The following is a 72,089-nucleotide window of genomic DNA, read 5'->3' on the forward strand; positions in this document are numbered from 1 at the left end:
GAGATTCAGGTAATTCCACAGAATTCTGCTATGTGTGTGTGTGTGTGTGTGTGTGTGTGAGTGAGAGAGAGAGAGAGAGAGAGAGAGAGAGAATTCTAATAGTCTGTAAGAAAGTGTCATGTTGATCTATTGAGTCGATGAATTTTTGCAGCATGTCTGTCTCACTCTTGCCAGAAGCCCTTCAGTTTTGGACGATCCTTGAAAATCTCTGCTAGTTGTTTGCGTGCTTTATCCCTCGGCTTATGCATAGGATTGGAAGGTGAGGAAACAAGCCACTAATGGTCAACATCCCGTTGTCAAGGTCATAGAAGAGGTCGACTGTCGCTCACATTCTAGATAGCTGGTGTTGCACCTCATGGCCCAGAAGGCACCGACTTGCGGTGAGGATGATAAGTTGCTCTAACTTAGTTTAGACATCTGTTTGAGAGTGTCAAACAGGTTTTGCACTTGCAAACTAATGGCCCTGGTAGGCATTGCTCGTAGGTATTCTCTTCGTCTCCCTTTCTACCACAAATGTGTAATATGCAATGAAGCCGTTGCATCAAGCAGATCAGGCTCGGGTCACATGTAACCCGAGAGATCAAGGCAGAAGTCATACTCAAAGGTATTCTTTCGATGTCAATCAAAGGAGCTGTTAAATTAAGTACAACCCTCAGGTAACTCCAAAGAGGTTAAAGAATTTACTGGCTCTATTGCAATTTGATCCATTTGTTGGTCTCTCATTTTTTTGTCCAAAAGCTCTTTAAGATTATGGTATGTAATAAATGTTTCTGTGTTACATAAATTCGGTCACGTATGGTTCGATCAAAGGTTGCCAATCATACTTTTCCATACTTCCATACCCGAGTCTTTTTTTTTCCTCCAAAAGTACATTTGCCTCTCTCCAAATGTCACAAAGTGATGACGTGGCATGATGGAAGCCGAAAATGTTTGACTCCCTCCCATAGGGAAATTACTGCCTCGACCAGCTTTCTTCCTTTGATGAACGCCTTTTGCTCACTGGAGATCCACTTCATTGAGAGAAGGCATAGCCTATTGGCTATAGCTTTGGTGAATACCTTGTAGGCCGTATCGAACATAGTCAACGGTCTCCAGTTAGTTATCTCCTTCCTAGGTCCCCTTTTGTGAAGCAATTTGATGACTCCCGTATTGATAGCATGTTAAAGATTCTTCCTAAACGGCCAAGAGGTGGGGGGCTACCTGCTCCTCGAAGCATTAAAAAAAGGGAAAATTCCCAAAATACCCCTCAACTTTCAAAAATTCCCAAAATGCCCTTGTATCTATTTTTGTTGGATTATTCAGGATTTTCTAATCTTTATTCTTTTTTGACAATTGATATCCGTTTTTGAGTGCTTAGCATGTAATTTGTCACAAAATACCTTGCAAAAGAAGGCAATTATGTCTAAAAATAATGAAGTAATTCATCTCCACAGCCTACAAAACCAACTCAATTCTAGTTTTAGCATCTTGTATGGTATACAATTAGTCTTCTTTTTTCTTTTTTTTTTGCAAAACTCACAATTGTGAGTGAATTATATTGATCAACCTAAAAAATTACAAGGTCTTGCCATGCTCGTGGTGAGCCATGACATCATACAGGGACCAAAATCACAACGGCTCTCAAGGCAGCAAAGTCCATTGCCATGTTCTTCTGATATCTTCTAATTACCGATGGCTAGTATTTTCCCCCGTCCTAGGCATGCCAACTGCTGACAAAAAGGCACAAGTAAACCTAGCCCAATCCTCTGAGCGTTGCTTGCGTCCGAGTGTCCATATTAGCACTTTTCTTTCTTGTACAATTTCTGCGAAGCTTGCCACCTCGAAACCTCCTTCTAACACACGGCGGATCCTTGTCTGCTATACATTATGAAAGAAGAAGTACCGGACAATTTGAGTGCCGATGAGGAGGGCAGGACTACCCGAATTCTTCCCTCCAAGGAGTAGATCGGTCTTGAAGAAACCAATTTTCCATGTTCTTTGGACCAACTTGCATACTTTCCCTGCTAGGCCTTTGATAGTTGGGCAATCCATAAAGAGGTGGGCTAGATCTTCACTAGCGAGCCTGCACCCCAAGCATCGATTTGACCCAATCCCTCTCTCTTGAATCTTCACCCCCGTCGGTAGAGCACCCCAGATTACCTTCCATAAAAATGCCTTCATGTGCTGCGGAACCTTAGGCTTACAGATGTTCTCTATTACTTGCTCCCACCTTTCCTCCGGCCATTGTTTTTTCCATATCTTGTTAAGGGGGCTAGAACAATCCTTCTTATGCGTCATTGTATGATAAATGTTTTTAGGATGGGGTTTCCATAGGAGACTACTTCCAGGCCATTTCCAGGCATTCCAATCCAACTCCGAGTCACAAATTGGCATCACTATATTGTCAAGCTCTTTCATCACTTTGTGGACAAGCAAGACCTCCAAGCTATTAAGTTGGTACTGGGCGACCAGAAGATCAATGGTTTTCCAACTCTTGTTGTCACTGTCCCAGAAGTGCCCAAGTCGATTCAGACCCTTGTTATTCAGTTTCCTGGATGCCTCTACCCAATAGGGAATTTGTGGCGGATCTGCAACTTTGGATAGCTAGGGGGACCAATGCAAAATGGAGTTCTTGAAGTATCTGGTTTCTTCCCCCTACTTTAAGACTCCTGCTACCCTATTGCATTTTCTTACCAATTCTCTTGAGCTGCCCCCCAGTCTAAGGGTAGACCATGCCGGGGTTAATAGTTTGTCATGGAACTCCACCCCTCTCCATTTACCTCCTTTCGAGCCAAGTGTAGCAGCTTCCATCATATCTTTGATCATGACAGCCCAAACTTGATCCTGTTTAGCCAAGGAGACAACAAATTTGGCGCAACAAGCTTCTACATGGGCCACCGGGTTGAGAATTTCGAGGCCTCCTCGATTCACTGGCTGAGCAATTGATTCCCACAGGGCCCATTGCCAAGGCTTGTTAGTCTTCTTATAAAAGCTACAAAAATGTTTATTTTTGGAGAAATTTACTCTCACAACTAGGGGTACTTTGGGAATTTTGGAAAATCTGAAGGGTATTTTGGGAATTTCCACAAATTAGAGGGGTATTTTGGTAATTTTCCCTTTAAAAATTTCCGTTGGGATGCCATCCAGGCCCGGGGTTTTGTTGGGTTTGAGATCCTCAATAGCTTTGATCAATCCAGGTAGGGGAGAGGGGGGCCTCGGTTGCAGCGGCCTCTCGAGGTGGGATGGCTTTGGTTCTGCAGGCTAGTGTGAGTTTCCGAGCCTTTGAGGGTTCCACCATCAAGGTTTCTTGGGGGCTGAATAGTGAGGCAACATGGAGTTTTGCAAACTCCAGGTTTTGTTGGTCGTTTTCTATAGGGATGTCTGTATTAAAGAGAGGGATTCTCTCTCTAGAGTTCTTCTTCCGAAGTGATTTGAGCATTTCCTTCGTTGGTCTGTCGACCTTCCTTGCCCACCATTGTTTAAAGAAGGCAATGGAGTGTTCAGGATAATATCTTCTTCTTGCCTAATCCTGCTCCGAGTAGCAGCGATGTCGTCTTGGATTGACAAGGAGGAGGGGGAGGATTCCTGGGTGGACAAGTCCTCACAAAGCTTGTCTCTTCTCTTCTTGCGGATTAGAGAGGCTTCTTTACTGAAGAAGATGAGTTGGCTTTGTGTGTTGAACAGCCTGGCTCCAGGCTTTGGATGGGGAGGAAAAATTACGGAAGGCTTCAGACCAAATTTTAAGAATGGACTGGTAGTAGTTTGAATAATGAGGGGTCAGTGTGGAACCAGTTGTTCATGACTTTGGAGTCTTTGTGATCCAATGTAAGGACCAAGGGGTAGTGGTCGGAGATGCAGGTGTTGTAGCGTGGTTTCGCTTTGACTCTAGTGAAGGTGTTATCGAGTAACATCTGTCCAGTCTAGCCTTCCTGGCTAGCTCACCTTTCCCATAGTTTTAAAAGCCGGGTGTATTCTCCAGGGATGCCAGTGTCCCAAAGTTCCTTTCTCTATATTGAGGGTGTGCCACACCTCAAACTCCAGGCCTTTGACTGAGGTTCCCTTAGAAAGGAACCTATCTTTGAGGGTTTCAACCATGTTGAAGTCATTAGAATGATTGGGCCTTGGAGCGAAGATATATCTTGCCACAACGTGACCCTGGCATTTACAGGACCTCCTTATAAATTCCCACTAGCCAAATATTTAGGGGATATGGGAGAAGTACTAAGTACCAGTTGGGACCATGTTTCTCATAGAGGTTTGTGTCTTTGTAGCTATCTGGGATGCCAAGGACACAGCCCCAGAGCCGTGGGCGTGGTTGTCGTGAAACCATATGTGTTGCTTTGAGATGGCCTCCAGGGCGGTGTTTAGGGACTGACCCGTGGTTTTGACTTCTTGTAGCACAAGAAAGTCAGAAGGATTGTTTCTGAACCAGTTGACTATCTTACGAGCTTTGTGGGGGTCAGAGAGACCCTTGACGTTCCATGAGAGGAGCTTCATTTGGCAACTCTTTTATCTTTTTTGTTGCTTGATGGCCTTGGTGGGGTTTGGGACACACTCGCATGGTATGTCTTGTTGTCTTTAAGAACATTCATGGGGGAGGGGCTGATGGAAGTAATCACTGATTGTAGTTCCTTGTGTGGCGCATTTTCTTTGTTGGGGTCAGAGCTGAGTTGGTTGTCCATGGCTGTGAGTTCTTGCTCCAACCTAGACATAGCCGGGGTCCCTGATCTTGGGTGGGGGGGATGAAGTCCCCGGAATCGTCAATGTCAGAGTCAACATAGTCTTGGATTTTAGCCAGGATAGCTAATCGGTTGGGGTGGTTGATTTTGCCTTTGGGTGAAGGTAGCCTGGGGCTCTTTTCCAATGTGTTTGAAGGGGGGTTTGTCGACTGCGGAGGGGTCCTTGGGGGTGGAGCCCTCTGGTGAGAAGGGGGCTTATTGAAAAGGGCTTAGGAGGGGCTTTGGTGGGGTAGTCTCTCACAAAGTGTCCCTTCTTTCCACACAGTAAACGAGTGTCAAGTAAATATTTGTATTCAACTACCTGGTCGAGCACCTCAGCATCGTCGATCTGAATCTCAATGGTTACGGGGAGGTTCTCAGGGCTAGAGATATCCATCTCTACGAGGACCTGGGGGTGCCAGGCGGGGTTGTAGAATTCTTGCTTGGGCCTGCTGCCTAGCACTTTACCTAGCCTACCAGCTATGAGACCTAGGTGGCGGTAGAGGTGAAGTGGGAGGTTGGGGAACTCGACCCAGACAGGGAAGTTTTTGGAGGCGGAGACCTCCGGGTTGAAGGTTTTTCCCCACCTAAAGAGGCAGAGAGGGGAGTTGTGGATGATCCATTGCCCCGAGCTTATGGCTTGGAAGGGGTAGGGAATGGACACTTAGTGTCCATTCCTGATAATACCTGCGACCCCTTGGCGACCGGCGGAGGCCGAGAGCCATGGGGGAGTAGGTATTATGAGAGAATGGACACTTAGTGTCCATTCCCGACCATCAAGGGTCGCTGGGAGGCGGACCAATTAGCTGATCTGATGCTGACGAAGGTTGTAGAGTTGCACACAGGTTCTCAACTGCTGCTAGGCTTGCGCAGGGTACAGTTCAGAGGACACCTGCAGCGTAGAGAAGATTACACATGCTGACGGGGCTTACTATCATTCGCGACCAGCTGATGATTAATTATGGCTGCTGACGGGGCTCGCAATCATTGGCAATGATTGAGAGGCTGCTGCTGGATTATTACGCCTGCTGACCTGTCGGCTGCAACAATGATTCCGCTCCAGAAAATACAGTTGATGAATCGCTAGGATGCACTGCCTGCCGACCAGCGACCTTGACGGCCATGGGAACTTCTTTGAAAAGAAACAAATAGTGATTCTTGGGGAGGCACTGAATGGATTCAACCTCAATGCCTCGTGGCCCATTGTTGGTGTATCCATGCCCTCAAAATGTGGTCTGGGGGTGCAGCCCAGCATGAAGGCCTACCAGGGCCCGACTTTCCAGATCTCTCTCAACCTTTCGGACTTGAAGGTAAGAGGACACAGAGCTTACCCGAATGTCCTTGGCAAGGATGAGCATGCCTCGCACTATCTCTAGGTTGAACCACTCTTGTGGGTTGATGGAGGCTTTCCTCCGGCAGGTTCTCCAAGAGTTGTCTAATTTCTGCTTGGCAGCGGGGAGACAGGGGAGGCACCATTGACAGTGAATGTTTCGGCCAACAGCTGGTCTTGACGAGCAGAAAGAGCTTGCTACAGTTTTCCGGCGAACTCTGGGGGCAGCACCTTCGAGATGAGGGGGTCGGAGCTTAAAAGAGAAGGGCCGCGCGCGCCGGGGGTGGGGGGGGGGAGCTGATTGGAGGGTACGTTTATAGGAGAAGCAACGTGTGATGGGGCAAGGGATTTGCGGCGTCCCAAGCACTGCATGAGGGGACAGGGGAGGAGGCTCGCAAAATGATTGGGAGAACATCCCGTCCGAAAGAGGCGGTGGCAGCGTAGGTGTGAGGGCTACGCCATCGCTAAACCTCAGGAGCTCTTAGGGTTTTTTTTCTACACTATTCATTTTCTTTTTTCTTTTTCTTTTCCATAAAGGGCGCAGAGATTGAATATTAGATAAGAAACATGGTTACATTTCTCTAGTGGACCAGAGGAAGATGACAAAAGATGAAAGTTACATGGGGGAAAGTACTGCTATCGCTGGATGACTTAATTACAAAAATTCTAGCTGCTCCTTTATATATACCATCACCAACTGCTACCACTAGGCAGAGAGCTAAGCACTTCCTGGATGTGCGCTACAAGCCGCAGCCCATTGAAGTGTTTCCTTCTAAGCTTTTCATCTTCAAACCTACAGTCATCAACCATCCTCTGAAGGTGGGTGTACGATCTGTCAAGCAAGATCTCCTGCTGTTTATTTATGTTAGCACCGTTGTAGAATCCCATGCAGTCATTCAGCACTTTGGGATTAGCTTTGTAAATTCTGCATTGATCTAGCTTGAGCTGGTTGACGTGTAAGGAAAAATGAGTAAACAATATCTTCAGACTTTTAGTCTAGTAAGCATTGTTAAATATGCTCTCGTTCCTTTCACACCGGATTAGCCAGAAAAAATCTCCTCTGATCCTGTTCCAAATAAACAAAAATACTGAAATTGAATCACCAAGCAAAAATTGTATCCAGTTGGGGGTGGGGCCCAGAGCTCTAGTTAGGGGGAATAAAATATTAGCGTTAGAAGGACAATTCATGAAGAGGTGGGAGATATCCTCTTCCATTCGCGAGCATCTTTGGCAGGTTCTTGCGCCCATGCCAGCAGCCTTCATTTGAAGCCTGTCCAGAGTGCCTTGTGGAGGATGAGCCACAGCAGGACGGAGTGCTTTTCTATGATCCCTCTGTTCCATATGTGCTGGAACTTGAACGTCCATTGCTTCTTTGACATGTTCATATTCCATCTCTTATTGAGGGTGGTGTGCAGGGGGGCGTGAATCTTGGGGGGAAGATTCACAGGGTGGTGAAGTGCGCTGCCACTTGCCCAATAAAGGGCTTTGGGGGATGTATCAAGTGTCGCTGAGAGGGACCACTCCTGCCCTTTGGGGAAGAGTGATTTCCTTGTGTCCAGAAGTGTTAGCTCCCAGGGTTGCAGTTGGTAGTGCCTAAGAAGTTCAGAGTGTGTGAACCACCTAGCTTCTGATGCATGCCACAGGTGCTTCCAAGAGGTTATGCCTTTATTGTGGATGCGTCTTGCAGCCTGTTTCTGGTCTAGGGAGAGAGGGGGGATGGGGGGGGGAAGACCACCATAATGATTCCTGAGCTCTTATGACGAGGCTATGTTTGAATTCCCAGTTGACCCTCAATCTGGCCCTATACCTGTTCCAAGCTCTCCAAAGCAATTTGAGGAGGTCTGACCCTTCAGATGTTACCTCAAAAGGGCCAAAGAAAAGAGTAATTCATGGGATGTTTGAGACTCCTTGAGCTTCTTTCAGTTGAATCTTGTCCAGGTGTCGGAATAGCAGAGAGGCACATTCTTCTTCTGGTTGTTCGAGGCCTCTTAGGATGAGCTTGACAGCAAGCTTGTCGGCCCAATTGTTTACATTGGTCGGTCCCATCCCTCCTTGTTCCTTGGGGAGGCAACAATAGTCCCACTTGACTTTTGCTATCCCTTTTTTGAGGGGGTCCCCTGTCCAAAGAAAGTTCCTGCAAACCTTAATGAACTCCTTTAAGTGATCATCGGGGAGTCTCCAGCAGGAAAGGAAGTATAGCACACAACTGGTGATGAAGTGCTTGATGACTACCACCCTTCCTGCTAGATTAGCTTGGAACCCCATCCATCCGTTCAGTTTGGCTGTGAACCTTTCCATGACCCAATTCCATCTCTGCCTCATGGTGACCTTGAAGCCAAATGGGATTCCTAGCAGCCGGAAGATTACTTCTTCTCTCAAATTATTGCACCCTTGCTCAGTGATCCAGCTCAGGAGAGAAGAGTGGGAAGCTCTGATGCCTGGCTTAGCGTGATTGATTTTGGAGCCAGATGCCGTGCAAAAAACTTGTAACCATTCGCAAAATTGGCGCAAAGATTGGTCATCGTTGTGGAGGAGTATCATCTGCGAGCTGTGAGAGGCATTGTTGTCTGCCGTCAGGTAGGGAGATACCCTTGATAATACCATCGGCCATTTTGTCTTTGACTAGCTAGTTCAGGGAGTCGGCTGCAACGGCAAAGAGGAGGGGGGCTAGCGGGCATCCCTGTCTGATCGGTCGGTTAAAGGCAAAAGGATCAGAAAGGAGTTGTTGAGCGCCACTCTGGCTTTGGCATTGCCAAGAAGTGTCTGAACAAACTTGAAACCTTGGGTCCGAATCCCATCATTACTAAACAGTCAAGCAGGAAGGACCATTCCAGCCTATCGTACGCTTTGTCAAAGACAAAAACATAGTCTTGACCTGAATCCTCTGCATGTTCAATTCCTTCCCACATTGCTGTGACTGCTTCTAGTATACGTCTGCCTTTGATGAGTGCTTCAATGGCCCGTTCGATTTCCCAAGTCATGAGGTCAGAGTCCAGCTGAGAGGCCACTAGGGGTGGGATAACTTTAATCCTACAGTTCTGGATTACCACTCAGGCGGCGAGACTAGAGGCGTAGGGGATCTCGGTAGGGCTGAATAGGTCAGAGAAGTGAGATGTGGCGATTTCCAAGTTCTCTGCCTCTGACATAGCTTTTCCATTGGGGACTTGAAGGAAGGGGATGGATTCTCTTTGGTTTTTCTTTTTGAGGAGCTTGAACATTTCCTTAGAAGGTTTGTCAATCTTCCCCGCCCACCACTCTCTGAAGAAATCTATTGTGTGTTTTAGGGTGAGGTCCTCTTCAATACGCAGTTGTTGCCTTAAGGTAGCGATTTTATCATGCGTTTCGGAGTCGGCTTTGTCTGAGGACTCTAGGTTGATGAGGGCGTTGTAGATGTCGTCTTTTCTTTTCCTACGGATCTCTGTAACCTACTTCCTGTACTCAATGAGGGTGCGTTGGGTGTTAGAGATGGCCTTCACCCAAGGATGGGTTGGGGTATTTCCCTTGGAGAACTCCTAGACCCAGATGGATATGACACTTCTTTGGACTTTTGGAAGTTGAAAGAGGGAAGAGTTGGTGTGAAACCAATGGTTGCGGATTTTGTTGCACTTGTCATCCATAGTGATGACTAATGGGTAATGATCCGAAGCACAAGAAGTTTGCATGGGTTTGACTTTGATCCGATTAAAGCTCTTTGCCACATGGACATTTGAAAGGACAGGGGAACTGAGCATGCTCATCACCACCCAGCCATGCCCTATATAGGCCCTTGGCCTTCTAAATATAGGGACCCCCTTGACTGCATGTCCGTCCTGGCCCTTAGCCCGGACTGGTCCTACCCTTGTCCTGACATTACTCCCCCCTTGGAGAAGCGTTTTCATCCGCGAAAACACAAGTGATGATATCTTCATAAGAACACTAATGTTTTCTACCGTAACGTCCCACATGGATCCAACGGTTCATTTGAACGGAACCCGGTTCCGTAGGAGGTTCAATGAAACCAAGAGTAACATCTTGATTTTCTACATTGTTGTCCATTTGTAACCATCTGATGGTACCGGTTCCTATCCAAACATAGTGTGTAGACTCCATTTAGAACGCTCATGAGCATGGTAAACGAGTTTATCACAACACATGTGTACCAAAAAGAGTACCTCTTGTCACTTTCCATGAAAGTAACTTGCTGACATAACTCATCAGCCAATTTTAAGTCCTTGACTTGGTCCCAATTTTCATCATCAGTAAACAACCCCACCCTAACGAGTGTTCAAGGTTGAGAACCTGAGTTATACATGAAGAGACTACCTAGTCGCAACATGCGTTAACTGATACTAAGTGAACTCCAAAAAGAGCAATAAATGCTTATGAATTTGATTGCTTGGTGCTAATGTACGCACTTTGCATATCCTTTAGCCCAAGATTACACTTCATAATCTGTCAATCCCCTTGGATACTGACAATACTGAGGTGTGTTTCCCCCATGGTTTGCAGATAGTCTTCCCAGACGACTGGTAAACGGGAAATCACAGTAGCGTATAACATTGTTGAGGAATCAACAATGTGCGGAATAACCATCGTGGTTAACTTAAAAAATCCACAAACACCCAAACCGAGCCATGACCTCTATTGGTGATTAGTAGACTCAAAAGTAATCTCATAGAGATAGTGCACATAGAGTGCAAAATGCTTTATAAGCAACAACCTGAGGAATATGCATGCCGTTCCAAATTAGCCTTTGCTAAACACTAGGGCCCGTAACACCTAGTGTGCATGCATTTAGCAAAAAACAAATCCGAACCTGTATTTCCATGGTGATCCTTGCCAATATTTATGGAAAATGTGATGCTCCTAGCATACATTAAAAAGGAATGTAAATAGTTCTGAAAAGAAACTAAATACTTTCAGTTGCAATCTTTTGCAAGCCTTGCTGAAACGTCTGAATCACAATAGAAGGTGAAACATTGATCACTTCTAGATACAGACAATGAAACTTTTTCATTAAGAATTTATAGACTTGCTATATGTATAAACAACCATCTGGAATGTTGTTTAGCAATACTTGTACCTGGACAAGTCATTCTAAGTATCCGAAAATTTCTGGCCACGAAAGTGCTCCTGATACGTCGTGCTGAAAGTGGTCTAGAAACCAGATTTGACCAACACCTAGTTGGATTTTGTCGTGACACATAATTGAAATAATGGCACCAGTGTCAGTCCAGAGACTCATATTCTCCACATGTGGAATATGTCTCATGTAAGGATGTGTAAAAAAGAACATCCTTCAAGTACAAGATGTACTTGTGTGTGGAGGTAACTGCAAACACTACGACGGGAGTGAGAGGGACCGTCATTAGCTTTGCTCCACACTGTCTAAACCGAACTCCTTGAGTCCCTAGACCATGTTGTATCCCATGTGACAACATGTGCCAAATTGAACCCTACAAGTAGGTTCGTAACAGCATAAGGCAGAAAGATAGATTGGTCATTGGGCCCAAAATACTTTGTGCCGACATGCCCTTGGCATGGTTCTGTAACATTCAAGCGTACTTAGACATCTTGAAAAACCAAGCAAAGCATACTAAAAATGGAATAACACCAAATCAATAGATGCGTACCTGGAGATTTGAACGTAATGTTCACTTACCCGTATTTAAATGGAGAGGAGCACGTCCCCTACCTGAAAAAACAAACACTAGTGCTTGCAATCCCAACCCTTGGATGAGAATCTATGTAGTCAAACGCCTTGGTAAGACCCGTTGTAGAATTGCGCAAGTAGCATGTAACGGTAACCAACCATGTACAGAATGATGAGAATCAACTTAAAAAGTTGAATTTGTCCGCTACCCCATGGTAGATTACTGGCTTCTTTCCTTGAACGTAGAACTGGGATAGATCAAACTATGATCCTCAATGCCTATGGGGAGATGTAGCAATACCCGTCGGGTCTTACCCCAAAACAGTGATGCCATAGACACTCGTAGTGCTATAGAGAGAGCGAGAAATCCACACAAGTAAAATGCCTAGCTCATGTCCATAGCCATGGTGTCTCAACTGTTTGCTGCCTCTAGACTCCATGGTATAGATCAGCTGATGTAAGTGTAAGAGTATCAAAAACTCAACTTGAGCATCGCACTAGAAATATATAGTGAAAAAATGACACCCTAATCCTCCGAAATAACAAGACTCTTGCTCGTCCATTAACGTCGATATGTTAGATGTGTACTCCACTGGGCAAATCTGTTTGATCCTAAGAAAAATCACCCAAGGAATGCCAATAGTTGGGCCTTACCCAAGATCTGACAATGGCTTGTAGTCAGTCTGTGTGTGGCTCCTAGCTCTTACAGCCATTAGTGTTCAATCGATAAACCAATGAAAACTAACGTGAATGGCATCTTGGCCCATTTCAGTCGATAAACGATGAAAACTAATGTGAATGGCATCTTGGCCCATTTCTCGCTGAGTTCTAGAGCACCTTGGCTCATGCTGACTCTCAAAACATGTATGAAAAGATTCTTAGAAATTTTTCATTATTCTTGAGAGGAATAAGAAAAAGAGAGAGAAGAAGAGCATGCTGGGCTGAGGAACTTTTCTTAAATTTGTAGAGTGTGTGCCCAGAATGTGTGCTCTTAGACATCTTATGCCCGAATTGCAGCTTATCCTATAAGCATTCCACAATTTGTCTGTATGACACTCTCATCGAGAGAGGCAATAGAAAACCCAAGTTAAACCTTGACCATCTACCGTGTAGGGTCGTGACTGTATGAGGATGACTTGAAAGGGGCACCTTACCGGTGAATCTAGTCGAAATTTTAGGTTCTTTTTAGTATTGTTGAGTGTTGATAGCAACCAACAATCCATCCGTACTTTGTCCTTGACAAAGTTGCGAGTGTGTTAGCGGAAGCGTAATGCATGAAGCGGTAGAATTGAATTCACGTCACTAGCATGCCTTGCATAAAGAATGGTAAGCCCTTGCGCAGAGTGATGGCCTCAACCGTGAGAACAAAACTATAAGTACCTTGCACAATTTAGACTGGTAGGGATTCTATGAGCTAATATCCCCTATTTTGCCAGTTCCCTGAAGCCGGGCTTCCTATAAAATTTCCAAGCAAAGTGTAAACAGGAAGAAACAGGAAAAACTTAAACTTGGCTAACCTGGTCGTTGTTGCTGCAACCAGTTGTCATGAAATTTGGAAGGAAAAACTCGTTCCAAAACGGCTTATAGCCTTATCTGCACAGACGCCATCCTATATCCTATACACCTGGCTAGTACATAATGAAATAACCTGCAATATGAATTAACCTGCAAACAGATTGCCTATTTCTTCGCAATTTTGTACGGTCAAACCATATGCCAAACATGCGAAGTCTCCATACGAAATTGAGCAATTATGAAATCCGTGTTTCACATACATACTTCTGTGCTCATAGCATAGAGATATGCTTGCCAATTTACAGAGCAAAAGAAAGTCGACGTTGTTGAGCATTACTGATAATCAACCTTGTTGAATTGGCCCTATGTACTGAAAGGCAGAAAAACTTGCAAAATATGTACTGTGTACCTGCTTGGCTTGATTACGTTGGCTTTGGGATATACGTAAATATTGTCCTTGACGTATATGTAGATATGGAGCCCTCCTTCCGGAATCCTTGATTCCCCCAAGTCAGCGACCGTGGCCGGTCTTGCCCTTACTCGCTAGGTAACTTTGCCCTGTTGGAGCCGTGTTCATTGTGAAAACATAATGGAAGTACCATCATGCAGCTTATGATGGTGGTATATCAAAAGTAATTTCCACCACTCTATGGCTTTGTCGAGCAAAATGCCATACCCAAGGCATATAAATACTTACCTTAAGGGCACAAAGAAAGCATAAACGAAGAAAATAAAAATAAAAATAATTAGTCGGCCATGCCAACATCTGTACCATACCCATTGCAGGCATTGCATGTACTTTCCTGAATGCAATTGAATAACAGTATCAATTGGCAGCAACCTCAAAACGTTAACCATTCATTAACCATTCGTGCATGTGTTTCCTGAAAACTTTAGTCAAATATGAAAATTGTAAACATTATTGAGATCCGTACCTCCCTTGCATGTCTAATTGAATCAGTGGCATTTGGATGAATCTTCCAATCCGTTGACAAGCTGGTCGTTTGTTATTTATATGTAGATTGCTCTTGCCACATGAGTGGCATCCGAATTTCTGATTGCATGTGATTGACATCTTCTGAACACGAGGTTGATTCTATGGTCATGATGTCCTGACATCATGTCGATGGATTCGCAAAGTGGCATGAGCCGTCGGCTTCATGATGTATTTGCTTACTGTCCTCCTGTGAAACGCTGCAGACTCGCCCTTCGTGATATCCGTGTCCTTGCAACATACCTTGTGCAATTTGCTATACCCTGTTGGGTTAACTCGGGCGTGCGTATCTGGCTGCCATGGTTCAACTCCCGGACTGGTCCGAAGCTTTCATAGCCCGTGGGCCAACACCCCTAATTGGGGGTGGTTAAATTTAGGGCAAATTTACTTTTTTTTAAAAATAAAAATAAATTGTAAGCTTCCATGGTGGCTACCGCTATAGCGCAGGGGAAAAATTCGAACGCAGGGGGCAATGGGGTCCTCCGCGGGGCTTGGGAGTGTGTCAAAAAAGGATCGCAATGGCATGGCGCTCCTGTTTGGAGCCAGCGCCAACCGATTCTCTGAAGTCACCGAAGGCGGACCCGATATGCAGGGGACGGTGCCCGGGCGGCCCTCTTCTTCATCGTCCTCCATGCAAGCGGCCTTTCCCGCCATGCAAGCTTGCATGCAACCTCTTGCACCCTCGTGGGTCATGCCCCCCTCCTTGGCGAAAGCCATGCTCCGCCATGCCAAGGTCCACGAACGAGAGAGGGAGAGAAAATCCGAGAGAGAGGGAGAGAGAGAAGAAAACCATGCTTTCTCCCTGTCATGGCTCCACCCTCCTTCCTCCTCTCCACCTTGCTCTGATACCAGTGAAAGGACAGGGGAATTGAACATGCTCATCACCACCCAGCCATGCCCTATATAGGCCCTTGGCCTTCTAAATATAGGGACCCCCTTGACTGCATGTCCGTCCTGGCCCTTGGCCCGGACTGGTCCTACCCTTGTCCTGACAACATTGATGTAGCATCTGTCAAGCCTGGCTTTTCTAGCGTTTTCCCCTTTGGAGTAATTCTGCCAGGTGAACTCCCTAAGCGTTCCTGCATCCCATAGCTTGAGATTGGCTTTGAGGATATTCCAATCTTTCCTTTCGCATGTTGCCATTGCTTGTCCTTTCTGTTGATACCTGTCCTCAGCAGCTTCAACCATATTGAAGTCTCCGAACATTATAACTTGACCAGTCAAGAGGCTGAGACGGTTCCATAAGTTGATTATGTCCTTGACTATCCCTCCAGCGTAGACAGACACTAGGATGCAGTGGAGGGGGGCTTCAATAGCCACGGCCACCCAAAATTCTCCTACAGAGGAGTGTTTATTGTTCACCTTCCAGCTTTGAGGGATTCCGAGCGCGGTTCCTCCCAAACCCCTAGTGTGAGAGAAAACATACCACTTGTGGAGGCTAGAAATGGTTAAGAGCCTCTGCTCTAATTCGGTTCCAATAGTCTTCATCTCATGCAAGCCGATAACATCCATAGGTAGTTGACTATCCAAGCTTTGATTTTCTTAGCTTTGTTAGGGTCAGATAACCCTTTTATGTTTCAAGAGAGGGCTTTCATCTAACGTTCCGATGGTCCTTATGACCAACTGCCTGCTTATCGCATTTAGTGCATTATGTGCATCTTTCTTAACTCTATTCATTGCTGCATTTATCAATGTCTCCAACTCTGACTTGTCCATCTAATTGTTTATGAAAGGGACAATTACCAAAAATTTTCTCTCAAATTCAAAAAATTCCCAATTTACCCGTGTATAATTTTTGGGATGGATTACCTTGATTTTTGTTGAGCCCAGTCAAATAGAGGCACTATGTGTAGAAGTAATGAACAATTTCAACTTGAGACCCCACAATGTTGTCTGAATTTTTGAGTCTATAAAAAATTGTATAAAACAGAACTGGTCTTCGTACAAAGAATGCCAAAAAATTTGTTTTTGGAAATGTTTTTGAGGTTTTTGAAGGGTATTTTGAAAAATTGAAAAGCATTTTCGGATTGCCGGCCAAATATAAGGGGCATCTTGGGCATTTTCACAAATTACAAGGGTATTTTTTTCGTAATTTTTCCTTTTTTAATTCCCTGTTTTGTGCAGAAATATGAAAAACCTGCACCTTTTTTTAATTCCCTTTTTGTGCAGAAGATGTAATGTGTTTGTGAGTGTGCTATAGTATAGCAGGTGTTCCTTAAAATGCAGGTACTAATGTGTTTGCAGGTGAGGCTGTAAAACTAATGTGTTTGGTGTGTGTTGCAGTACAGTAGGTGGATTGTCGATAGAGTGTGGGTAGGTGGGTAGGGGTTCATCCTATCGTACGCACGAGGGGGTGGGGGGGGGGGGGGAGAGAGAGAGAGAGAGAGAGAGAGAGAGAGAGAGAGAGAGAGAGAGAGAGAGAGAGAGAGAGAGAGAGAGGGAGAGGGAGAGAGATGAAATGTTATGTTAACGTCTTCAAAACGCCAAAATGACGGTTGTTGTTCTATGAGACCAAACAGCTACAATAGGTGAATTTGATACAATGTCTGAGTACAACAAGTACAACGAATTGAGAAAGTGAAAGCTGAAATTTGAAAAAATTGGACTGGTCATCTCCAAGAGTGATCCGGATCTGTTGCTTTTGATTTAGTATTGATTCAAGCTTTTATTTTTGCAGGAGATACCTATGAGGACATCTTTTGAGGAGGCTGAAGGCCTCTTCCATTTTTGCCTTGTTGAAGAGCACATTAGCAAAGGTCATGCTCGTTGGACAAGGAACGCAGACATACGTGCAGACACGGAGTACTACCGATATGTAGCTCTCAGCCCTGGAGCTTTCCTTGACTTCTCATGTCATAGTCCCATCGATAACTACAATTATTCACCAATGTCCCGTGAAGATGTAGACTCCTGCAATAGTCTCATGAAGCATTTATGTGAATCAAAGGTGTGTAAGATGGTGAGGAACTCTTTCAATGAGTCAATGATGTCCAATTACTTGAAACATCAAGGGGATGACTTATACACAGCCAACAATGACCTAATCCATGCCGTGTTCTTTCGGGAGGCGAAACCCAGATTTTGACTCTTGTGGATCTTTAGAGACAAAGAGTGGAAGCAATATCTAGATGTCATTTCTACGTATCGGCACTACTATAGGTTGCACATCAACGTTTGCGCATGGAGTGGAAGAAGAGTCCAAGTGAAGGAACAAATGGCAAAGGTTCCCCCCCCCCCCCCCCCCTCTCTCTCTCTCTAAAGTTTCAATGTTGCTTTCTTTCTACAGGCTGAATTGTGGAGAACACTGAAGAGGCAAAGAGGCGTTCCACAGCAAGAAAGGAAAAGAATAAGAAACCCATGGGCATCTCTGAACAAACGGAGGAGATTTTGATGAGATGCATGCTGCATATACATGGCTTGTCTTGTACCATGTTGTCTGTACATTGTTGGTCTTGTTGGTGTCTACATTGAGTAGTGAGTTATGGTTGTGGATGCTTGCAACATACTCCCGGCTTTGGTGTCCATTCTTCTTAACTATTAGTATATGGTAGTGGTCAGATGTGAGGAATTCAGTCATCTTGGGTGCCTTTCCTCGTGCCATTTGCTGATCTAATTTATGTGCTTCTAAAGGGTTCTCCAATTTACTAATTGGGCTTTTCTTCCTCTTAAAACTTTCAATGTTGCTTCCTTTCTGCAGACTGAATTCTGGAGAAATCTAAAGAGGCAAAGAGGTATTCCAAAGCAAGAAAGGGAAAGAAAACGAAAGTGTCATTCTTCCACTCCATCATTTGTAACCTACTCTAATTGGAAATCATTAGCTAGATCTTCATTTTGTCTGCTCACGATCCTTTGCACTGCAAATCCATGTATGCTGAGAATCGGGGTGCCTAATTTGACAGTATGGCGGAGCTTTATGATGTTCTTTTTTTATAACAAGTCGAGTGCTTCTGGCAATGTCCCTACTCTCTAATGCGGCATTGGTGAGCATATCCATCATCAAACTATCCAAACGGCGTACGTGCAAACACTATGAATTGGTTATAGAAGAATGAACATCATAAAGCTCTGCCCTATTGTCAAATTAGGCACCCCAGTTTTGAGCATACATGGATTTGCAGTGCAAAGGATCGTGAGGTAGACAAAATGAAGATCTAGCTAATGATTTCTAGTTAGAGTAGGTTACAAATGGTGGAGTGGAAGAATGACACTTTCCTTTTCTTTCCCTTTCTTGTTGTGGAATGCCTCTTTGCCTCTTCAGATTTCTCCAGAATTCACTCTGCAGAAAGGAAGCAACATTGAAAGTTTTAAGAGGAAGAAAAGCCCAGTTAGCAAATTGGAGAACCCTCTAGAAGCACATAAACTAGATCAGCAAATGGCACAAGGAAAGGCACCCGAGATGACTAAATTCCTTACATATGACCACTACCATACACTAATAGTTAAGAAGAATGGACACCGAAGCCGGGAGTATGTTGCAAGCATGCACAACCACAACTCACTACTCAATGTAGACACCAACAAGACCAACAATGTACAGACAACATGGTACAAGACAAGCAATGTATAGGCAACATGCATCTCATCAAAATCTCCTCTGTTTGTTCAGAGATGCCCCATGGGTTTCTTTTTCTTTTTCTTTCTCACTGTGGAACGCCTCTTTGCCTCTTTAGTGTTCTCCACAATTCAGGCTGTAGAAAGAAAGCAACATTGAAACTTTAGAGAGAGAGAGAGAGAGAGAGAGAGAGAGAGAGAGAGAGAGAGAGAGAGAGCGAGAGGGGGGGGGGGGGGGGGGGGGGAACCTTTGTCATTCGTTCCTTCACATGGACTCTTCTTCCACTCCATGCGCAACCCTTGATGTGCAAGCTATAGTAGTGCCGATACCTAGAAATGACGTCTAGGTATTGCTCCCACTCTTTGTCTCTAAAGAGCACAAGAGTCGAAATTTGGGTTTCGCCTCCCGAAAGAACACGGCATGGATTAGGTCATTGTTGGCCTTGATGTTTCAAGTAATTGGACATCTTTGACTCATTGAAAGAGTTCCTCACCGTCTTACACTCCTTGATTCACATAAATGCTTCATGAGACTATTGCGGGAGTCTACATCTTCACGAGACATTGGCGAATAGCTGTAGTTATCGATGGGACTATGGCGTGAGAAGTCAAGGAAAAGCTCCAAGGCTGAGAGCTGCATATCGGTAGTACTCCGTGTCTGCACCTATGTTTGCGTTCCTTGTCCAGAGAGCATGACCTTTGCTAATGTGCTCTTTAGCAAGGCCAAAATGGAAGAGGCCTTGAGCCTCCTCAAAAGATATCCTCATACGCATCTCTAGTAAAAATAAAAGCTTGAATCATTACTAAATCAAAAGCAACGGATCCAGATCACTCTTGCAGACGACCAATCAGAGTATTGACCATGGAGAATATTGATGAGATTCGACAGCGACCAAAGAGGGATTTCATATGAGCCTGGCCCCACCAGAACTCCCCCCCCCCCCCCCCCCCCCCCCCCCCCAAATTTCATCTCATTTCAGTTTTTCAGTTTTTCATATTTTAGCTTTCAATTTCTCAAATTATTGTACTTTCTGTACTCAAACATTGTATCGTATTCACGTATTGTAGTTGTTTGGTCTCATAGGTCAACAAGTGCCTTTTGAAGACGTTAACATAACATTTCATATCTATCTCTCTCTCTCTCTCTCTCTCTCTCTCTCTCTCTCTCTCTCTCTTAAAAATCATAAAGAAGCTTTGAAGGAAGGGAATTTCATAAAATAATAACATTTCATTCCAGGACCTCACTTAGTTGATGCAATGTTTCAACCACCTCTTCAACTAGTTTGAGGCTTAAACATATTAAAATATTCATAGTCAATAATACGCAATCTTAAAAATCATTCTCTCTCTCTCTCTCTCTCTCTCTCTCTCTCTCTCTCTTACAAATCACGTCCAGACATATTATTCATCCTTCTTCACATGCAAAATATTTAAGCTCGCAATGTGTGTGTGTGTGTGTGTGTGTGTGTGTGTGTGTGTGTGTGTGTTTTTTTCAGACAATACATGCATAGAGGCATGAAAAAACAAATTATATCAATGTTAGAGGCCTTGGAAGGGCCACATAGAGAGCACAAAAAACCACACCACTAAAACACCATACAACATCAAGGGCCAAAGGAAGGGCTAGTCAAAGAGAAAGGAGGGCAAGATTTCACTAGTTATCCGTCTGCGATGGCCAAGACCACAAATCGCCTTGGCCAAAAAGGCTATGCATGACAAGATGACGTTATTTTGTTGGACTTCAAAGTTGTTTCTCTCTTCTATCCTGAAAGTTCATTCATATGCCTAATGAACTAAGTTGTAAAGCTAATCACAACAAGGCCGTCACTAACTTGCCATCGATGGCACTACTTGCGCGTGGAGAGAGAGAGAGAGAGAGAGAGAGAGAGCATGCATAAATAACGGTTTCCATTTAATTTATTTTTTTAACTGTTCCTAATTATAAGTCAAGGGGGCCCTAAACCACTCCCTATAAAATAGTGCCAACAAGGACAACTATTTGTAAATTTTCTGAAGACGAAGGGCATTCTCCTTTTAAAAAGGAAATTTGATGTGAAGCATCAACTCCCCCTCATCACTATATCACACGGGCATGGTCAAATGGGATCAATGGTGGAGGAGGAAAAGGCGATGCGCGTCAATTATGGACCGTCCGATCTGAGGTTGCCCCAAATTTACCAATTTGCCCGAATTTACTAATCAGCCCACATTTACAATATGACATACTCGAATCGCCTATATTTCGACGTACGCATGAGGGTGTAGTGGTGGGGAGGTCAGGGGTTCGAGACATGGGGTGTGGGTCGACCCGAATTTACAAGCCTGCCTGAATTTACCAAACGCCCCGAATTTGCCAAATGCGCATCCGACGGCCCAGATCACCTAAGCCGTCGATCCCATTTGAGCATGCCCATGCAAGATAGTGTGGAGGTCAACCCCGACACCCGCATGTCAGAGGGCTCGAAAAATAGCAGGCGCACTTAAAGCCCCTCGCCTTTACCGCTAGTCAAACTAACCTTGACACGAAAAGAGTAATTCTTAACCAACGCATAAGATGTAGGCTAAAAACAAACTCTGCAGAGTAGAGACCTTCATGAAACTAAACAAAACCTAGTAAAACCCGTGACTTGAATAAAACATCATAAACCAAACAGACGTTAAATTAACAAGTAAACTGTTAAGGTTGCTAAATTTGAGAACTTATTCCCAAATCTGAAATAGCAAGCAGTGAGTACAGAGTAGATTGCAAAAAAAACATGAAAAGATGGAAATAATACTTGCAAAATCAAAGGAATTTTCTGCTTTATATGACAAGAGAAAAGGCCTCGGTCTCTTCCTTTAAAGTGTGCACCTCTTCTAGTTCTGGATAAGGGCAGCACTCCATTAGTGAAAGAGAAAGTTAGAAAATAAGAAAAAATCCACAGGAAAAATAAAAACAAGTATCATGTCTAACATAAAATTCTCGCATGGGTAGATTGATTAATATCATCCAAGCCAAACAATTAAGAACATGCAACTCGCTCCCTTGACCACCAAAACACACCATAGTTGGGCCCCTAGACCCAGATGTCAAGGAATTTGCGACATCAACAAGAAATATCGTCCAAGCCACATCATCAAGAATGCAGAGCTAAACCCCTCAACCCACCACGCATAAAAAGTTTCTCCACCATCAAAAATTAAAAACCTTTCCAACTTCAGTCACAAACCAAGACATACCTAGATGAACCTAGGCAAAGCCCAAATTCACCCATAAAGAAAAGTGCAATTATAAGCTCATGGAAGTAAACCTCAAGACCATATAATCAACAGCGTCATCAATGCCAATAGTGGGTATAGAACCAAATATGCTGCCCCCACCCCCCCAAAACACACACACACACACACACACACACACACACATGCACGCACGTGAGCATATACCTATATGAGAGCCCTGTGAATTGAGTTAGCCTTCATATGTGGGAATCTGTTTTTGATGATGTATAATGAGCTAGCTCAACTATGCACTAGTGCTTCCTCATTTGTGACGACAACTCCTCCGAATCGTCAAAAGAAAGAGATGGCACTCGCATACTCAATCTTGGACGATGCACCAAGGCACAAGCAAAGTTGGCTGTGCCCCTCTCTTCAGGTAACACGTACCAACTGTTTTGTGCAACGTCATACACAAGAGGTGGCTTAAATTGTCCTCGCCGCGGGTCTCGAATTGTCAAGTAAAACAGGCATCCTTCTGCCTGGGTTGCTGAATCCCACTTTGAATACACGAGCCAATGCCATAGGTGCTGGGGAGTTCTTGCCACAACCACCCAAACAGCAAGGTCTCGCTTCACCATTCGAAGCTCCCTTACAACAAAGCCAAGGCAGATTCGTTTATTATGTGAAGTTACTATCTCACTGACTGCTTGCAACAATCTTCCTTTCCACTTGAGAAAGCTACACAAAATGCCAAAGTTCTTTATGTATATGTGTGGCATCTTCACCTTGCTCCATACATCATCAGACGCATGATAAGCAAATAAAATCGGTGAACATTCAAACAAGTGTGGAGACGGAGACACGTAATGGAAGAAATCTCCATCTGCCAGCGGAAATTTGGCTGTAGTAGCCTCTTCAGGGCTGTGCCCGACCTTCCACCGGCCAATTCTGGAGTCAAAAATCTCCAAGTAGCCCGGATCTACACAAAGGGATTTGTGCGTAAGCATGATATAGTAGCGGGTGGGGTCCACATCATCAACTGCCATGTGCATATGGGGGAATTTAGTCCATGGATGTCTGGCTGACATCTGACCAAACAGATGACATGGATTTGCAGGCGAAGGAAGCACCTTTATGGAACCAGTAAGGCAATTGAAGACAATAATCTGGTAAACATCTTCTTCAGTCCCTGACTTACACACAAATGCACACATATAAGGCCACCGGTGCTGACTAAGCGAGGCATACCATGACATCACCCTTGGCTGAACTAGCACAAGTGAGTGCAATGGGGTCCGCCAAGTAAGGAGAACAATTTTCTATGACTTTGGCTGGGCAGAGGTGGCCTGAAGAAGGCCCAATCTTTCCTTCCTTGCCCATCACAATGGCTGCTGAAAACCATGAAATCGACATTTTGCGATGGGATAATTGTTTTGGACATTACGAACCAGTATTCTTCCTTCTTGACATTTGTATCTAGCTGAACCTCCCCTGCTTCCAACATCAGATCCCAAGGCTTGCACACAGAGCAGAGTTGACAAAGTTGGCGAACAGGCAGCCGCCCTAATATCAGGTGGAAAGGCAACCACTTGTTGCTGCAATTTGTGCCGCTTTCAGGATCATGCCATATCCTCCTCTGTTTTCGTCTTAATAATTCCATCCACGCACTACTATTTTGAAGGGGGGCCTGCTCTTGCTATTGCTCATGCATGCATCTCTGCTGCCACATTAGCGCATATTCAGCGTCACGCGTGCTTTCACTTACTGCCATAGCAATTAACGTCCTCTGCAATTCAACAGTCCACAGACTGCCATGAGGTCTGACAATGCGGGCCCACTTACGAATTCTTTCCGCCGCCACTGCCGCCGCCTCCTCCTCCAACCCATGGCGTTTCCTCCGCCATCTGCTCCTCCTCTCTGCTCTTTGCAAACCTGCACAGACCGCCTCCACTCGCCTGCCTCCTCCCGCATCCCTCTCACATGCAAACCCAGTTTTTGATGACTGCAGAAGAAGTGATGGGCGGACGTTTGAGATGTATTTCCCACTAATAAGAGCGCTTTAGGGGGGGGGGCAATGTTCAGCCCTCCATACACCAAAATGTTGAATAAAGTAGGTGACCCTCGTCACTAAATGACACCTCCTGAGGGAGGTGGGATCAATGGCTCACAGTGGGCGTCGCGAGGCGGGTGCAATCCGGGCCGTCTGATCGATATTTAAACTAGGTGTGAACTAAGCGTGAACTCGGAGATATGTGCACCACACCAAATTTGGTGTGAACTCGGTGTGAACTCGATGTGAACTAGGTGTGAACTGGGGAGGGCCTGCACACCACACCAAATTTGGTGTGAACTCAGTGCGAACTCGGTGTGAACTAGGTGTAAACCTGTCCGCGACGCCGTGATCTATAAACTTATCCCACACACACCTTTCAATGAATGCGCGTTAGCCTAGTGGTTAGAGTCAATCCCGTGGGGGAGAGGGTAGTGGGTTCAAATCTCGGATCCGAGAAAGTGAGAATCTTTTGCATTCCGTAGACAATCCAACGGTCACGATCAACCGGTGATCGAGAGCCATTGATCCCACCTCCAAATGGAGGTGTCAATTAGTGACGAGGGGGGGACCCCTAATTTTGGATAGGGGGTGACTAGATTGCTTAGAGCCGGGTCTCACTATGTACTAATAGAATTAGTGGGATTAATTTAATATTGATAAATTGTGGTCACTCATGCTTTCATTTGATTTAGTGGTACTTGGGAGACAGGCTGCTTGCAAATCGAAACACTACTAGTAGTCTTTGTATTAAGAGCCTCACTAGTATGTTCTACACATTTTGAAAAAAAAATCGAGAAGAATCTATAGCGATTCTCTCTCATCTCTCTACGACACTCATATTACAAGACGAGAGAACTCTCAGACTACATGAGAACTGGCAGTTCGTTTACCCGCAGTTCTCTCTCTCTCTCTCTCTCTCTCTCTCTCTCTCTCTCTCTCTCTCTCTCTCTCTCGCACGCGTGCACGTGTGTGTGTCTTGGTCGGTGTGAAGATTTCACGAGGACAATATTGAAGGGCCGCTTTAGGAGATAGAGCGCTCTCTCTCTCTCTCTCTTTCTTCGCAGCAGACGCAACGCTCCCTCGACACTCTTGATGACGAGCTACAGCTTGTTGATGCAAGGGATTTGATCTTAAGCGGCTCTGATCTCTCTCTCTTGCCCGAAATAGAGGTAGCGCTCCCTTAAGTCTCACGATGACACCTTGCCTACACCTGCACCTTGTTTCGCGTAGCCCTTAGCAGCATGTAGGTGGAGCATAGATTTTCCTTCATTGTGGTGTGGAGGGAATTTTGATAGCTAATGGGATTTATTTTACTCGTAACGAGTAGGGGCTACCAGCTGAAATTTAATCGAAAAAGAAAGGGAATCAATTGCAATTCCAGGCGCAACCACAAGGTGTCGCACAAGGAGGGGGGAAAGGGCAACAGGGGTCGCACAGGCAGAGGAGTCCAGCACTACAAGAGGCTCTTCATATTAGCGACGCTCACACAGCGACGCTCCAAAAAAAAATTCCCGGCGTCGCTATGAGCGTCGCTATAAGCGTAGCTATGAGCGTCGCAAATTTCTTTGTAAATTTGCGACGCTCATAGCGACGCTTATAGCGACGCTCATAGCGACGCCGGCTGGGGTAAAAAAATAACCGAGCGCGCCCAAAAACTCAGATCTCAGATCTGAGTTTTTCGGCGCCCTCAAGCAAGGAGCAGGTAACGCTCTCCCTCACTCTCTCTCTCTCTCTCTCTCTCTCTCTCTCTCTCTCTTCTCCACACACACACACACACACACACACACACACACACACACGAGGAGAGGAAGGAGAGCCAGGTATGCTCCTTCCCTCTCCTCATTCTCATGTTCCCTTCCCCTCTTTCTCTCTCCCTCTCTCTCTCTCTCTCTCACACACACATAGTGTTTTTGAGAGAGAGAGAGAGAGAGAGTACAAACAAAAACAAAAACGCACACACACATACATAAACAAAGAATGCACACACACATTGAGAGAGAAAAAGAGAGAGAGAGCATGCATAAACAAAAAACGCACGCATTGAGAGAGGAAAAGAGAGAGAGAACATGCATAAACAAAAAACGCACACATTGAGAGAGGAAAAGAGAGAGAAAACATGCATACGATCCAAAAAAACGCACACACATTGAGAGAGAAAGAGAGAGAAACTAATTTAACGTCGTAGGAAACTAATTAAAATTAAAAGACCTAAAGATCTAGCCGACGAGGAGTTGAACTCAAGACCTATTATTCAAGAGGGAAATGGCATAATCAATCTATCATACTTGGCATGGGTGATAGAAAGGTTATACCATTTATCTCTTTTTATTGGCACACACATCCACACACGCGCACACACACAAGAAGAAGAGAGTTATAACGTCGTAGGAAACTATCTTAAAAGACATTAAAGATTAGGTTATATGTAGACTTACATTAAATTAGATTTAGGTTTATTTTTAACTAGATTTACGTTTATTTAAGCTAGATTTAGATTTACGTTATATTAGATTAGATTTAGGTCTCCATAGACTACGATGCCTGCATGAAGCGGGTGAAGAAAGCCCTCAATGGAATATAGGGTATTGCTGCCTTCACTCATGGTGGGCTCCGTCGATCCAAAAGTACTGGTGAAATGTCTTCAGAAGATAGGGAAGAAGGTGGATCTTCAGGGCGGCAAGAGTCACTACATCCCCGACACAATGACCATCTAGACAACCTCTAGTCATTAGACTTACGTTAAATTAGATTTAGCTTTATTTTTAGTTAGATTTACGTTTATTTAGATTTACGCTTATTTACGTTAGATCGAGTCCACGCAAGAATTACTTACGGTTTAGGGTTTAGAGTTAGACGAACAGTGAAAAGATCTACTGTGAAAAGATGTTAAGATGAAGTGAAGTGCTACAGCTAGAGAAGAGGCAAAGGGGTTTTGTCCACTACATGCAGTATCATGTAGACGTGGGTGTGTAGATTTCTTGTACCCACAAATATAGGTATTGACCAATAAAGACGAGATTATAACCCGGTGGTTCTGATCTCCGTGCACCTCTAGACCGAGGTGTGCGGGGATTGGACATGACTAGAGAATGTGAGGTAAAGAGAGAGAGAGAGAGAGAGAGAGAGAGAGAGAGAGAGAGAGAGAGAGATAAGACGAAGAATGCCAATAGAATATTAAATTTGTTGTCCAGGTTATAAGTTTTTTATCCTCATTATGAGTAGCGACGAGGATGTGGGACCGTCCAACCGAAACACCTATCTCTCAACGAGGGTCTTATGTCCTATCATGGAGGGTCGCAACGCTACTTTGCGTAGAGGAGAGTCTGGTTTTCTTGAGGTGGATTCTACTAAGAAATGGACTGACCTAAGAGACACTTTCGTACTACCCGAGCATTGTGAACAAGTAAGTATGTAAATAGTTAACATCCCCCTTTTACAAGTTATGTGCTTGAAAGCTCTCATGTAAGTTATGTGGCTCTGGCAGGTAATATTTCATCCTACAAAGTCTACATCAAACTGGTGGTACGTCATAGAGGTAGCCCCTCGTAGTGCAAGGACGTATGAAGGCTACCATGTGCCAATCACAACGACATCAATGGAGGAGATCAGAGAAGATGCTCAATCAGAAGCCGTTGCGGTGGTGCCAGACGAGCATCAAGATGCTACTACTCTATATGGGGTGCATGCAGAGGAGCTACAAAATGAAACAGAGGATATGTGTTTAAACGGAGAGCTCTATATAGATATAGGAAGTTATGCTGAGTTATGCGAGGATGAGAGAGAGATCTCTTAAAGCCACAAATATTGTATTTGAACAATTTTGCTCCGTGTTGTAAAAGCTCTGGCTCTCTAAGTACCTTCCATGGTGTATAACGCTCTTTTCTACTCGCGCTCACATCTTTTGATTGAAAATTCTGAGTTTTCGACTTGCCTCTTCTATCACTCGATTCATTGCGTCATTGTATTTATATGCGTCATTACGTCATTGTATTTAATGGTCTTTGCGTCATTGTCTACTCTATTCATTCAATATTAAGTTTAAATATTCGTGTGTTTAATGCAAGTATGGATGATGAGGAGTTTCTTTCTTCTTTGTCACCGCAGCAGAGACAGTGGTACGTGGAGCGTCATCGCTCTGGCGCATCATCGCGCGTTCCTACTCCATCCGCATCTCCCTCTCTTTCGGAGCATTCGGCGCGCTCCGAAGCTTCGGCGTCAACGAGACGAGCTTCACACTCGTCTAGACACCGGCGCTCTAGTGGTGGCGGTGGCGGTGGCGGTGGCGGTTGTTGTGGGGATTCTGCCGCCGATGCCTCCACACCGCCTCGTGTTCGACGAGGCTCTTTACCCTCCCCTTCTTTGCCCGCCCCCACACCAGCCACAGCATCGCCATCTACGCCAGGTTTTGCACGGCTGACTGTTCCTAGAAGCTACACACCTCTACCTACTCCGCCAGGAGCCACCCCACTCGACACTCCTCGCTTCGGGGCCCAGACGCCGGTGGAGACACCTGACGTCCGTACCCCCATCGACACGCCGCTAGAGACCCCTGCCGGGACGCCCAGGTTCACGCGTCACCGGCCAGAGGGCTTGCCTTACTCCGTCGACATCAGCGGCGGCATCATCATGGATGATGACGGCAAGAAGGTGATCTCGCGCATGCGTGGTCTTTGCTCTCAGTTGTTTAGACACTACATACTAAACAAATGGAGTGAAGTACCAAGTGATTTAAAAAACAGAGTCATCAGCATACTTCATGATGAGTTTCCCGTTCCAACACGGGATCAGCGCTTCAATGAAGACCTGATGAAGATTCGAATGCGCGAATACTGCAAACACAAGCGTTTCGAAGTGCAAAAAGCAATCAAGAATGGGTGGAACAGGCCAGATTGGCTGGCCAAAGAAGATTGGAAGAATGCGAAGAAAGCAGCGCGCGAGAATCCCGACAAGTGGAAGCAACAAAAGGATGCAGCCAGAGCGCGAGTAGAGGCAGGGAGCTCGCACCACTTGGGGAGCGGTGGATGGGCATCATTTGAGGCCGATTTTGTAAGTGTTTTCACATTGCTCTTTATGCATGTTCGATAGTTTAGGGTTTATGAGTTTTTTAGTTGTAACATAATGAAATCTTTGTATGTTTTGACAGTGGTCGATGACAGGACGTGATCCCACACCGTACGAGCGCGAGTACGCAGGCAGGAAGGGCTTAAACGCCCTGATGGACATTCTCAGTTCTCGCGGCGGCATGGTTAGTATTAGGGTTTACTCTTTTTTATTTTTTGTATAGTTTTATAAATGTCGTTATATGTTTATATTTACTGAAAGCTGTCTTATTGTCTTTTTTTGCAGAATCCGACAGATACGCCGCTTGGACGCGATGAGACGTCTGACTAGACGACGTCAGTTTAGTGGTAGCTAGATAGCATTAGTTTAGGGTTTCTCATAGCTTATGTATCATGAGACGGATTTTATACGTCTTTTTGAACCATGTATATTATTACATTTGTCACCGCAGTTCCTTTTGCCAATCAATTCTTTATGCCTATGATGTTGTACAATTGTCATTATTACATTTGCCAATCAATTCATTTTGCTTATGATGTGTACAATTGTCAATTCTGCAAACAATGCGTCTTGTGGGTGACTATTTTGGGTCTATTATCTACCTTTGCACTTTTTAAAAAAAGTGAATCAAGTACAATATGGTTGATGGGTGGCAGGGCATTCAATGCCCTGTCACCAAAAAAGAATTCTCTCGGGCGTCGCTATAAGCGTCGCTATTTATGGCTCTGTAGCGTCGCTATAAGCGTCGCTATAGTTTTCTGTGTAAACGTCGCTATAGGCGTCGCTATATGCGTCGCTATATAGCGACGCATATAGCGACGCATATAGCGACGCTCTCGTAGCGACGCTCGTAGCGACGCCGGGGGTTATAAAAACCCAGTGTATTTCCGTCGCTAACAGCGTCACAAGAGCACACAACCTCTTGTAGTGCAGTTCGGTGTTGAACGAGGCAGCAACATCGCTGCAGGGGTCTCGAAAGGCGGGGACAGTGCCTCGTAGCTGGTACACGCAAAAGATGTTTTTTTTTTTAGTTTGAGGGACAAGCTGTGCAGCTCAACATGACAGCTCTTTTGGTTACGAGAGTACATACATTGTTGATGGCGCTCATGGGTGCGAGCTCGAGCCCAGTCGTAGAGTTTTTGAAGTCTAAGTGACTCCGTAAGGTGGGTGAGATTCAGACGAATCTGGTGGGTTATTGAATATAATAAAAGAGACGCCAATAGGCTAGTACGAGTATGTCTACATTGCACAATTGAAAACTAATCAAAATTCAATCTTTGCTCCTTGTTTTGTCTCTTGACGCGCACGTTCTTACCGGGATAGAAAAGTTATGCTCAAATGTTACTTCTCTTTGTGTTATTGTGACCACTCCACACTCTCTAATATCGTTAATATCATTCATTTTTCAAGCTCATAGGGGGACTTGGCTCTTAATCGCCTTTATAATCGACTTCTTCTAGGTCAACATGTCACAAGGTGCACCACACTCAGGATATGTTATTACGTGCAGCCCTTAAATTACCATTGTGGAAAGTAGATAACCGGCTTAAACCACATGTATGGGACACTCAACATTCTTGTATAATCGCCTTTTTCTGAATGAGCCGCCTTTTCAAAACGGCCTTAATTCTGGCTTATGGGGGAGCGCTCTAAGGGGAACACAATACAATCAATAGTCTAGGGGATTCAATGTCGGAAAGCCTCCCTGCGAGTCCCCCCCTCGTTTATAAGTAACACGACTGTGATCGAGGGATCAACGACCGTGATGCATCCACGTAGCGTTGCAAGATGGGAAGCCAAAAGGTGAAGTGTCCTTGTGCGGCGCCGGCCTTGAATCAAGTGCCTCAACCATCTCCCCCAGCGCACGACCACGAAATCAATCCGGGCTTATAAGCTTAAAACCTACCTCCCCCGGTGAGTGCGCGAATGCGGTGCGTGTGTGGAGAGAGAGAGAGAGAGAGAGAGAGAGAGAGAGAGAGAGAACACAAGATGTGGGAATGTAAGTGAGAGCTCCTTATTCTTTGTATGTATAAAGAATAAGGAGATAAATGTGGGCGGCCGGACACTTCTCGAGTGACACGGGAAAAGCACGATGAGGCACACCGCCTTTACCTAACACCCCACCCCCGTCATGACTATTTGACACCCACCTTGTGAGGTGGGATCAATGGCCCCTATTAAATAGGGACAACGGGATTGTTTTTTGACCATCTGATACTCGATTAATTCCCAAGCGAATGCCATGTGATCCCAATTAAAGTGAACTCAAAGATTTCTCAATGTGAATAGTATCATATGATTGCCATGTGATCCGCATGTGAATTCCAATGGGGATGTGATCATCTTGTGAATCCATCGATTCCAAAGTGATCACCTTGTGATCCCATTCACTCACCGCTCATGGGTTGATGTCGTGAAGGATTCTAGCCGTAGAGAGAGGGAGCCGCCACCTTCGTACTCTAACGCCTCGCCGTCGCAGCGGCTCACGTCTCTGTGTGTGTGTGTGTGTGTGTGTGTGTGAGAGAGAGAGAGAGAGAGAGAGAGAGAGAGAGAGATAAGGAGATTGTAGCAAGAGCACTTGAGACTGCACTTTGAGAATGAGAAAAAAATAGGGTTACATGACTTTTATATTGGTCACACCGTTCACACACGGGTGCCCACGCTTGACCAGTAAGCCCTATCACCTAATCCTTATCTGCTGAATTGAAGGTGTGCCTCTCAGTGGCAATCGCACAATTCATGCTAATGTAATTACAAGACCGACAAGCCCGGCCCATGGCTAATACGTGAAATGCTAAATGGTTAACATGCCCCCCCTTTTTATGTAGATTCCGTCCTTGAAATCTATGAGTTGTAAACTGGAGCAATCCACAATGGTGGTAAACATCTTGATGAGAGTAGTGACCCATGAACGTGCTGTCAACCAAAATGTTTATTGGATGATGTCACATACTTGCAGTATTTTGACTCCTTATCTTTAGTTTTTTGACTCCTTATCTTTAGTTAAGCACTACAAAAGCAACAAGAAAAAAAATACAACTAACTACATTCACATGTTAACATGGTCAATTTTAAAAGGCATATGGAGTGAATAAGCACAAGGAGTGATTGGTAACAAAACATAAAACAAACTTGTTTGAGCATTACACATTGAATTGCAATATAAATTAACCTTGTAGCACTTGTAGAGGTCAACAAATCAAGAAGTTTAGCTCACTAGTTTTAATGTAAGTCAGGCACTAAAGGTCTACTTTTAATCCCATAGGTAATTCTTTTAATTCTCTAGAGTCAAGTTAGATCTGTTTAATTGAGAGAGCAGATTATTTTATGTCTCAAGGCTGACTAGAGGTCATATAGAAGACCTTCAAGATTAGATACAATCAAAGAAGTTACACATGAAATCATTGTCTAATATATTCCCTTTATTTGATCCACCAAACATCTTTTTAGAAAAATTTTAAAATTTTTGCCACATAGAGCCACAATTGATTTTTGGCTCCTTTTTTTCCTTGAGTGGTCTTGTTGCTTTGTCCTTGAGGGATCATTTTGACACTATTACCCTCCCCAAGCTCATCATTGTGTAAAACTCCTTTTATAATACCTAAGTGAAGGGTTAATGTGGACTAGGCCTACTAGAAAGCACTAACACATTATACACAAAGTTTCAAAATATTGGATTAAGAGCCTAAAGTTTCAAAATATTGGATTAAGAGCCTAAAGTAACTCTTAAGAAATAAGGAGCATATCCTATAGAATTAAATGAAGACCTCTAACACCCTACCTTGGTTAAACCAGCTCAATCGAACATCTTGATTAATAAACCTAGACGAGAGTCTATGAGGTAGATGTATATTGAATTTTTAAGACACGATACTAAGCAAGCATGTTTATTACCTTGTTATCGACGATCACTCTAAAAGCAGACACACATGATTACTTCTAGAAATAGCAACAACAAATAATAATGAAAAGGAAACACATGTTTCATAATGAAAACAATGTTGCTATGCTTTAGGAGTGGACATGACAATGAATGCATAAGGTTGAAGAGTTAAGCTATTGCGACGCCCTGTACACATCAGCAAACAATAGAAAATACCTCCAAGAGGCGCATTAGTGGAAAGTGGTGGATCTGAACAAAATCAAAACCAGATTTAGAAACCTAACTAATATATCTATTCCATGTCATAGGATCAAGGTAAGAGGATATTATATAGATGGACTGGCAATCCTAAGGCTAAGCCCCTATCCTCATAGTCTAGATAAACGATATTATCTTTAGTGAGGCCCTACGCTTCCTCATTGTAATCTATTGAGTCTTCGTCATCTTCTTGTGCGTTGACACTAATGAAAAATTGGACCATGCGTAGATAGTCATGTTGTGCCAATGGGTAAGTCTGTGCAATTGGAGTGGTATCTTCTACTGCGTAGGGATCACTCGTAGTCACTAAGCATGTCAGTCATTCTAATTTCTCATAATTTTCCTCACACGCTAAGTCAACAATGATATCCTACTCAATGAATATGAGAGGGAAACACATGTGGCATACTTGAGAAAAGTCAAGAGGAAGGGGAAGACTTGATGAAGTAGCCATATTTGTAAGCACAGATAGATTTGGGTTAGGTTTTAATAAGCAATGGGTTGTTTAGTGTGCATGACGTGACATTTGTGTTTTGTGTGAATTTCTCTTTGTTATAGGCTCTTGCTCTTTTACTTTATTTTTTATTTTTTAACTTTTTTTACAACTATTCTAAGTGAAAGGGTATATATAGATTCCTTAGGATTTTGCTATTAAAAGGTCAGGGAAGGAAGGTTGCAAGGTGATTTATAGAAAGTTACACGCAAAGTTGGCCCCCCCCCCCCCCCCGCCCCCCCCTCTCTCTCTTCCTTCTTCCTAGGATGGATCATATCTTTCCAAAGAATGTTATAAACCTTTGGAACCATTTTTTCCAATCGGTAGAAACTTGGGTTTTTTGTGACTAATTGTTGACCTCTTTTAGTTTTTCATAAAGTTTCAAAGGAGGTAAGGTACTTTCCCATGAACAAACTTTAAGTATCGAATCAGGCCATATCTTTGCAATGGGAGGTGCAGATTCTATTGCAACTTTGTGGGTATCTGGAGGTGCAACACAAGATTCTATATCAACGAATGAGCTATGTGAAGAGCTTGAAGATGTACATATCTCCCCCCTTCCTAAGCTAGATGATCATACCTTGGGGTCCAAACTAACTTAGAGACATGTGTGGAGAGCTCTATGTCCTTCCCTTTTCAATAATCCTTAATCAAACCTGGGGTTACATGTTTTGTGGGCAATTGAAATGAAATGAGCACTACTTATTTTTGGGTACCCAAATTTGGTTCTTCCCATTGTAGTAACCTTGGGCTTCTAATAGCCGTTTAGGAACCCACTTAAGATGATCTTGCATTTCTTAGGTTTGATGGGCAATTTTTGATGAGTCCTCTTTATTGAATGAATTGTGGAGTAGGAGGGATTGCTAATGAAGCCTTCAGGACCCATTGATATGTTCCTTTTATCATTTTAGGTTGAATCTTGGGTATGACACTAACGGTCTTGAATATGGAAGTTGAAACTTCATAGGGTTGTGCCACAAGTAAGGATTTAACCTTCCAAACTTGCAATTTTTCATTGTTTAGCATATTCATAGGAGGTGTTACTTTGGGTACCATGTCTTGAATGCTAGGAGGGCCCTGCGTTGTGATACTCCCAGTCCCCCACTCAATGGTGCAATTAGTTGCAGACATCCACTTGCGCCCTAGGTTTATGTTACCCTCCATCGTCCCAAACAGGCATGACCAAAAAGCTTTGAACCATAGTCCCATTATCATAGATGATAGGGGTGTGCAAGAGTCCAAAGACATGGGTCATTTTCTTATTGAGACCTTTGACCTGGAGGTTGCTCTTGGATAAGGATGGCTTTCCTAGCTGACGCCACACTTCATAAGATATAAAAGTATGTTGATCTCCCATGTCCAATAATGCATTCTATAGGACTTTCCCATAGGAGTTGTTTAACTCAATTGGGTTTTGTAAAGGTGAGTCAGAGTCCATAGAATTATCAAATGATTCAACTTGTCATGGGCTATTCCAATATTAGCATCTCGTTGGCCCCTAGTACGTTGTTGTTGCTCTCGGGCTTCAGCTTGAGATTGTATCTTTTTCAATTCTGACTGTGCCTTAGCTGCCTTCTTTTGATGGATGGTCCGTAGCTCCTCTTGGCTTAAAGGATCATAGTATCTTTTACATTTACTCCGATTGAGGAATCCAATGGTTTCAACTCCATCAAGAGTTTCCACGCGAATGGTACCTTGTGGGGTGATTTCACATACTCTATATGGTCCTTTTCCAACATATTTGAACTTTTTCTTTTCTTTACGCACTCCATACATAAGGATTTTATCTCCAACTTTGATATCCTTGTGCTTTAAATGGCAATCAAACCACTTCTTTCTCCTATCATTCCACAAGGCATTTCGCACGGCCAATTGTCTCTCTTTATCTAGCGTCTCAAAGATATACAAACGCTCAATTAAGGGGTTACAATTCCACCCTTCTTGCAAAGCTACTCTAAGACTAGGAATGACAAATTCCCAAGGCATAACCGCTTCTTGGTCATATACCATTTTGAATGGCGTACAATTAATAGCCACTAAGAAGTACAGTAAGACCATAGAGCTGATGTTAGCTTCAAATCCCAATCTGTGCGATGAACCTCTATCATCTTGGTCAAAATAGAGATTAGAGTCTTATTGGTGCTCTCGACTTGGCCATTTGCTTGCGAATAATAAGGTGTGGACTCATGGTGGGATATCATGAAGGTTGTTGTGAGCTCCCTTATGACTAATCCAGTATAGATATCTTCATGTCGCAACCCTCAGATGAATCAGTCAAGTAATTGATTGTTGTTAAAGAGATCATTTGGGTTGTAATGAGCATTTAGATGCTTCAAGTGACTAATAAAGTCTCTCATTGATTCTCTTGTCTCAAGTTTGGCTTTTTGAAATTGGGATGCTACTCACCAAAGCACACCTTCTTGTATGTATTATTTTAAAAACAACCTCTTGAGAACATCATGCTGGATCCACTCTTTAGCTCACAGGGTCCTATACCAATCTCCAACCTTTTTGCTAAGGGTTAAGCTAAGGGCTTTACACTTGTTCAACTCGTTATGCTCTCCCAGGGAATCACATACTTGTTTGAAGACCTCAATATGTTTCCTAGCATCCCCGTCACCATTGAATTTTTGGGCGAGCTTGGCTACTTTACCGCCTTGCTCCTAGGCTCTCTCTCAGGTATGTTATGCAAATTTTTCGCAATAGATCGACCAATTATTTAAGAAAATGCCACCAAATCACCTTTGTAAGCAGGTACAGTAGGCATACATGCTCTTGGAACTACATGTGGAATAGGGGGTGGCATTGGTCTTGGCATACGCACGAACCTTGGGTCCCATAGTTCGTAGGGTATGGTGCCATGCAGTGGCCCAAAGATAATAGGTGTGGCCCTAGGCATAGCAGATATAGAATATGACATGCTAATGTTAGTTGGTATGGCTCCATTGGAATAAGGGCTTGAATAGTGTGGCCGTGGAGCATAAGTTTCTTAAACAATTGGGGGTGCAGGAGCTACGTGAGCATGAGTCACAAATGGTACATATGATTGATGCATACTTGTAGGCACTACATTATTAAATGTTGGTGTAGTACTGAGGTTGAGGGTGCACTTTTTGTCATGCTTATCATAGGAGTAGGCTGGTCTTCAAGAGAAAGTTGCGTTAAATCGGGGGAACTAAAGGTATCGTTCGTAGGTTCAAGTTGCATTGAGACTCCAGGCAAAACAACATATGGAGGATCCATGGGGACTCACCGGAGGAGTCTCCATTTGCAACAAGGTAGGTTGTTTGGCCTTGCCCGTACCCAAAAATCTCATAAGGCCCGTTGAAGGTATATTTACTCCCTTGTTTTGCCTCTCCAACAAAATGACCCTATGGATGACATCACAAACCCCTTGTTGCTGCTCCTCTAAACTAGTGGCACTTGATGTGGATTGTACAACATCTAACCAACCCACATGGTACGTGTGGCCCATGTATAGGTCAATTAAAGTTTCCGTTTGTAGATCATATTCCCAATTTTCATTGAGAAATACCCCATCTAGAACTGATTTGCTAGGGGTTTCCTTTAAAGAAAATGCAATGGGACTTCCTATGGTTTGACTCTTAGGGGTTGCTAACTTAGGAGATTGTGTTGGCTCAACTTTTATAGCCGATACCATAGGTGTTTTTGCTTTTAGTGCTCGACATTGTTCTACCTTGCATAAAATTTCAATTTTCTTCTCCCTGGCTGCAAGAATATAGCGTTCCATCTCATCTCTTGTACTTCTACAATACTTCTACCATCAGGCATGATAACTTTAGAAGGAATTGGCTCTAAAGGGCCAGTGAGGGTAGTGGGTGGCAGGTTCATTGGGGCACTCCTGACAAGGAGTGTAGGGTCTACATGAGACGCGAAAGGTGAATCTACTTCCCCGCCTCCTTCGTTAATGTCACTAGTCGTGTGTTTAGAGCGAGTAGCTCTACCAAAGGTCTCTTTTAAGTGACTAAACATGCTAGACTCAGGCTGTGGAGCCATGGCGTGCGTGTCTTGACTAGAACACTCAGGGTGTTCTCTACCGTATCCTTCCATGACATCGTAGTCAGAAGAGGAGTCGCTAGACTCTATGTGTGGGTCTTGGGTCGCACTACCTTGGGTTTTTAGTGAAGGCCCGGAACCTAATGTAGATAGGTTATTAGTGCCCGTATAACTTGAAGCACACTCTAACTTCTCACACTCTAGCACTCAACCAAAGCATAGATACATGTGTTGCAAGTACCCTAAAAGTGTTGATGAGTACCCTCGAGGGATACTCAATTGGTTTTTTGGGCATTTTGCACCCCGTTTTTACTTGTTTTTCATTCTTTTTTTAATGTTTTTTTAATGGCCAATTGATGGATTGGGACATGCGATAGCTCAAAATGAATGTATCAATCACGGGATCTTGCGTGCTTTATAGCACAACATTTGGTCATTAGGAGCTCCCGTGGGCCTCAAAACAACCAATTTCTACCTAGAGGTGAGGCTTAACATAGAAAGTCCAAGGGTGGCTTGTGGGAAAGGTGAAGGCCTTGTCCTATATGTCCACTCCACCTCTTGGAGGACTAGCCTATCTATATAGCTTAGTTCCCCCTATACCTTCACTTGAGTGAAAGCTATGGAGACTCTCTTGTCCATATTATATCTTATCCATATTATATATCAAAAGACCGAGACCAAGGCTGGGATCGGGGTTGGGGTTGGGGTCGAGGTCAATTGAGGTTCTTTCTTTTTCAAATTTTTTTCAATAGAAAACTTCCTCACGCGGAATAATTTTTGTTTTTTTATTTTTTTAAATTAATTTGATATTTTATTTTTATTTTTTTTAGAAAGAGGATAATGTTTTGCCTACTCTACCTGTGGCCACTGTTTGTCTTTCTACAGCCTAACCTTATCTTGACTAACTAAACAACAACAATTAAGTAAACACACATAAAAAAACCTACGCACAGACCATACACAGAAACAAAAATCTTCAATGCTAAATGAAAACAAAAAACAGAGTAAAATATTTCTTTTGCAACAGCACGCAGAGTGCTTCTTGGGGCTAAAAAAGTGTATTGCTTGCCGCATTGTCGAAGCTGGAAACTTTGCCTAGCACCGTGTGTGAGCCACAAATGGCTACCAACACACATCCGAGAAAAGCAATAAGCTCACAAAAAGCAATGGTGTGTCACTCACTGCTCATGGGTTGTTGTCCTGAAGGATTCTCGTTGTAGAGAAGAGGGAAATGCTGCCTTCGCGCTCTATCGCCTCGCCGCCCTGCAGCGCCGCTCACGCCTTGCTCTCTCTCTCTCTCTCTCTCTCACACACACACACACACACACACACACACACACACACTCACGCACACACTCTCACATTGTGAAGAAGGAGATAAGAAGACTTTAACAAGATCACTTGAGGCTGCACTTGAGAATGAGCAGAAAATAGGATTACATGACTTTTTTATGGGTCACATTGTTCACACACGGGAACCCACACTTGACCAGGTAAGCCCTAGATCCACCTAATCCTTGTCTGCTGAATTGAAGGTCTACATCTCATTGGCAATCATCCAATCCATGCTAATGTAACTATGGGACCGAGAAGCCTGGTCCATGGCTCATATGTGAAATGCTAAATGGTTAACAGACTCCGAAGAATTTGCATATTTTTGTGCGAAGAGAGGTATACGGAGACAATTAATTGCTCCATACACAGTATCTCAAAATGGAGTTACTAAGCGTATGAATTGAACAATTCAAGAGAGGGTCACAAATGCTTACCATGAAAAATTCCGACTTATAGGGTTTTGGAAAGAAGCTGTATTAACAATTGTGCACATCATGAATCAATAACCTGGTACACCATTGAACTATGAGATTCTAGAAGTGTTGTGGTCTAATAAGAAGCCACACTATGCTCATTTGTGTGTCTTTGGCTCTGAGGCATATGCACATGTGCCAAAAGAACTTCACAACAACTTACATCCAAGGTCACACAAATGTATTTTTGTAGGATATCACTACAAGGGATCACTTGGTTACCGACGCCATTTTTTTGATGTCGATAGCGGGCACTGGTATAAGCATTGATAAAGATGGAGGGAGACATTGCTCAATTCAAAATTCAAATTTTAAAGTCCGTCGCATATACTAATGCCTTTACCGACGCTCATATCGACGCCTATACCGACTCCAATACTAACGCATATAGCGACGCTCATACCGACACCTATACCAACATTTTTTTTTTTGTTGACACATGTACCGATGTGTATACTGATGTCTGTATCAGCACCTATATAGACACATGTATCGACAACTTACTGCTTTACAATACACGAGAGCTCATTTTCTATGTTTTCTCTCTTCTCCACACCGCGGCCGCCTCCATAGCTCCTCCCCATCTCCTCCTCCCACCTTGCAGACCTTCATGGAGTTGCCTCTTCCGACTTTTCATCTATGATTCCACACATTTCTACACAAAGAAGGTACATTTTTTTGTTGTATTTGTGTGAGAAAATTTGTGTTTGGGTGTGTCGATAACAAAATGCTTCTGCTTTGTTTTTGCAAGTATTTGCTTGACCCTTCGTACTTCTCGCACACTCACATTTTCTAAATGTAAGTGCTCCTTCTTTTTATTTCATGCACACACACATACACATAGATATTTGTGTTTCTATGTGTGGGTAAAAATGTTTATGCTTTGTTTTTGCAGGTATTTGCTTGACTCTTCATACTTCTCGCACACTCACATTCTTAAATGTGATTCGTTCTTCTTTTTCTTTCATGCACACACACTTAAGCACACACATGCATACACATAAATATACACACATAATCACTATTTATGATTATGATTAAACTTATGATGCACATAATGAAAATTTTTATGGTTCTAACAATAATTTTCTGTTATTCTTATGCTTATGGTTATGGTTTAATTTTGACTATGTCACTAAAAATTGGTTATTTTTTATTTTTTATTATGCTAGCAACATGGTTATGGTTTTGATAACTCTTTTATGGTTATGGTTATGTTTATGCTTATGCTTATACTTATGATAGTGGAAATGGTTATGGTGCTAACAACTGTTTTGGATATGGTATTTATATAGTTATGTCAATGTCAATGGTTATGGTTTTGACACCCTTTTATGGTCATGCTTATGCTTATGTTTATGGTTATGATAGTGGCAATGGTCATGATTTTGTTTATGATTATGTCATTGGCATTGGTTAAGGTTATTTGTTGTTTATGGTAAAGGTAATCATTATGTTTAAATTCAATGTTATGGTTTTTCTTACGGTTATCATTATGGTATTTATGGAAAAGGTAATAGTTATGGTTATCATGGTTTTGATTATTGCGATTTCTAGTTTCGTATTTATGGTGGTTTGCTTACCACTTCTTTATTTTTTTATGATGCACTATCAATCTATCTTAATGCAAAGTGCGGTTACATTTGCCTTCTTTTTTTTAGTAGAGAGGTTGTGCCTTTGTTACTGCAACACACGTAGCAACAAATGGCACTACTCTCCGCTCAAAATTTTTTGCAGGTGCAAACATCAGTATGTGTGTCTGTACAGGCATCTGTACAGGTGTCTCTACAGGTGTCGGTATAGGCGTCTGTACAGTCGCTTGTACAGGTGTCGGTACAAGCGTTGGTATAAGCATTTGTATAGGCGTCGGTATGAGCGTCTGTATATCGATGATACGAGTCCGGCGCGTATAGGGATGCTTATTTCGGTGCATTTTAAATTTAGACCATGTTTATTTGCATTGGTACAAATGTCAAGTTTCGTGCGGCATGTTGTAGTGTATGGTATAGATGGATAGACATGATATCATCTCTCACACCAAGAATGTCAAAAAATAATACGTAGGTCACTGTAGAAGGTGGGAAATTTCCCTTAGCAAAGAAAATTATGAGGAAGGTCCGCAGTGGCAGCTATGGTAACAACCTAATAATTACAGCAAACAATTACCACGATAAATGATAGTGCACAGAGGTCAACAGACCACACTTGGAGGGCTATAAATAGGAGCCCCTACATTTTGCGTGCTCTATTGCTCTCTTGTTTGGCTTGTCTACTTCTTGCACCAATCTGATGAACACTCTTAGCTACGAGCCTTGAGTAGCTCATAGAGCTTGTAATTGTTGTAACTCATACCAATTGTATCACTATTAAGAGTTTGAATCCCTTGTTGTCTCAATGTGTTTATTGTAATCTGATTCTAATCATGTATCCTTTGATTTGAATGTATATTATGGTTTTAGTGTCCCTGTACTTGTCCAATGTTAGTATTCTTCAATTCCAATTTCATTTTCATTTTCAGTTATCATTTTAGTATCAATTGAGTCTTGACTAATGTGAATTCCAAGTCCAACCCTGGAACAACAACCTGAATAAGACCATCTTACATTTTGGCAATCACAGTGGCTTGAGCTGAGCTGATTTTCTCTTCAACAAAGTAACCCCATTTCCCAGTTGGGACTCATAGTTTAAGACTAGTCATGCCGCTCAGAAGATCTACATGTGGCACAAGGCGAGCAACAAGAGATCAGGTAGACCGTGGCAGGACCATCCTAGAAGAGTCTAAGTAGGGCTTTGGCATGGATATGGAGCCAAGAAATGAAACGAATGTCTCAGAAAGGGCGGAGACAGCATTGGAATCACACTCCCCAACATTCGAGCCATTATCGACGAAGACGGCCAGAACGGGAGGCAAGTAGAAACTAATCCCATAGTTCTCACTCTAGCAACAAGCACAGTCATAGATCATCAAGGCAAAGATAAAAAAAGGCAACCAATAGATGAAATAGCTATTGAGAATGAGATTGTTGATAATTGGGAAGATGCATACCACTATGAGAGAAAGCCAAAGACAAAGAATCCAATCCACGGAATCAAAACCACTAGGGAAAAATTAGTTGACTCGAAGATATCTTTTTTGGTTTTCAAGGGAGGAAAGATCAATGACCTAGATGTTCACATCCAAGCATTTAAGAATTATGTTGAGCTGAAGATATACATGAAGATGAATGGGGGGGATATTTTTCCCAAACATTTAAAGAAGGAGCCAAAAAATTGTATTAATTACCATTATCTGGCAAGACAACTCAAATCATACAACCTACTCCTAAAGGCATTCAAAGTAGAATATTCAGATAACATACGAGATGAACACATTTTATGTGAACTGGATAAGATTAAGCAAGGAAGCTATCAGTCATAAGCTACGTGGAGAAAATCAAGGAGCTCCCAAGGTAGCTTCAAGAACCCTCCTCAGAGAAAAGGATGATGGCATTGTTTCTTAATGGATTCAAAAGAAAAAAATTGAGAGAGCAAGAAGTACCAGCACCCACTAAAAAGTTTAATGATTTGGTACAGAGAGCATTGAAACTGGAGCAACAAGTCAAAAAGGAAAAAGCTCATAAAAGGAGAGAATCCATTGAAAATAATCATCAACCAATGGCTCAAGTTCCAGTAGCAGTTCAAGTTCATCTGATAGTGATTCAAATAAGATTTACAAGGATAAGAAGAAGACCTCTTGGACCAGAAAGCTAGACAAAATGCCAAGGCAGATTGCAAAAATCACTTAAGTTAGACCTCTGCAAAGATGGAAATATGGTGTTCAAGATGCAGATATAAGGATCGTAGAAAGATGAATGTCCACTATGTACTTAAGCTTATGGACATGTCTTGAATAATTGTAGCATCATAATTCACCACTTCAAGAAAGGTAAGGATCTATTAATGATCTCACTTACCAATCTTGAACCAGTGAATTCAAAGGGAGTTTCTAAAAATGATGGTGCCAATGGCATTGGTGGCGGTTGAGGCAGATACTAAGAGGTACTAGCTGAGATAGATGCCAAGAGAAATTTTAGAGGATAATTGTTGATTGCCACACAAGGCCAAGATGCAATTAAACCAGAAGGTCCTGATCCGAAGGCATCAAAAGCAGTGCCGGTGAGAGCAGTTACTAGAAATCATGGAGTTGTGATTGAAGAAATTATTGAAGAACCTAAGAAATAGCAAACTGCTGAGGCCACAAAATAGGAATAGCAAAGAGAAGTTTGGAAGATAAAAGTAGATGAATGGTAGAGAGATTTGGCAGAAAAAGATTACTGAAAATTTAGCCAGGAAACTTCCAGAATAGCAAGAATGTTTTGAAGCCCATTTCATTCAAAAAATACAGGCCCAACCTTCAATAGAAACGTGACAGATTCACTCAGCATTTGGACTTGATGAGTCCATATCGTTGCAGTACAGAATCTAGGGAAGGAAGTACAGCAAGTCAGATCAGACTTCACCGGAGCTGGAACAACTGAACTGAATTTGGATCAATGTCAATGACTAAACAGACCATACCAAAAAGTTGAATGGAGCTACAAGGATAATCATGAATCCTCCAATCAAAAAACCAGCTCTGGGAATGAACAAGATGAAATCCACATCAAGGTCTATGAATGAACCCAGAAGTTAACCATAGAGCTAGAAGACATCATAAGAACACTACCAGAAGGAACAAAGTGTATCAGATAGAAAGGGAAGGCAGAGGCTGAGGCAAGAGCAATGGATTTGGAAGCCATTTGAGATGACCAGGTTCTAGTAATACAAGTCGTTTCAAGCTTAGAAAATAGTGGGAAATGTTGTCAGGAGTAATTCTTGTTGGGGTGCTAAAGCCCAATGTGCTTGTCCTAGTAAACTCGGCGATTGAACACGGACACTAACTGTTCATTCCATCTAAATAATAAGGACTCAAGAAACCCTAGTCACTATTGTGATAGGAGTCCACCACATCTGTGTGTGTCTTATTCTTATTCTCTGCATGCAAGCTCACGCTTGCATGCTTCCATTGTGCACTTCAACTGGTATTAGAGCTTAGTGGAAGGTTCTAGCAGCACCGTAGCATGCACAAAGAAACCTTCTCTGATTGAGGTAAAATTTGGTGTTCAAAGACATGGTGCTATATCCTTTGGGAGTGCTCGATAGGGCTTGGGGCTGTAAAAATTTTGATTTGAGGACAATTTAGGCCTTGTTTGTGTTGCACAAGTACTGTGCAAGCAGTTTTGTCACTTTGTGACAAACAACAGGTTTTGCAATCCGTGCAGATTTGGGCTTGTCAGCTGTGATCTACACGTTACAACTGTTTACATGTGTTCTATGGGTACCTACAGGTGTTACAAGATCTCATTTATAATTACAGGGTCTTATTATGTTAGACAAATTTCCCCTGCAATTACAATTACTACTACTTTTGTGGTATATGTATGATCTTATGCGGGTTATATATTGACATACAATACTACATAGCCTTTTGTTGAGGGTCGTGTGTGAGGTTTTTTAAAGCTTTGCATTAGGAGCCTTGGTTCCTTTGCACAGTGGATTAGGTGTTGGAGCAATCCCGTGACATCCCTTAGTACTCGCGGTTCAATGATGGATTGCATTTGTTGACCTACCATTGTGGTATTGACTCATTTTATATGTGATATTGACTCATTTTATATGTGTATGCCTATTTGAGACAATTCAGAGAGTGACACAATTTTGGTGGATAGATATTGGACTTTCACTTATTTTGGGACAGTGTTCAAATTATAGTTTTGTTGCCAAATTTTTGTCAGATTCGTTGAGAAGCTAGTTACCCTTGCTTAAGGATTATTTGTTGATTTCTGGTTATGGCGTCTTCATTGGAGAACACTTTATTCAACATAGAAGTTGGATGGCACTAACTTCCCTTTCTGGAAGGAGCAAATTTACAATATGCTGGTGCAAAATAAGCAAATCAAGATGATTAAGCTGAAGGGAGTTAAACATGAGGATGTGGAGCAGGAGGCTTGGGAAGCCCTGGACGAACTTGCCAATTCTACGATTATACTGGCATTGTCAAAGAGTATTTACTTCAATAAGAAGGATGAGACCACTAGCTACACCTTATGGCAAAAGTTATGCAATTTGTACAAGAAACACAGTGCTGCTTCATAGGTCTATCGGTTGAAGTTCGTTGACTTAAGATGAAGGAAGGGCCGTCAATCTCCAATCATCTAGATGAGTTCAACACTATTTTCAGCTAATTGTCTACGCAAAAATCAACTTCAAAGATTCGATCAAAGCAATGTTTTTGCTGGTATATTTTCCAGAAAGCTGGGATACCTTCCCTACAACCATAAGTAACTTTGTGCCTGTTGGTGGTCTTATAGTGGCAAATGTTGATGGCAATTTGCTTACTGAAGAAGTTAACAAGAAAACCCTTGATACGTCATGTAGCAACAATGCACTTGTTGTTCGTGGGAGATGAAATGAAAAGGGTAAGTAAAATGAAATAACTCAATCACAAAGCAAGTTGCGTGGCCGTAACTTGAAGTATGTTGAGTGCTACCATTGCCGTAAGAAGGGAACTTGAAGAAAGAACGCTACAAGTGGAAAAAAGAGCAAGGCAATAAAAAGAAGCAAGCAGGGGGCAAGGACAAAGAGAGTGGTTCAAGTGTGAAGATTGAAGAGATCGGTGTAGGTTGGCACGGGGATGAAGATGGGGATATTCTTCTTAGCTCAATTACGGAGTATGCACACCTTGTTGCAATAGATGGGTCTCTCATGCATGACTGGATCATAGATTTGGGGGCATCATTTCATGTTACTCCTCACAAGGAGTGGTTTTCTACTTATGATGCATCTCACAAGGGAAATGTTTTCCTTAGCAATGACTATGCATGTGAGATATTTGGAGTTGGTGATGTGCAACTTAAATTTCAAAATGTGTCTACATTCACACTAAAGAATGTGAGACATGTGTCAAAGCTCACCAAGAGCTTGATCATTATAATGTAGTTGGATGATGCAATCTATAGTTGTGTATTTGGTGATAGCTCTTGGAAGATCACAAAAGGTTCTCTTATTGTAGCCCATGGGTCAAAATTTGGAACTCTGTACATGTTACACGTTTCCACTATCAAAAATCGTGTAATCTGTGTAACCAAGCATCCAAGTGTTTCCTTGTGGCATCACCGGTAAGGACATATGTCCCAGAATGGAATGAAAGTCTTGTCTTGTTTTTGTTCTTGGATTTAATTTCTTTGATTTCTCTGTTTTTGTAAGCATTGTTTGTATTGTAAACAAACACAATCACCACATAAGAAGGGTAGTACTAAAAAAATGAGCCTTTATCGCTTGTGCATAGTGATTTCTGTGGGTCCATGCCTATGGTTTCCATGGGGGGGTCATCTTACTTTGTCACATTTTTACTTTGCGTTGTGTTCTTGCATTGATTGCCAGAGAGGACATGGAACTTGTCCAAATGGATGTTAAGACAATGTTCTTACATGGTGATCTTCATGAGGACATATACATGCAGCAACCAGAGGGGTTTGTTGTGAAGGGCAAAGAGCACTTGGTGTGTAATCTAAAAAAGAGCCTTTATGGTCTTAAGTAGGCACCAATGGAATGGTATTACAAGTTCCATACGTTTATGCTTTCTCAAGGCTATAGGTGGAGTGACATGGATCATTGCCTCTATACAAAGTGAGCTAAAGATGGTAGCTTGCTGATTTTGATCCTTTATGTGGATGATATGCTACTTGCTGAGAAGAATATTGATGAGTTAGTAGCCTTGCAGCCAAAGTTGGATACTTTTGACATGAAGGATTGGGTGATGCAAATCATATTTTGGGTATGCCAATTGTGCAAGATAGAGGTAAACAATTGCTTTATTTGTCTCAAACAGTACATTAAGAAAGTGTTGAAGCGTTTCATTATGGAGGGAGGAAAGGCATTGGGTACTCCATTGCCTCGATATGTGAAACTATCCCTAAATGATTGCTCAAAATCTAATGCAAAAAAGGCTGAAATGGCAAAAGTGCCTTACTCATCTGCAATTGGCAGCTTGGCCATTAATGACACAAAATCTCATGAAAAAAAGACTCAAATGGCAAAAGTACCTTACTCATCTATAGTTGGTAGCTTGATGTATGCCATGATATGTACACGTTTAGACATTGCATTTGCAGTGGGAGTTGTCAATTGTTACATGTCAAATCCAGGCAAGAAACATTGGGAGGTAGTTAAAGGATTGATGCTGTATTTGAATGGTACAAAGGACTTAGGTGTTTGCTTTGGCGGTGAAGATGCACATACAGATTTAGATTATGCAAGAGATATGGACAAGAGAAGGTACACTTCAAGTTATGTCTTTATTTTCACTAGAGGTGTTGTTTCATGGCGATCTTGTTTGTAGCATTATACAGTCATGTCTACTACTACTGAGGAACAATATGTTGTAGTGTTAGAAGCTAGCAAAGAATCATTATGGTTTGCTCACCTCATGTTAGATCTTGGTATTTTTGCTTAGACACCTACATTGCACTGTGACAGCCAGAGTGCTATTATGTTGGCCAAGAATCCAGTGTTTCATGTAAAGACAAAGCATATAGCAGTGAAGTATCACTTTATTTGGGATGTGCTTAAAGACAAGCATATGTAGCTGGCGAAGGTTCACACAAATGATAACACTACATATCTTCTTACAAAGGGTCTTCCCTCAGAGGGGTTTATGCATTGTTGGGCATTTATGGATGTTAGGTAGATGTTTTTCTACCATTGCTGTATATATGTGTATATACATTTGAAAGGGCGGTGGTAATGCGTGTGCTAGTATCCACCCAACGTGCTATCTTATAGCCTCCCCCTAGCATACACATTGTCCGGCCGTGCCAATGGCCTTGCCCGTAGGACCCATGTTTTTACATTGGAGAATCATTTTTTTCCTAGAAAAACATTTCTTAAGTGCGGAGACATTCTCCCATGTAGAACCTTCTTCAGGTTTTTCTAGCCATTTTACCAACACCTGTCGTCTGTCATGATGTCTGGTGCAAAGCTCATGAGAATCCAAAATCTTTTCGGGCTCATGAGGTATACCTGGCGGTTCGATAAGGTCAACTAACAAACCTATGTCAATGACATTATCTTTCTGTCCTAGCTATTTTTGTAAACGGCTAACATGAAAAACAGGATGAACTCGTGAGTGCTCTGGAAGAGCTAACTTATAGGCCACTTGACCTATACATTTGAGAATGGTAAACGGTCCACAATAGCATGGTGAAAGTTAAGCAGCTTTTCTGTCTTCAGACTTTTTGAATGCTCCGAAACTTTGAGGAAAACCTTGTCTCCTTCTTCAAAAGTAGCAAGACGGCGATGCTCATCTGTGTACTTCTTATATCGATCTTGAACTTGCTTAACATTCTGTCGAGCAACTCGAAGCATGTCAAAATGGTCTTGGAGAAAATCCTTGCTTGTTGTATCTTCTCCTTAGCCAACCCCACTCTAACGGGTGATCTAGGTTGAAATCCACATAAAAGCATAAATGGACTAAACTCTGTAGTCACATGCTTTGAACTATTATAAGAAATTCCACTATAGGTAAGTAGTCTTCCCAATTGGTTTGCTTCTTGCTAACGTACGCTCGTAGCATATCCTTTAGCACTTGATTAACTCCATCGGTTTGACCATCCGTTTTTGGATGATCAGCCGTACTTAGATTAAGTTTAGTTTCCAAATTTTGAAACACAGCTCTCCAGAAGTGATTATCGAACTTTCGGTCTTTGTCACTAATGATACTAGTTGGAAGACCGTAGAGTTTATATATATGATCTATAAATAGCTGTGCTAATTCCGGTGTCTTAACCGTAGTCTTAGTGGGATTGAATCGACCCATCTGTGTGAGACGGTCTACAATTACCCATATGGCATCATAGGCACGATATGTAGTAGGTAGTCCTACTAAAAAATCCATAGAGATACTCTCCCACTTACCTTGTGGAATCTCTAAAGGATGTAAAATGGCACCTACCTTGAGGCACTCTGCCTTATTAACTTGGCACTGTTGACAGCTTAGTATGTACTCTTGAACATCATGATGTAAGCCCGGCCAATAAAATTGCCGTCGAACTAAGGTATACATCTTACAAATACCTAGATGACCATCACTTGGACTATCATGACACTCAAATAAGATTTGGTGCCTAGTGTCTGAGTCCTTTGGTTCACATACTCTACCCTTGTGGAGTAAGTAAGTAACCATCAACAATGGAAAAATTCTTCCATCACTTAAGCTCTTCCTGAGTAGGGGTTGAGCTCTGTGTGTTGGAGATTTTATCTGCGCGTGCAGAGACATGTTGATCTGGTTGTACAAAGACATGTGAGTGTGAGGGATCCCTTTTTAAAACTGCACTCCACACTCTAGTATATGATTGATCTTATGCACACTTGCCAAGTAATGACTCCAAAAAGATACTCTTTATTTCCGTGAAAGCAAGTGAATTAATTTGAGGCATCCGACTTAATGCATCCGCTACTACATTATATCGCCCCTTGCGATATCGTAATTTACAATCACAATCTTGAAGGATTTATGCCCATCTAGCTTTACGGCCCTTCAAGTCCGTTTGAGTAGTAAACCATTTGATACTCTCATGGTCAAAATCTAATTCAAACTCCGCACCATATAAATAGTTTTGCCACTTTCGTAAAGCATGAATTATGGCATAGAGCCCTCTCTCATAAATAGAATAATTCTGTTGAGCTCTACCTAACTTTTTACTTTCAAAGGCTATAAGTCTTTCCTCCTAAAGAAGTACTGCATGGATTGCTTTATCACTAGCATCGGTCTCTAGCACAAACAGCTTAAGTGGGTCAACGATTGCTAGGATGGGAGCAGTGGCTATAGCTACCTTGAGCTGTTCAAAACTACATTTTTGGGCTTCTTCCCAAGAAAAGGTCTTACCTTTTGCTTTAAGTTGATCCGTCATAGGAACAACGATTTTGGCATAATCATGGATATATTGTTGATAAAATCCAGCCATGCCTAAAAGTATTTGAAGCTCCTCAACCGTGTTGGGATGGGGCCATTGAAGAATGGCAGCGACCTTGTCAGTGTCCATTTTGATGCCAGAATAAGAGATCACATGACCGAGGTAATATATCTCTATTTTAAAGAAATCGCACTTGCTTTGCTTAGCATAGAACACATGAGCTCGTAGCTGTTCGAACACTAATCATAAGTGTTCTATATGTTCATCTTCAGTCTTATTGTAAATGAGAATGTCATCAAGGAAAACCACAACAAAATTTCCAAGATAGGGACGTAAGAAAATATCCATGAGTGTCATAAATGTAGCTAGAGCATTGGTTAAACCAAAAGGCATAACCAAAAATTCAAAATACCTGAACCGTGTTCTAAAGGCAGTTTTGGAGATATCTTGCAAAAGGATACACACCTGGTGGTATCCTGAATGAAGATCTATCTTTTTATAGTATCTTGCCCCATGGAGTTGATCAAACAACTCATCCACTCGAGGTAGAGGATACTTTTTCTTGATGGTTATGGTGTTTAATTTGTGATAATTTATGCACATGTGCATAGTACCATCTTTCTTTTTTACCAATAGAATTGGTGATGCCCAAGGCGAAGTGCTAGGTCTAATGAAACCACGGGCAAGATAGTCAGCCAAATGACTCTCAACCTCCTTGGTTTCTTTAGCACTCATATGATAAGGTGGTTTACTCACCGGTTTAGTGCCTGACAAGACATCTTGCCATGCTACACATCACATATAGGGGGTAAATCCGGTGGTAAATCACTTGAGAATACATCACTATACTCCACGAGTAAGTGAGTCAGCTTTTGCCGTGCAAAAGGAGAAAGTAAACTAGAGTTATGCTGGGATGAAGAATCTTGTAACTTTTGTAAAGTCTGTTTTACAACAATTGCACGTTGCTCTATAGAATTAAAATTGAGAGCACATTGCTCGTTAGATTTGTTAACACTTTTCTTATCATTAGAATTCATTGCTCTTTGCATACCATTACTAGAATTCATCGCACTTTGCTCTTGAGAATTCACAAAAACTTGGAGACAAGTAGTAACACAAAAAGACTTCATCTATTAAATCTGCTTTCTGCAAAATAGAAAGCTCGGCTATACATATAAGAGGTGCAGATGGTATATTTCTCTCACCAAGCAAAAGCACATGTTTACCATTGGCCATAAAGGATAAGGAGTTGTGCTCATAACTAGTGTGCAATGTGTTTCCTAAACCATGCAGCCACTCTCATCCTAAAACTACGTCAGCACGGTCCAGTGTCAAGTGTCATCGTATGATCTTGAACAATAATCTCAACCCCTCTTGAACTACCGTGTCCCATACTTCTTTATCATTGCCAGACATCTGTTCGACCACATACTTGTGAGAGCAGGGAGTCTATGTAAGCTTCAATTTCTTGACTAGCTTATAGTTCAGGAAGTTATGAGTTGCACCATCATCACTAAAATAGGAACACGTTGTCTATTAATAGTGCCATGCATGCGAATCAAATCATGGGGGCCAAAGGTGGGTTGCCACATTGAAGTAGGCACACAACACTTGTGATTTTCTTCCATATGAAGAACCTCTGCATCACAATATTTAGGAGATGAATCTAATGTGAGGCATTGCACCGTGTGCACGGCCTTTTCTTTGCCTTGCAAAAGAGGACAATCTTTGTTGCTATGTTGGTCTGAAAGACATCTAAAACAAAAATTATTTTTCTTTGCATGCTCAAAATCAGCAGTGCTGAGAGATCCACATGGAGTATCTTGTGATTGCTTACGCTTCTTAGCCTCTTGTGGGCGTGGAGAGGTAGATTGTCTCTTATTCCTCTAGGAACGTGTTGGAGATCTAGCTCACCATTGGCTCTTAGCCACATTGCTCTTAGAAAAATTATTCTTAGAGTAGGGAACATTTACCTTCCTCTCTTGGTCGTCATCATATCTTTGGGCATGAATGATGGCTTCTTCCAAAGTTTTTGGATGTTGGGTCTTGACATGAAAATGATAGTCTTTGTGAAGACCCCTATTAAAACCCCGTATCATCTGAAATTCATCTAGACCTTCTAGTTTTAATATGATTTTTTGATACTTTGAAAGGTACTGTGTGAGAGAGAGGCTAGACATGCGGCATGCATCCCATGCTAACCAATTCTTGTCTTCTTCATTGGAGTACAAAATCTCTTTGGAGAAGGAAGCTTGAAACACAGCCCAAGATGGAGGACGAGCGTCTATTGGAAATGTCATCCACCACTTATAGGCCTTGCCTTTAAGAGATAGACTTGTTTCCACATCCGTCTTTATATCCGGGGTGTGTCTCAATCTATCAATATCACTCCGTTTGTGCAAGAACACATTGACCGCATCCTTGTTGCAATCACGCTCTTCCCTGTGAAACTCAAGAATGGTGATATTCTTAAGTAATGCATTACTACCTTCTACATATTCTGAAGCACTTGTTTATTGGACTCCTTGAGTTGTGCTAGCTTGGTTTCCTTGAATCGTGCCACTTGTGGCTCTTTGAGTCGTCTGTGAATTCATAAATTTCACAAGTAGCTCCGTAAGATTGGTAGCATTTGCATTGAGTGCAGAGAGTATGATTTGGTGATTTTCCAAAGTCTTGAAAGCAGCCATATCTACAAGAACATAATCTCCTAGATAATCATTGTCATGCATATTAGTGTCAGCAGCATCCGTGGTGCCTTGATTTTGATCTACGTGCTCAAAATCAAAAGTGTGTTTAGGTGGGATATCCTCAATGGCCATGGTAAACACACACTAATATAAAGAGAGAAAACAAAAACGTCAACTTGTACCTTGTGAAGCTTGAAATCTTTGTGTTTTTATGCTCCGCAATTTGCGTTGCATGCAAACCTCGCCTTTCGGAAATTGTAGTGCTTCACGTGTCGTTCGTGTAAGAACACCTTTGTTGATTCTTCACAAAAACTCGTTGTTTTTGTGAAGGCTTTTGTTCATTTTGAAGCTACCTCCTCGAGGAAAAAAGAATTTTTGGAGGAAAACGTGCCTTCCTCCAAGAAGTGAAAAGGATGGGTGAAACTACTTCCTTGCAGTTTGAATCTTTCCCTTTCCTTCTAGATTTCTTTTCAACACAAGTATCTATATTTCCTTGCTATACACAACAAGGCTCAATAGCTTGATGGTAAAGTGTTGGCCTCTTACCCGCATGGGGTGGGTTCAACAAATAAGCGGGCCTTCTACGCGTGCAGCCAACGAAGGCCTTCGGAGCCTCTGTGTCGTAGAGTTGCCAGTCGAGTTTGCCTTGGTCACTCGCGATGATCAGCTATCGTTGCACACGAGAAATTGTGTCTACCTTCTTTTTGCTGCACAGCAGCAAAGACGTCACTATGTGCAGATCGTGGGAAGAAGCAGCACATTGCATGCACATGCAACCCGCTTTTTCCCTTTCCCAAAAAAATCTCAAATACCAGTGAAAGAGCGGTGGTAATGTGTGTGCTAGTCTCCACCCAACCGTGCTATCTTATAGCCTCTCCCTAGCACACACACTTTTTGGACGTGCCGGTGGCCTTGCCCGTAGGACCCATGTCCTTACAACATTGTCACCCCACCCTTAAAGGCACATTAGCCTTTAAGTGGGAGGTTGTTGGGGTGGTAAAGCCAAATGTGCTTGTCCCAATAACCTGGGTGGCCAGACAAAACACTGACCATTCATTCCATCTAAAATTGATAAGGGCTCAAGAAACCCTAGTCACTCTTGTGACAAGAGTCCACTACATCTGTGTGTCTCTTCTTCTTCTTCTCCATCTCCAAGCTCATGCTTGCACGCTTCCATTGTGCAATTCAATTATGGTTGGGGGAGCAAATGTCAATATACTAGGAGAGCACCTCAAGCAAAAATTGTGGATTACTAAGCTTAACCTAGCACCATTCAGAGTGAGAGTGACTGACCATTGGTGTCTAAGCTACAGGTCTCATAGAAGATATGCAGATCAGAGTAGGAAAATAAAAGTTTAAGACCATCTTTTTAGTCTTGGATGTACAAGGAGCATATGGAATGCTTTTGGGAAAAATTGCTGGAGAAATCCATGACTATGCCAACCAGACACTGACAATTCAAGGTGCCAACAAGAGAATACAAATAAAATAGACAATAGAAGAAGCTAGAAAAAGTCCTTATGACCAGAGGAGTCATGTAAGAAGTATGACACTAAGAAAATAGAAACGATGTTGGCTTCAATAAATATATTCCCTTTAAAAAATTTAGATTTGAATGATGTACTAATGGATAAGTCAAGATAAAAATAAAAAGAAGTAGTTTCCTTACCAGTTCTTGGAATTGAATGCTGGAGAGAAGGACATTTTAGCTAGAAGAATGGCCACCAGATAGATATAAATTTGATTTTAGAATAGGTGAAGAAGGTAGTCAAGAGGATTCAAAGGAGGATCCAACTATATTGGATATCCAAAATAGGGCATTGGAAACATGAAACCCATTCAAAGACTATGCAGCTGGTATTAGGATAGAAAAGGAAGCTGGGTCAATGGCCAAATGCAAGGGAGTCCAAATTGGATAATACCAGATGAACAAGAAATAGAAGAATGGAATTAGGCACAAAAGGAAACCCAAAGATAGTCAAAATCAGCAAACATTTGAAGCTAGAGATCAAAGAGAAAGAAAAGGCATTGTTCCAGAAGTACAAAAATGTTTTTGCATGGGAACATGCTGATATGAAAGGGGTGGATCCAAAAGTATGCCAGGACAGAGTACCATTTAAACTAAATATCAGACCAGTGAGACTCTAGAGATACCGAATGAGCCCCAATTAAGCCAAGAAGGTCAAGGAGGGGATTGATAATCTACTCAAGGCGGGGTTCATCACTGAGGTTGTGAGTCGTGACTAGTTATTCCCTATAGTGGTAGTACCTAAGAATAATGGGAAGCTAAGGGTGTGTGTAGACTACATGAAGCTGAGTGCCCAAATTATTAAGGATCCTTTCCCATTACCCTTCACATATATGTTACTAGATGAGATTGCAAGCCATGAAATGTACAGTTTTATGGGGGATGGGTACAATGGTTATTACAATCAGCTAAAGATTGCACCTAAAGATAGGACCAAGACTACTTTCATCATTGGGTGGAAAGCATTCATGTGTTTAGTCATGCCACTCAAATTATGCAATGCTCCAGCTACTTTTCAAAGATGCATAATGCAAGTTTTCAGTGAGTTTCTACACAAATTCTTGGCTATCTTTGTTGATGACTTTACAATATTCTCAACTGAAGAAATGCACCTACTATTTTTGGAAATGGTATTTGAAAGGTGCAGAGAGGAGGGAATCTACCTGAACCCTTTCAAGTAAGTCTTCATGGTATGGAAAGGTCAGCTACTAGGACATATAGTGTTCAGTAGAGATGGCCAGTGATAAAGGTGAAAAGTGTTCAACAAGCCAAGGCACCAACAAAATCTCATTTCTCGGGTATATCAACTTTACAAAAGGTTCATCCACACAATTGCAGCTAAGTCATTACCCCTATATAAACTAACAAGAAGAACAATAAGCTCATCTAATCTGCAAAATGTGAACAAAGCTTTTAATGTCTAAAAGAGGCTATCAACAAGCAGCTAATCCTTCACCAACATGTGGCTGGAATGTGATTTTCCATGTTCATGTAAATGCATCATGTATGCTAATGGGAGCCATATTGGCTCAACCTAATGGAAAGATAGATTATCTAGTTGATCATCATGCCTTATTATTTCTTATCACAACAAGGCTATCAGCCAAGGAAGATTACTTAGTTGGAGTTTGAATTTACGATCTTTCATAAGCGTGATAAAACACATTGTGGTGCTGACTTTCTTTGTAGAATTTCTAAAGGATAATTTGAACAATCATTTAGAGACAAACCAATGGTGGCTGCTGATTTGTTTTAGAGTTCAGTTGAGGAAGAACCAAATCCAAAATGGCAAGAAGTCTATTTTTTCAGAAAGGAGAGGTACCAGACAATTGGTCTTAGAATCAAAAAAAGGTCTTAATCATCAAGGGCTAAAATTCACCTTATAAGAGGAGTACTTTATAGATTAGGCATCGATTCATCAACGAGAACACAACATCTCTAGTATCATCCATTCAAGAGGAAGCAGGCTCAATCATGCACATCAAAACTCGCAGATACATTTTCGAAGTTAATGATCAAGCACTAATCAAGATGTGGAAATTGGAGGTAGTGATTGAAGACATGAAGATATTGTTTGATGTAGAGATAATAAAACAAGTAGCAAAACCTTTGATGTAGACAAAGGAACAACCATGGTACATGGAGTGACAGTGAAACTGACTCCAGGAGAATTGGATTCTGCTTTCAAACTTCCCCAAGAAAAAGTAGTACTAGCAATAGCAGACTAGGCCAGTCATTATTTGAAGGAAACTGAATAGGCAAGGAGGAAGAGAAAGGTTGGCGGCAGACAGGGAATCCCAATAGAAGCGTTAGCAGGGAGCACGGTCTACCGCTTTATTGTTGAAGCCATAAGTCTAAAAGACAATGCCACTTACATTTCAAAAATGCCTTTCGCCATGCTACTGGAAAAAATCTTGCAACCACAAGCCCCAATAGATCTGGCTCACTTTTGCATGCCAGTGTCAGCTAACAAACAACCAAAATCAAATCTCAAATAGTCTTCAAGGCCTAGTTTCTATGGCATTACTTTACTGGGCGCAAGGAATGGATCAACACTAGTGGGTAAAGAAGGCTTATGCTAAGGCCACAGGGGGTAATTTTAAAAACTATCAACCTTCCCTTTGAACAAGATAAAGGCACAGGAAAAGGGAAAAAAATAGTCACAATGGGGATAAAGAGGACAAGTACTACAAAGAAAAACAATGCTCCAAAGAAAATCAAAGCTGGTCTGACAAAAACTTCTACTGTGCTTGCAATACTAGCAAACACAGCAGGAGACTCATACCTTTGAGACTAAGGTAGAGATTTCTCAGAGAGCAGACAAAACAAACGAAGGGAAGGAGCCAATGGAGATCAATACAACACCTCTTGCACACTCTGAACAACCCTTGCCAATTTTCAAGCTGGGCAAACTACAGAGTCTCTAGAAGAAACCCTTCAAAGGCAAATTAGTCATGATAGAACCAGACAAGCACAATGTGCATTATTTATTTCCATTGACGACATATGAATTTGAGTAGACTGATGTGGATAACAGTATAGAAGGCTGCTCGGCACCAATCCAGTTAGTAGCCTGGAATACCATGTTGTATTCCATAGGGAATATGGTGGAAGCTCAGGCTTCAATTTCAGTCAATGAATTGAACAAACTCTAGAGGGAGCTGCAAGTAGCAAAAGAAGAGGTTGACCATGTGCAGAAGGAAAAGCAAGAAACAACCTTATAGGCAAAAAACAAAATCAAGCAACTAACAAAAGGAATAGGTCTTCCCTCTATGATCTCAAAAGGTGCCTTTTCCGTAGTAGTATGGACAATATTACTGTATGCATACTCTACAAGGGGTAAGTACTTCTCCCATTGTGAGTGTTGATCTACTTCAATAACATTTGTCTTTAGTAGATCAAGAATTGTAAGATTGGCTATCTCACTTTGGCCATTCCCTTGTGGGTGATAGGCCAAAGACAAATTCAATCTTGTATCTAGATTTTCAAAGTGACCTCTCCAAACATTATTGGTCATTCTAGAATCTCTATCTAAAACGATGGATGTTGGCAATCCATGGTGTTTGAAAATCTGAGAAATGAAGAGGGTTTCCATTTGGTGTGCCTTAATAGTCTTTTTGACACGAACAAAGTGTGCTTGCTTGCTAAACCTGTTGACTATTGTCCATATTCCCATGTTCCTATGGATAGACTTAGGTAATCCATGGATATACTCTCCCATGGTGAATTAGGGATTAGCAATGGCTGGAGTAATCAGGGTTTCTTCCCTCTATCATACTTGATATTTTGGTATACCACACATTTTGAAACATACTCTTGTATGTCCACTTTCATGGTATGCCAATATAAGTACATCTCTACTCCTTAAAGAGTAGGTTGAATACCTCTATGCCCCACATAGGGAGGAGCATGGGATTCATACATGACTTTCTCACAAAGGGAGTGGGTGACATATCCTATTTCCATGGAGAAGATAACCCTCCTGCAAGGTGAATGGTTCTTCTTTCTTCCCCAACGCAAGGGTTGACATTATATCTTTAAAGTTAGGGTTACTATCATACTCATCTATCATAGAAGATAAATAATTGTGTTGCTATAGACACCGCATTGACTCTTGGTTGTCCCGTGAAAGTGTAGCAGCCACTTGATTGCACTTACCAGCAATGTGAGCAATATGAAAATAAAATTGCAAAAGAAAAATTTCCAACCTCGTTTCTTTAATTTGTTGAAAAGCTTGGTTTGCGTCATGAAGTACTTGAGACTTTGGTGGTCCTTCCGCAAAATAAATGGAGTCCCCAATATAGTGCTTCCATGTGTCTAGGGCATGTAGAATAGCTAAAAGCTCTTTTTTGTATATGCCCAACACCTGTTCGTCAGCATTGAGCCTTTGGCTCTCATATGCTATGGCATGTCCTTCTTGAAGAAAAACTGCTCCAAGGCAATCACCACAAGCATCACATTGGATCTCAAATGGCTTTGAGGGATCCGGAAGCATAAGGACTGGTTGGGAGGTAAGCTTCTCTTTGCACTTGTCAAAAGTATTTTTCTCCTTAGTACTCCATGAATACTTAACGTTCTTTTTTTGTTAAGTCATATAATGGTCGAGCTATTTGAGAGAACTTTGCTATGAAGAGTCTATAGTATACACACATACCAATAAATCTTCTTAGCTCATATCCATGCTTTTATTACCTTTAGTTTTGATGGATCCATATGGATACCATCTTGAGAGGTAATATGACCTAAGTATGGAGTCTATTGAAGGAAAAATTTACTCTTCTTTTGATTGATAAAAAGCTTGTTCTCCCTCAAAGCTTCAAAAATTACCTAGAGATGTTGCTTGTGCTCCTCCAAGGACTTGGAGTAGATGATGATATCATCAAAGAACCAGTGAGCTTGCGGTAGGGTCTACATAATTTTCCATCAAACAATTGAATGTGTTCAATGCATTAGTCAAGCCAAAAGGCATGACTATATATTCATAAAGACCAAACATTGTACAAAAGGCGGTCTTTAGGATACCTTCATTCACTATCCTTATTTGATAATAGCCACTTTTAAGGTCAATCCAACTCAAGTATGTCAAACCTTGTAGCTTATCAAATAGATATTCTACCCACGGTATGGGAAAAAAACATTTGTGATATGGTTTAGTGCTCGATATTCCACACACATGCAGTATGTACCATCTTTCTTTTGCACTAAAAGGACTAGAGAACAAAAGGGAGAGGATCTAGGCCTCACCATCCCTTTGTCTACCAAATCTTGTACTTGCCCCATAATCTCCTCTTGTTGAGATTGGGAAACTTGATAAGGAGGCTTGTTAGGTGTTGAGCTTCCTGGTAGGAACTCAATTAGATGGTCATCATCCACTTGTTTTGGAGGTAAGTTCACAGGGATATCATTGATCAACACATCTTGGAATCCATTTAGAAAGTGAGATAAGTCTAGTTCTTCTTGATTCCTAACACACTTTGATTTTTTAAAACATTAGCATCATTTATAGAATCTTAAAACTAAGCTTTTCATTGATTTGTCAAAAGCAAGAGAATTTACAAGTGGTATAGTACGACCAAAATCACTAGCATCTTTATACATTCTCTCTTCCCTGTAGGTGAAGTAGATTCTCCTTTCAAGGAACTTCATGTTGGTATAAATGCGCTTGAATCATGGTGCCCCTAGAATAACATCCTCATGTTGGAGAGGAGAGATGAAAAAGTCTTATTTGTCGACGTAGCTTTGGACATGAAGCCTCAAATTCCCAATCAAGGGAGTCCCATAGGCTTGATGTCCCTTGAAAGGTCCATCGGGGTAGTTACTGTTAGGAATTGGATCGTGCTAGCTATGGTGGATGAAAGAGAAACATAGTGTCACTGCGTGAGTGTGTGTGTGTAAGCAAGAGTATCACTCAAGTGAATCAGGTTCCAAGATAGAATTAGCTTGGACTCATAACACAATCTTGAGTAGTGACTTAGCTTAGCACAAGCTCACCATAGACAAGCATGTAGTGCAAAATGGAGTTGTTGTTTATTCATTCATGAAGTGAGCTTTAAGTAGCTCTACAGCCTTGATCCAGAGCATGTGGGATAAATCCACTCTCTTCTCCTTGACTCACACCTTAGGACAAAGCTCACACTTTACAATCCTCCCCTTGAGGTTTGGACTAAGACAAGATACTGAAGATGCATGATCCACACAGGCTAACAAAATCCACATAGGATGGTGATATCCACACAGGAAAATAAAGTCCACAAAGGATGGTGATATCCACACAGGATGGTAAAATCCACACAAGAAAAATCCACAAAGGATGGTGATGTCCACACAGGATGATAAGATCCACAGAGGAAAAAGTCCTCCTACAAGTAGAGAGTTTGCATCTTCAAAATGGGTCTTCATAAAAGACAATGTTGCTCTCGTCCCTTTTTGTCTTCTACTATGTGAGCTGATTCTCTGTCAATTCTTTTGCCTTCGTTGCTTCTGCTGTTGCTTCTACTGCTGCTGCTTTCTCCACTGCTACTGCCTCCATTTGAGTAGCACTGAGAAGGAGGGTGTCTCTTCCTACCACATTTGTTGCAAGGTTTTTTTGTGTAGCAATATTTTGCTACGCGTCACATTCTTCCACATTCATAACACTTTTGTCTGCTTGTTGATGTTGATGGCGAATGCCTTCCTCTTGAGGATGTTGCAATAAAAACTCCTCCTGATGAGGTGAGTGAACCTCTTTGCTTTCTTTCTTCTGCTTGGACTGAGTTGATGACATCTTGGAATGGTGGTGCTAGTTCTTTTTCTTCAAGAATTGTGACTAAGTGGTCATAAGAAGGTGGAAGTGCACTTTATAGTATGGCCACTTTGTCATCTTCTGGTACTTCAACTTGGATGTAAGTGAGCTGCGTGACAATACTCTTAAGCCTATTCACTAGGCTAGCAATGTCCTCCCCTTCAATCATAGTAACTTTCTAAAGCTGTCTTTTAAGACTAACTTTGCTTCTTTTGGCCCTAGCTCCAAAATTACTTTCTAGGACATGCCAGGCATCATGTGCATGCTTACATTCATCTATGAAATGCACATAGTTGTCATGCAAGGAGGTGATGATGATTCCCAATGCTTGTTCGTCTTTGGCCAAATTCTGTGCACTTGCTATGAGTGTAGATGCCCTAGTGTGCAATCCATCGGATTCGGCTTGTTGCTCTAATGCAGTGCTGATGACAGACCACAAACATTTGTTCATAAGGTAGCCTCTTAACTTTGTTTGCTAAGTGTGAAATCCCTCCCCATTGAATTTCTCTATTCCCTTGTCCCCCATTTCTGCTGATAGAGGGGTCTTAGCTTAGGAGACTCTCCTAGCCAGTGTCTACCTCTTTACACGGTGCTTAAAATAAAGAAAGAAGATATTTATTTGCAAGTTATTGTGCTCGGTTGCAAGATTTCAATTTTAATGTCATCTTAATAAAAAAATTCTCTTAATGTGAAGTACCTTTTCACTCCAGGTGAATTCACCCTTCACATACACCTTTGAGTTCTTCTTTGATGACTGGAATGAGCCTTCGAAGTTGGCTTTGGATACCTTTGGAGATCCCTTTTAAAAGCTTTGTATGCTCAAAGAGGCGTCTTCTACCTTTCTTCTTTAGTGCTTGAGGCCACCTTTGAATGCCGGTGTAGAAGCTTTGCAAAACTTTGAGGCTTGAGGAATTGGAAATGAAGGCCGCGGGAAGGAGCTCTTACAGGGTCGTGGTATAGGGGGTTTAAAAGAAAAGGGCTTTGGGCAGCTCGGGCAGCTCGTCGGGCAGGCCGGGTGGCGGGTAGGGTGGCGGGCAGATTGCCGGGCAGGTCGGGCAAGGCGGGGGCAGCGTCGGGCAAGTGAAGGCAGGGTCGAAAAGGCTATGCTGCATGTAAGAACTCCCCAGCGGACCCGATTTGGGTCTTCAGCGCAATTGAGCGCCAAAGCTCACATCCGTCGACTGGGACCTCCCCCTTGTAGACCCGCTAGCTAAAAAGAAAGCTTTTTTTTATGCAACTTTCGGATCCGCCCAACTTCCCCAATTTAGGTAATTCAATTTGAGCCTTGGACCCCACACATGCCCTTTTGTGGTGCACTAGCCAACAAAGCCCATGTGATAGCTTGTGATGGAGCTCCTAAAAATGGATTGTTAAATTCGAGCTAGCAGGCTTCCACACACACACCTAAATATAGGTGACACTATGTTTCTCTTTCATCCACCATAGCTAGCATGATCCAATTCCTAATATTTGGTATCAGAGCCATGGTGTGCTAGCTAGGATTGTCATTATGCATTAGTGTGTGTTAATCATTAGCATTTCCATTAGATTGATTAGCATTTCATTGTTGCGGCCCATTGACATTTTCATAACTAGTTGCATCTCACTAATTAAGCACTAATCTAGTTATGTGTGGGCATGTCCTTGGCACACCCAAGAGACCACTACCCTCCATGGCTAGATAGGCTTGATTAGGGAGAAGATTAGTATCCAATTATTGCATTTCTACTCATAAACACAATCTTGAGTATTGACTTAGCTTAGCACAAGCTCACCATAGACAAGCATGTAGTGCAAAATGGAGTTGTTGTTTATTCATTCATGAAGTGAGCTTTAAGTAGCTCTACAGCCTTGCTCCACAGCATGTGGGATAAATCCACTAGATCTTCTCCTTGACTCACACCTTAGGACAAAGCTCACACTTTACAGTTACAGTATCTTCCATCTCGAAAGCTTGAATACCCAACTTAGTGCCAAATTTTTTGATCTGAAGTTGTGAGTAGAGCCAGGGTCAAACAAGATGAAGGCATCATTCTCTCTTACCTTTCCCCAAGGATAGGAGAGAGGTGATCCTTTGCAATGAGCATCCTCTTTTGGAGCTTTGCTCGTGGAAGCTCTAGGAGACTCATTGCGAGCATTTCTCTTGGGGAAAGAACAATAGCCATGTCCTTTCTCCCCACACTTGAAGCATTTGTGGTCCTTACATAAAGCTTCTAGCTCTTCAGGAGATTATTCTACCTTTTTAAACTCCCTTCTCCTTGGACCGATTGTTATTGTTGTTTTTATTGTGAGAATTGCCTTCAAAAGAACTATGGGCATTTTTTTTCCCCTTTCCATCACTTCTATCTTTGCTTTCCATGGGCTTGGCATTCCTTCTAGCCCCTTGTTGGAAATTGATTGCAAAGAAACCGTATTGTGGTGGGTTACTTCGGTGATAAAACCAGGATATTGAGAGTTGACATACTCTGCCATTTCTTCAGGTAATCCCACACAAAATTTCTGCTTTTGCTTGGTGAAGTCTATCTTTTGAAAGTCAGTAGCGTTGAGATGTAAATCCCAAAACTTGTCCACATATTTGTGGATAGAGTTGTACAGAGCATCTTCAAACTCCGCCATTTGTTAATCAGTTTTCCTTTGCATCGCTTGCAAGGAATTGCTTCATGATGGAAACTTGTAGAGTTTTCCATGTGTCTGGGTATTCTCCGTTTCCATGAAGGCTAGCCCACCATTGACGAGAAAATTTCTGGAAGTGCATAGCTACATGGCATAGCTTGGAGGACTCCCTGAAGCTCTCATCTCCAAAGGCCAGATCAAATTGTTGGATGAAGGGAAATACTTTGTTGATAGCACCAAAGGTGCCATCATAGGTGAGAAAAGAGATACTATTTCCTCCCTCTTTGAACATCTTGAGCTTTTGGGCCCTTCGCCATGTAGGGTAAGATTTGCGATATCTTCTCCTCTTGTATTCTCAAGGAGAATATCTATTACTTGTATCGAAAGAGGAGGAAGGTGAAGAAGAAGGAGAGAGGGTGACCTCTTTCCTGCCTTTTTCTTTATTTGTTTCCTCTCTTACCTTTTGGAGTGACAAGGAAAAGGACCATGTTTGACCATTTCCTCTTGGGAGGAGTTGGTGACCGTCTACACCTCCATCTTTGTGGTGCCACAACTTTAGAGGAACTTAGGGATTTGCTTCTTTCTTGTTCTTTGGATTTCTCCTCTCTTATGGGAGCGAGTCTTCTCTTGGGAGTCTCATCAAGAGGCCTCCTAAGTTCTCTCTCCTCTTGGAGAGGAAGGGAAATCCCATAAGCACGAAGTTGTTGGGTAACTTCAGCTTGCAAAGCAGGGTTGCCCATAGCTTGATGCAGCCTAGTAACAAGATAATTTACAAACATGGAGACATCATCATTAGCACCTTCATGTGCAAAATCAAAGTTATCAATGTTCATTGTAATCTCTTGGTTATTGCCAGCCATGCTCATTAAACTTATGTATAGAATTACGTTGTGTTTTGGTACCCTCAAAAAAACCTTTGTCACTTTTCTTCTTTACCTTTGACATGTAGTTCTCAAGCAGCCACACCTATGGTTTAGACACTATTGATTGCAAAGAATAGTGGAGAGGGTCTAACATTGCTCGGTTGATTATGGATCTTATTGAGATTGTTCGTAGCTCAATAATGGTTAAGCCAAAGAAAAACCCCGAGAGACTCCATTATTAAGATAAATTTCCCAACGGTGTACCTCAAAATAAGTCCTTCTCAACCAAGATGACAGACGTGTCCCACTTACCCTATTGCAATGAACAGGTGCAACCTTTCATGGACAACTTAAGGACCACTCTTCTCAAGCAAGAAAAGATAAATCAATAGCTTTGATACAATATCATGGAAATGGCCTATGAAATTTGAGAATAACGAAATTAAGAGAATTAGAGGAGTGAGCATTTTCATGAGACTATTTTGAGAACATAGAGGGTGAACTTAATTAGCCATAGCAACATAACCATTATACTTAATTAAATTGGTATGAGCAATACTTTTGCAAGAGAGACAATTAGAGAACCTGACAACAGTTGAGGACCGGATTTATGTGGAGCCCGTCCCCCCTCTAATAGGATTTTGTATTATAGATTCTCCCATCAAGAGTGACTTGGTACAATACAATCTTTGTGTTCCTTGTGACCTAGGTGATGCCGTGAATATGGAAATCTTCATGCATCACAAGCATAATGTAAACTCTGTAAAAGAATTAACCATCCTCGGCCTGAGTCCCAAGGCCTCAAACACCTTCAAAGGTGGAGAGAGCTAGTGGGAAATGAGGGTAGGGAAGAGGAAGAAGAAAAATTCATAGGAGAAAGAAATAGTTCCTCATTTATCATCACTCTTTTTTATTAGCATAGAATAATAGCATATTTATGAAGATGAAGAAGATGTCAAGCTTAAGTATTGGAGCATGGCTCTTGGTTGGATTTTAATTCCATAGCCAAGAGTGTTACTGTAGGCTCTCAACTTCTCAACAAGCTTGGAGAAGGACATGGAGCTCTTAAAATTTGCAATTCACACAATGAGAGTGTGTCTGTGTTTGAGTGGGAGAGTATACCCCCCAAGCTAGCCCCTAGTTTCCTTGGTCCACCCCCCCTTGCAGCTCATGCTAGAAGATGAGTGGACCCCTACAAGCCTAGCCAATCACATGCAGTGTGCATATCAAGAAACCATGATAGCCTTGGGACAAGTGTCCCCCTTTCCCCTTTGAAAGAGAGGACTTGATAAATGCATAATAAATTAGATAAATTAACTTAATTAACATTGGACCCCTTAGGAGGCCAAACAATAGTTTTAAGCACCTTATGAGGGCAACATGGAGAGGAACTTGACATGTGTCCTTTTTGCCTCCTTGGACTAGGTTTGCCTTGTGTGAGGGTGTGTGTGTTCTCTCTCTTGCCCCTACTTGTAGGCCTCGTCCCATCCTTGTAGGGATCTTTGTTGAATTTGGAATACCTTAAGCCCCTCATGCTTGGAGAACGTTCTCACCTAAATCTAAACTCTATCAAGCTTGGAGAAGGTTTCCACATCAAGATCATCCCTAGCACCTCAAGCACGACAAGCACCTCAATTACATTAGTCACAAGTATGACAAGAACCTCAAGAACCTTAGTCATCAAGCACGACAAGCATCTCAAGCTTGGGTTGAGTTCTCACATCAAGCACAGCCCTAGCTTGCCTAAGGTCAGAGGACTTTTTAACACTAACCTTTTGAGGTCTTTAATGAAGATAACTCTAAGGTCTTTAAGCTCCATTAGCTAGCCTTGATCTTTGATAGACCATCTCTTATTTGGACCCCTTTAACCTTGGCCCCATGTTGAGATGGATTCATAAGCACATGTCTATATTCTAACCCTTGTTCCTGTTTATTCTCCCACATTAAATGATCAGTTTAATATGAGAAAATCATTTGGGTTGGTTATATATTAGACTTTATGACATATTAACCAAAAAAGGAAAGGGTTGAAAAGCACTTTGCTAATGTGCATATACTCAGCTACATCCATAATAATACAATCATACATCTACCACCATGAATGTGAAAAAAGGCCAGCATTACCTGCAAAAAACCATGACCTCCCAACCCAAAAACAAGTGTAAGAGATTATTTTGAAAGCTAAGTAGCTTGGTTTCAACCAAAAATCTTTGAGTTTTTGGTTCATATAAGTATATCAGTAATATTAGGAAATAGTAGCTTACACACAATGGTGTAAATCTCACAATGTACATCAGATATTGTATAAAGTAGAGATTGAAAAACCTCCATGAAATTATTATTTTTGAAACATAATATCTTCAAAAACATTGGGTAGCATGTTGTTTGTTTTATAAACAAATTTTCAAAATTTCCAATCATTTTCATTCCCTCCTGAGAGACCCTCACATGGGGATTCTATGAGTATTCCATGATCATATTTAATCAAATTAGAGTCAAATTTGACATGTATCAAAAGACAATATCCAACCAAGCATCCTCACACGTAATTACTTAAATAAATTTGAAAAATTAACAACCAAGTTGTTCAAGATATTTGAAGTCCTTCTGTAAATCCATTTAAAAAGCATGGCATTGATTACCATGTTAACTGAGCCGACGTTAGTTAACAAAAGCTGCTAAATACAAAAGCCTTGCAAATGCATGTCAATGATGAATACAAAGAAGCAGTGAATATTGGACTACATATTTTTCACATTTTCCAAAGTGGCCATGCCATGTATTGTAATTATCCAATTTACTTCAAGACATTGTAATAACTGTAACGTGTTACAGGCTCGATGAGAGTTCCAAGTTGTAAATAATAGACCAGTTAGTGTACTTAGGTTACATATTCAGTAAGTTGTGGATCCCTAAAGGCCTTGGACATCCGAACATTGCATATTTTTACCCTAGGTATATAAGGTAGTTTGTAAATGGAATTAGGGTTCTCACCCTCATTTTTTGACATCACCCTTTGATGAGAGCTCATGAGGTGTGTGGCTATGGATTCCTTGAGCTTCTCCTTGCTCATGTGACTTGAACACTACTCAAGGCTTAATTCTCTTTCACTATGACTCTCTTATACTCTCTTGTGATTGCTAATGATGCTTTGACCAGCTAAATCGTAACTAATTAGTGGTAATTCTTGCTCTAATCTTGTGTGATTTCCCTCTATTCTTTGTGTGTGCATGTAGATTTATTGGAGTGCAGATGCTCAATAGATCTATGTGTGTGCACTTGTGATTAATATACTGCATGATAGGATTAGTGATGCTTGTGTCTTTGCAAGCGTTAGTGTGTGTGATTGGGTTGATTTGAGGTGAAGAGAAGTGGATGTGGAGATTGTCAGACATCATGGATTAGGTCCTCCGTAGGCCGAGAAGCTCACCTCATAGAGTCGCCATTTGTGTTTCCATGATTAGGTCACTAATCAGTGAGTGTTTCATGCCCTAGCTGGGTAGCTCATCCCTCCGGATTGATAAATATTGTTGGTCATGGGAGCTATGCTACGATGGTACCCCAACATTTGGCCCAATTTTTGAGGAGCAAAGGCCTACGCTAGTGTAATTATTACATGATTGGTTAAGTTTCCTCACTGATTTCACTTGTGTGTTTATGGTTTTGTGGATTTTGTATGTGTGTTCATATGGAATTGTGTTCAATTTCACCTAAGTTGATACCATATCCTATTAATTGTGTGCCTACACGCTCTAATTTCACACTAGCATCTTGCTAGTCTCACTAATTTTGCTAACTCACACACTAATTTTCTACTAGTTGGACTAACATGTTGTGCTTATGCTTTGATATTTGCTTAATTAGAGGCTTGGATTGCATTCTAACAATGCCGGTGTGTGCTAATAACTAAACAATTTGTTGATTCTGGAATGCAAGATTAGGGATTTGGAGCATCAATGAAAGCGGCCTACACATTGTGTAATCGATGGTTGGATGGAACCCTTGAACTCAATCTTGTGTAGTATGCTTAGCCATTGTCAATTTGTGATTTGGAGCTTTTGATTTTATGCATTTGCATGTTATCGTAATGCCAAAATTTTCCTAGAATCAAATGTGTGTAAATTGGTGGTTTCATGTACTGATTAGCATTGTGAATTTGCCTAATTGCATTATTGAATGGTCAATTGCCATTGTGTGCATTAAAATCAAGTGTGTGTGCACTTTAATTGAGTGTGTGTATACCTAATTTTAGATGTGTGCACACTATTTTGCCCTGGTGTGTACACCTAAAAACAATGTGTGCTTAATACATTTACCAATGTGATGATTTATTTGCGTTGTGATCATGCCCAATTAGACATTTGTATGTTTAATTTGCAATTTTGACAAGATTGACACTTATATTGCGCACCTAAAATTGGTAAAAACTGCCATTTATTAGTGTGTATGCACCTAAAAGTGTTTAATATGCATGATTAATTTAATTTTTGATTGCAAATTTGATTTGCATAATGGCTAATTGTGGTGGTATTGAGCTCAAAATAGGGATTTACACAGTTGGATTGCATCAATTTTTCACTTGCTTTTGTTGCCTAGTTTTGGTTTCTTTGAAAAATTAATTGGTGATTGAATTTCCATGATTATTGAGTTTTCATTTGGATGCACCATTCCCTTATGTGTGGAGAATTATCAAAAATAATTTGGGTATTCTCTGGATACTTTTGGTATTTTTTGCTAGTTTTTGCATTAATTTCTAATTAATTCCATAGAAATTTGATATCTTGTGATCTTGAGGAGATGTTTTGTGTCCCTATTTTTGGCTCATTTTGGGTGTTTTAATGCCCTCATTGGTCGAGTTTTGCGTGTTTTGCTATTTTTAGGCTAGTTTGGTGATTTTGTCGTAATTACCGATTTCTACAAGAATTGCTATTTTTGGTGTGTTTGTGCCTATCGAAAGTGTTCAAATGTGATTGTCAATGATTTTTGAGATTTATGAAATTTTGTTAAAATTTTTGGATTTTTTGGATTCTCGGGTGATTTTTAGCGTTTACAGTTAGTTTTTTATTTTTAGGCATTTGAAAATAAATAATGAAAACTTTTTCTTTGACATTGTTGGGAAATAAGAGAATTGGAACACCTCTATAGCGATGTCACCCAAGAGCGTCGAAAGAGCACTACAAGAACACCAAATTATTTGGGAAACCCCTTTGAAACACCACTAATCCAACAAGAGTAGTCCCCTTGGGAATTTATTGGTCATCGCTTACCCAAGAGACTATGTCACAAAGAAGGAAGAAACCTGTTTAGGCACAAAATTACAAGCGTCACCTACCAATTATCTTGAAAATGAAGCTTTCCCCTTCATCAAAAACCACTTTCAAACTCCCCCTTCAAAGCATACATCACCCAAAAGACGTATGGGTTTCGACAATTCAACTTACATAGTTTTGCCCCAAAGTTGCCATACACTGTGGGATGCAGAGAACAGACCATAACTCGAAAAACCCAACTCCAAAAAACATGATTTCAAGCGTCAAATTATCTCTGCAAACTCTGTAACAAAAGTTTTGAAATTCGTTAAATCAAACCCACACACAACTATGTGCAAAATCAATGCAGCAAGATGCTATAATAGGAAGACTAGGTGTAGAGAGAGCTAGTTGAGGGAAAAATGACCAAAAACCAAAACAAAACTCACACTTTTTTGAACTTTTTTTCTTTGTACACGTATTTAAGCTATGTACAAGTCTCCTTTAAACAAAACAGAAGAACAGGCACTTAAAGTAAGCCGACAGGTCACTAGACTAGCCACTTGCAATGCATGTACATGTGCTTGCCAATCAAGATAAAAAGGTCATAAAAAAGTATCCCACACACTACTTGAACTCTTGACGTGATGTGGATATTGTTATGTACCCAACATTTTTCAATAAAAGCATTTCATTTACTTTGCAAATATTCAAGGTTTGCATTTTATTAAGTCAAAGAGAATTCTAATGGAACGATCGGATTGAAAATCGGACTCTAGAATTACTAATTATGACCCTTATTCACTTGAAAACAATAGGTTGATGGGAAACTTAAGCGTCAAGACTATATCTAAAGATAAGAGTTGACCTTTTAGGAAAGAGAGAGCAATTTTAAGAAAGGAGGAGTAATTTTAGAAGAGAAAGAGTAGGAGGGGTACTTTTAGGAAGAAAGAGTCTATTTAGAAAAGAGAGAGGAGCAGTTTAGTTTAGAGCTCTTTTCTTGGAAGCCAAGCTTCTTCTTAAAGACTCAAAATCACGCATCAGAATCCATGTCAGCAAAATAATAATAATACTAATTATAATAGTAAATTTTTTAAAATTAAAAAAATAGCGACGAACGTGTGTGAACTTATCTGTCTTTGCTTCCCTCTATTCTTAGCTTGTGATTTTGGCCTTGAAAGCTTATATAAAGACTCCTCTTCCTTCATTTTGATGACACATGCTTTCAAAGGCTAAATCTCTCTTACCTTGACGTTGGAGTTACCTTCTCTCTCTCAACCTCTTTCCATCAAGCTCTTACCTTCAAGCCATCTCCAGCTCCAAGTCTTTCTCTACCTTGTGTTGCCCTTCGGATTCTTGAGTTCTCTTTCTCTCTTTCTCTCTTTCCCTTTTCTCTACCTCGTTATTACGATGGCCCCGAAGCGAGTGACCCAAAGCTTGAAGGATGCTCATGTCGTTCCATCTTCACGAAACGTGCAAAAGAAGATATCATCTACTCCAATTATAACTCAAGCGGACGTATCGACTCGAGAAGAAGGCGAAATTGTCCAACCTCAAATAGGGAGGTAATCGAACATATCGCTAATCCACTAAGATAAATTTATAATTTTCATTGCTATTCATGTTGACTCGGAAAGCTAAGCATAGGGATTCCCTTAAACTGTCCAAGAAACATGATGATTCTATCACAAGAAACAAACATATGTTCTCATAGATTAGTGAACGAATTGGTTGATGAATTGTCACTATTTGTTTAACTGTTATTGCTTGATAAATTGTTATTGTTTGATAAATTGATAGTTGTCGATATGAAGAGTTGACTGATCATGTTGAAGAATCAATTAAAGAGAAGAATTATTGGACGGATATCTTTTGTGCCTCGCGGTT

This window comes from Adiantum capillus-veneris, chromosome 18 (assembly GCF_014529385.1).
Source record: "Adiantum capillus-veneris isolate H3 chromosome 18, ASM1452938v2, whole genome shotgun sequence".
NCBI classification, from domain to species: domain Eukaryota; kingdom Viridiplantae; phylum Streptophyta; class Polypodiopsida; order Polypodiales; family Pteridaceae; genus Adiantum; species Adiantum capillus-veneris.